Source organism: Excalfactoria chinensis, unplaced genomic scaffold (assembly GCF_039878825.1).
Source record: "Excalfactoria chinensis isolate bCotChi1 unplaced genomic scaffold, bCotChi1.hap2 Scaffold_84, whole genome shotgun sequence".
Taxonomy (NCBI): domain Eukaryota; kingdom Metazoa; phylum Chordata; class Aves; order Galliformes; family Phasianidae; genus Excalfactoria; species Excalfactoria chinensis.
Genome location: NW_027315716.1, coordinates 72,050 through 129,253, shown reverse-complemented (window position 1 = coordinate 129,253; position 57,204 = coordinate 72,050). Strand labels below are relative to the sequence as shown.

The window sequence follows — 57,204 nt, the reverse complement described above, 5'->3', positions numbered from 1 at the left end:
CATTCCCGAAGCCCCGCCCCCTCGCTTAGCCACGCCCCATTCTCCCTTAGCCCCGCCCCTCTCCCTTAGCCCCGCCTCCATGTTCACAGCATTCCTCGCAGCACCCGCCCCCTTGTAGCCCCGCCCCCATTAGCCCCGCCCTCATGATCACAGCAGGACCCAAACCTCTCCCCCATAGGATCCCATAGGACCTAAACTCCCCCCTCATAGGATCCCATAGGACCCAACCCCCCCCCATAGGATCCCATAGGACCCAACCCCCCCCCTCCCATAGGATCCCATAGGACCCAACCCCCCCCCCATAGGATCCCATAGGACCCAAACGTCTCCCCCATAGGATCCCATAGAACCCAACCCCCACCCCATAGGATCCCATAGGACCCAACCTCCCCCCCCCCCCATAGGATCCCATAGGACCCAACCCCCCCCCCGCCCCCCCCCATAGGATCCCATAGGACCCAACCCCCCCCCCATAGGATCCCATAGGACCCCCCCTCACTCACCCATGGGCACTGGGGGGGGCACCGGTTCCAGCAGCGCAGCTTTGGCCTTTATGGGGAGGGGGGTGCTGGGGCCGTTCACCATCACGTGACCTGCCATGATTTCGGGGGGGGGCACCTGGTCAGCATCCTGACCCACAGAGCCCCCAATGATCCATAGGAACCCCCAATGATCCACGCCCCCCTCCGAGACCCCCCAAGATCCCCCCTGCCCCTTTCGAGACCCCCCTGCCACCTTCAAGACCCCCCACCACCTCCAAGACCGCCCCAGACACCCCCTACCCCCTCCGAGACCTCCCCACCCCTTCAAGACCCCCTCCCCCTTCAAGATCCCCCCTTACACCCGCAGAGACGCCCCCAGACCACCCTTGCCCCCTTTAAGACCCCCCCGCCCCCTCCGAGACCCCCCTCACCCCCTCCAAGACACCCCCACTCCCATTCAAGACCCCCCTCTGAGACCCCCCCTTCAAGACACCCCATCCCTACCCCCTCTGAGACCCCCCTTGCCTTCAAGACCCCCCCCCCCCTTCGAGACCCTCTCTAACCCCTTTGAGACCCCCCCCAACCCCCTTAAGAACCCCCCAGACCCCCCTCACCCCTTCAAGACTTCCCCTTGCTCACTTCGAGACCCCCCTTACCCCCCTTCAAGACCCCCCCCAGACCCCCCAACCCCCATCAAGACCCCCCAACCCCTCCAAGACCCCCCGTATCTTCTCCAAGACTCCCCCCTCCCCATTCAAGACCCCCCCGACCCCACCTGCCCCTTTAAGACCCTTCCCATCCCATTCCAGACCTCCCCACCCCTTCAAGACCCCCCCCCTATTCAAGACCCCCCCACCCCCCTCCAAGACCCCCCCAGACCCTCCCTGCCCCCTCCAAGACCCCCCCATCACGACCTCCCCTACCCCCTTCAAGACCCCCCCTTACCCCTTTCAAGACCCCCCCTGCCCCCTACGAGACCCCTCCCCCTTCAAGACCCTCCCCATCCCCTCTGAGACCCCTCCTGCCCTCTTCAAGACCCCCCTGCCCCCTCCAAGACCCCCCTACCCCCTTCAAGACCCCCACTCCCATTCAAGACTCCCCCTGCCCCCTCAGAGACCCTTCCCCTTCAAGACCCTCCCCACCCCCTCCAAGACCCCCACCTTGACCGCTTCGAGATACCCCCTTACCCCCCTTCAAGACCCCCCCAGATCCCCCAACCCCCTTCAAGACCCCCCCACCCCCCAAGACCCCCCGTACCCCTTCCAAGACTCCCCCCAACCTCTTCAAGACCCCCCCAGGCCCCCCCTGCCCCTTTAAGACCCCCCCACCCCTTCAAGACCCCCCCCTACCCAATCCGAGACCGCTCCCTACCCCCTCTGAGACCCCTCCTGCCCCCTTCAAGGACCTGGATCCCCCACCCATGACCCAGATCCCCGCTCTTAGACCTGGATCCATGTCCCAGAACCCAGATGCCCCCCCAGGACCCGAATCCCCCCCGAGGAACCGGATCTGCCTCCCTTGGACCCAGAAACCCCAAAGGACCCAGATTCCCCCCCCTTGGATCTGGATTCCCCCCCTTGGACCCTAATCTCCCCCCCAGGACACAGACCCCCCCCAGGACACAGAACCATCCTCCAGAACCTACATCCCCCACCGATAACCTGGAGCCCCCCCTTGGACCTTGATCCCCCCCCCAGAACCCGGATCCCCCCTGAGGACCCAGATCCCCCCCAGGACCCGGATCTTCCCCCCAGGACCCGGATACTCCCCCTTGAACTCAGATTCCCCAACTTGGACCCAAATCTCCCCACTTGGACCCAGTTCCACCCCCCAGAACCCGGATACACACCCAGGACCTGGATCTTCCCCCCAGGACCTGGATCTTCCCCCCAGGACCTGGATCCCCCACCCATGACCCAGATCCCTGCTCTTAGACCTGGATCCGTGCCCCAGAACCCAGATGCCCCCCCAGGACCCGAATCCCCATCCGCATGGGCATCGACCCCTAACCGCCGCTGCCGAGCCCGACAGCCGCTCGAAGCCGGGTAGACCGTGCCGACCCAGTCGAGACGCACGGGCACCGACCCCTAGCCACCGCCGCCGAGCCCGACAGCCGCTCGGAGCTGGGTAGACCGTGCCGACTGACTCGAGATGCACGGGTAGCGACCCCTAGTCTCCACCGAGCCCGACAGCCGCTCGTAGCTGGGTAGACCATGCCGACCTTGTCGAGCCGCAAGGGCAGCGACCCCTAGCTGCCACTGCCGTGCCTCAGTGTCGCTCGGAGCTGGGTAGACTGCGCTGTCCTAGTCGAGCTGCACAAGCAGCGACCCCTATCTGCCGCCACCATGCCCGAGTACCTCTCGGGGCCAGGTAGATCGTGTCGAAGGACTCGAGACGCACGGGCACCGACCCCTAGCCGACGCCGCCATGCCCGAGCTGCTCAGAGCCGGGTAGACCGTGCCGACCTAGTCAAGCCACACAAGCAGCAACTTCTAGCCGCCGCTGCGGGGCCTGTGCTGCTTGGAGCCAGGTAGACTGTGCCGACCGACTTGAGATACACGGGCAGCGAACCCTAGCCGCCGCCACCGAGCCCAACAGCCGCTCGGAGCCGGGTAGACCATGCTGACCGACTCGAGACACAACTCCAGGAGGTGCACATAGAAAAGTTTCAGGCTATATCTGGGAGGACAACACTCTCACGGCGGGAATCCTGTCCGTGACGCCAATAATAAATGTCTCGCTCCAATGAGCAGGAGGGAGGCGAGGTTCTTTGATATCTGTATACCCGGCGTGAGATTAAGAAGCAACAGTTCAAATGTTGGTCCAACCAGTCTGTTAAAGTTCTAGATGTCTGGGGGGAAGATCCAGGTCCTGGGGGATGGATCTGGGTCCTGGGTGTGTATCCGGGTTCTGGGGGGGTGGAACTGGGTCCAAGTGGGGAGATTTGGGTCCAAGTTGGGGAATCTGAGTTCAAGGGGGAGTATCCGGGTCCTGGGGGGAAGATCCGGGTCCTGGGGGGGATCTGGGTCCTCAGGGGGGATCCGGGTTCTGGGGGGAGGATCAAGGTCCAAGGGGAGGCTCCGGGTTATCGGTGGGGGATGTAGGTTCTGGAGGATGGTTCTGTGTCCTGGGGGGGGAAGGGAAGGGAAGGTGGGCGATAGGAAAAGTAGGAAAAAGGAGCAAGGATCAAGTATAATATACGAGGTGTAACAGTAGATCCGCTGCACACTTACCTTCCTGCAGACTAGGATGGATTACTTGCTTACGCCTCAACGTTTTCAGCTCTTCCATCTACTCCTTTTCCAGAACTTGTATCCTCGCCTGACAATCTTCTCAACAACATAAAAAGCGTAAAAGATATTTCATGTGCCAAAAAAAAATGACTTACATCTTTAATTTTCCAACGTTGTCTTTTTAAATTCCCTTACTACAGGGAATATCCACTCACAAAAATCAAAAAACAGAACAAAAAAAAACCAACCCAAAATTACCTGGATCATTTGTAGCCAACAAGGGAGCCTGAAGAGTCGGTGATTCTTCTCCTCCAGCTCTATCCACAGTGTGAATGTCAAGAGCTTCCTACACACATAAAGAGCCCAAGCACGTGGTGCTGCACCTGTAGCCTGCGCAACATCGCAGCGGGGAAGGAGCCCCTGGAGGGGGGTCCTGCTGCAGCATGGCCCAGCTGCACGAGCACTACTCGCTGGGATATACCTGGACGAGCTGCAAAAGAACCCCCAGCCCCTCATCGAGGTGCTCAAGGTGGAGGAGCCTGGCTCCTACCAGCAGGACCCCTGGGCCATGACGGATGAGGAGAAGCTGCAGGTCGTGCCCCTGATCCACCAGGAGCTGTACCGACAGGGCAAGGTGCAGGAGGCAGCCACCAAGTACTACGATGCCATCGCCTGCCTCAAGAACCTGCAGATGAAGGAGCAACCCGGCTCTCCGGACTGGATCGAGCTGGACCAGAAGATCACCCCACTGCTGTTGAATTACTGCCAGTGCAAGCTGCAGAATGAGGAGTACTACCAGGTGCTGGACCGCTGCTCCTCCATCCTCAACAAGGAGGAGGACAACGTCAAAGCCTACTTCAAGTGGGGCAAGGCTCACAGAATCACAGAATCACAGAATGACCCGGGTTGGAAGGGACCTCAAGGATCATGTAGTTCCAACCCCCTGCCTGGCAGGGCCACCAAACATACGCCTTTACTAGATCAGGTTGCCCAGAGTCCTGTCCAACCTGGTCTTGAACACCCCCAAGGACGGGGCATCCACAACCTCCCTGGGCAGCCTGTTCCAGGACCTCACCACTCTCCTAGTAAAGAACTTCCCCCTAACATCCAACCTAAATCTTCCCTCTTTTAACTTAAAACCATTTCCCCTAGTCCTGATATTATCAGCCCTTTCGAAGAGTTTGCTCCCCTCCTGGGAGTAAGTTCCCTTCAGGTATTGAGAGGCTGCAATGAGGTCACCCCGCAACCTTCTCTTCTCCAGGCTGAACAAACCCAACTCCCTCAGCCTGTCCTCATAGGGGAGGTGCTCCAGCCCCCTGATCATCCTCATGGCCCTCCTCAGGACCCTCTCCAACAGCTCCATGTCTTTCTTGTACTGAGGGCTCCACACCTGGACACAGTACTCCAGATGGGGCCTCACAAGAGCAGAGTAGAGAGGGACAATCACCTCCCTATCCCTGCTGACCACCCCTCTCCTGATGGAGCCCAGGATCCCATTTGCCTTCCGGGCTGCCAGAGCGCACTGCTGGCTCATGTTAAGTTTCTCATCTATCAGGACCCCCAGGTCTTTCTCTGCCGAGCTGCTCTCAAGGACAGCGGCTCACGCGGCCGTGTGGAACGTGGCCGAGGCTGACTTGGCCAAGGTGCTGGCACTGGACCCATCGCAGCGCCCCGTGGTCAGCAAGGAGCTATATGCAGCCTGGAGGCACGCCTGTGCCAGAAGGATGCAGAGGACAAGATCCGCTTCAAGGGCATCTTCTCGCAGTAGAGACCACCATGCTCTCCAGGCCAGGTTCTGTTAGATATTCCACATGTGGAATGGTTATCCGTGTTTATTCGTGTTTAATACAACGCTTATTGGAAGCCAGCGGAAGGCGAGGGGGAGTTCGGCGCGGCGCTGAAGGCGCAGAGTTAAGTGCTGGACCATTGGATGGCAATAGAAGCGAGGATCTCCTCAGTGAGCTCCAGACTGCGCTCAGTGGCACAACGGTGGGAAATCCAGAGGACAAAACGAGGCCAAGCCGACGCTCTTCCACGCTGCTTTATCTCAATGCTTTCTTTCTTTACAAGATTCTTTCTCAGAAGACTCGTTTTTAGATCATTCTTTCTTAGAAGTTTCCTCCTTGGAAGATGCAAAGTCCTTGTTCATACATCTGTGGAAAGAAACAAGATGCGTACAAAATATGAACTTTGTGTATCCTCTTCCGCAATCAAAGCACGTCACAAAATACAGCAGTTCGTCACATTATCATCCAGAACCACAGGAAGTGTTTTAACTTTGACAGAAATCAAAATGTAGGTCATTACTTTAAGAACACAACACCCAAATATCAACTCCAACTCAACCTCAAACACAGCCAGCAGCCTGAACAACTCTTCTTGTAGACATTTTACAAGCATGTACATTTACAGAAAGAGAAAGTCTTCAACAGTGAGTGCTTCTGTGCAGCTTACTTTCCTTTGCCCTAAATATTTATCCCACACATAGCCAGCAACAGCAGAACCAATCTGTAATACCCCAACACAACACTGCATTCAGGTGCAGAGGGTACAACAGAAATACTTCACCTCGTTTCCAAACGTGACCTAGCAAACTGCCCAATACTCATTTCTGAGGCAGGGCAAAGAGTTTAAGATGGAGCAGTATTCACCTATCTGGAGTCCAAAATACATCCAATCTAAAAGAACATCACTTCCAAGTCCCTAGGGCAACACAAGTCTGGACTTACCACACTGCTCCCCAGGTTGAACCAGAACTGACCAACAAAACCAAAACTAATACCACTTCCATTTGCACTGAAACCTTCTGCATAAAACAGAACGCGTTTTTTGTTGATTCTGTTCTTTTTGTTGTTTTCAGTTTCTCTTTTCTCCTCTCATTCTTGGCTGTTCGTGGAAGCAGTAGCAACATTCAAGAGAGTCCCAAAACAAAAAGAAACCTCTCATTAAAACACATGCTAGAACTGAATTGCAACATCTCTCCAAGGTTAAGAAAGAGATCTTCGAAATATCTGCACTCAGCTCATCCCTTTGATTTTAATCCCATTCTGGTTTCTCTACCTTCATTTCTAGAAGCACCACAAAGCTTCCCTCGCCAGCCTTTGATCTTCCTGAAATCATTTGTCTTTCCTGTTCTGGAAACAACAGGAAATCCACTATCGGGAAAAGAAGAAAGCCAGCCTCAGTTTGCAAATCAAGATGGATTGTTATAAACAGCCTAGTGAATTGTTGATTTATTTTCCGAGATGCATGCGCTCCTATAGATCAAAAGACGGAATAAGGTGCCTTTTTTTTCCTAATTAAAGGAATAAATAACAAAGCCAGGCATCCAGGACAGTTATCATGTAACTATGCATTCCTCTATCCCATACAGAAAATACCCCCTCCAGTTTCACCCTTCTTCCCTTAGCCATAATGCAAGCGGTGCCTTTCAAAAGGCAAACAGGCTAAAATGGGACGAGTAAGTTTTGAGCTGAGTGGGGAAAGTAAGTTGAGCTTCTCACCCCCAGTTTAGCCAATGAACCTGAGTGACTTGTAGAGACTACATTGCATGTTTGCTGTGCTGTCAAGTTCAGCAGGATATCTGTGAAGCACAGAGACAGAATAATCACAACCGTTAAACAGTGACAGCTCTGTCAAACCATCTGTGATCTCTGAGTGCTGCAGTGTAATGCGGATATATTAACAGGGCCCTCTGTAGCTGTTTTATGTACTGCTAGTCTAGAATTGCCCTTGGCACAGAGCTGGACTAGGGTGCTCTGAATTGAATGTGCCTCTTTTGTGGTGTAGACAGGGCTGGGACACAAGGACACTTTACCAGCTCCAAAAGCTGTACAAGGAGAAAACAACAGCAGTCAGAATACTGAAGCAAGAGAGAATCAGCCACCCTGGGCTTTGTTTAGCAAATAAGTTTACTGTTAAAGAAACGGTATCTTACCAGGAGTAGAATCAGTCATATTTTAATGGGAAACTGCATTTGTTGGGATACCAAATAAATGAGCACAAGAAATAGTAATTTTACAAGCATATTTCATCAGCAGCTTTGTGGGAAAAAACAAAAAAAACAACGAAACAAAACAAGAACAAAATCCCAATCCAATATAGCGTTAAATGCTTTTTATAGTGTTTTGTTTGTGGGCTTTTGGAAAGTTGAATATCCCTAATGAAAAGAATCCGACCTCTGAACAGCATCACGTCCCGAATCCCTCTGAGCATCGACAATACAATGACTCTCAATCTCAGCAGGTTCATGTTCCACTCACCTGGAGAAATGGGGTTTGTTCCTGGAGAGCTCCACAAAGAATCTTTGGGGTAGGAAAGGGGGAAGCTGCGCACCCGAGTATTTCAAGTCAATGCTCATGGCTGGATCCACAGAATTTAACTTCAATCCCACTGCAGGAAGCAATTACCAGCATCAGTGCAGCCAGATGTGAAGGAGAAAAGAAAGAATGTTGATTAAGAAAAAAGCGAAGTTTCACATGACAGACTTTTCTAGCATTCATCCATGTTTTAAGGGTTCTGAAAACAAGCATTAGTTAACTGCTGCTTACAATGGATCTTACAATGGATCTTCATAGTTACGAACTAAAGAGTATCTCAGGGAGATAAAAAGATAAAGAAAATCAAGGGACTTGATACTTTTCTGACTGCGGCTGAAGTCTCTGCAGAATGTTAGCAATCGGAATGTCAGCGCTCTATTCGTTTCCACAATAAAGCTGTATTCAGTATTCAGCTCTCTCATGATCTCTCCGTGCCCCCTGCCCCCCCAGCTCTTGTTACAGATTAGCTAGCCAGCCATCTATGCAATAAATCAACCCTCCTTCCTTTTTCCTTTTATTTCTTTATCCTTATTTTTTTCATCAGGGATGTGATTCTGTGGCTAAAATGAAACAAAACAGTCAGCTTTGCTGGATGGTGCTGGCTCACTTTCCTGCTTGTTAACATCTTCCTTACCTCCCCCAAGTGGTCAGTTGGAAAGGCTTACTTAGCCACAAAAGGTGTCTTTATGAATTAAGCAAATTAGGTACGGATACAGAAATAACGAGGAAAGCAATAAAAGCTAGAATGACTATTCGGTGAATGAAAGAACTTATGGTCATCCAACTGACAGGGGAACAAACCCAGGGGAGCAGGAACAAAAGTACCTCCCTTCCCTACCAGCGCGGTGCGGCCACGTGCGCTCCGGGAGAGGGGACGGGAAGGGAGATCGCGAATGGGTCTAGGAGGGAAAAAAGAAATGAAGAAAGGATGATCTGAGAACGAACGGGAGTTTAATAAACCCAGTAACACTAAACAACAACGAGAGAGTTTCAACAAGGAGAAAAACCAAATCCCGATCTCACCGACGGGCTGCGGGAGGCGAGAAGTCCCGACCACGCTGTCTCGTCGCAGGGAGCCGGGCCAGAAAACCCCGTCCCCTTCCCGACCTCCCCTCCGGTGCCGCCCCCCACGTGCCCATTTAAGGCAGCCCGCAGAAAAAAAACGTGTCCCCTTCACTCCCATTATCCTACATGACGTTCTGATGTGGAATAGCAACACCAACCACGTTATAAAACCATAACAACGTCACAAGAGCACAGCACTGCTGGGGGCTGCGTTCCAGAGCCAGCTGGGTGTCACAGCAGCCCGGGATGCTGACCAGAAGGGCAGCGCCAGCCAGAGATCCAGAGTGAGCGAGGGCTGTGGCAGGCAGGAGCAGCCATGGGGATGGATGGGAGCTGCTCCTCCTCTGCCTCACAGCCACACACGGGGACAGGGACACGGCAGGACGGCGCTGTGCTCACCCACAGGACAGATAAGTCACTCCCAAGCCAGATCCCACCTCGCTCCTGCAGGACCCCGGGAGCTCCCAAGGGAACCCTTGCCCTACAACAACCTTTGGTGCTGCTTTGCTGAGCCCTGGCCACGCTGCAGGTGCTGCCACCAGAAGACCTGATTAGAGCGGCCCGTTCTACACCGGCTTGGGGACACAGGCAGCCCAACACAGCCCTGGGAATGGCTGGCAGACCAGCAACCTGGTGAGCAGGGCTGTGCAGGGGAGGGCAGCACAGCAAAGCAGGGCAGGAGGCTGCTCCTTTCTTCCTTCCCTTCTGCCTTGCAGATGGGAATCAGCACCAAGATGGAACCAGAGCTGGACACACGCTCGTCCTCAGCTCTCCATCTAGTCTCCATGCCACACAGCACAGATAAGTCAGCCTCAAACAGTGCCCTTTCTAGGGACACTGGCAGCTCCCCAGGGTCCCCTTGCCCTATCCCAAGCTTTGGTCTGCTTTGCTAAGCCCTGACCACACTGCAGGTGCTGCTACTACACCACCTGAGTAAAGCAGCCCATTCGACACAGGCTTGGGGACACAGGCAGCCCAACACGGCCCTGGGAATGGCCAGAAGACCAGCAACCCGGTGAGCAGGACTGTGCAGGGGAGGGCAGCACAGCAAAGCAGGGCAGGAGGCTGCTCCTTCTTCCTTCCCTTCTGCCTTGCAGATGGGAATCAGCACAAGATGGAACCTGAGCTGGACTGAGCCTGCCCTCAGCTCTCCATCTGGTCTCCATGCCACACAGCACAGATAAGTCAGCCTCAAGCAGTGCCCTTTCTAGGGACACTGGAAGCTCCCCAGGGTCTCTCTGTCCTCACAACAACATTTGGTGCTGCTTTGCTGAGCCCTGGCCCTATTGCAGGTGCTGGCACCAGACCTGCTGATTGCAGTGGCCCTTTCCACACATGGCAATGGATATGGTGGGCTGAGCAGCAACCCGGTGAGCAGGGCTGTGCAGGGGAGAGCAGCAAAACAAAGCAGGGCAGGAGGCTGCTCCTTCCTTCCATCCCCTCTGCATTGCAGATGGGCATCAGCACAAGATGGAACCAGAGCTGGACTGAGCCTGCCCTCAGCTCTCCATCTGGTCTCCATGCCACACAGCACAGATAAGTCAGCCTCAAACAGGGCCCTTTCTGGGGACACTGGAAGCTCCCCAGGGACACCTTGCCCTCACCCCAACCTTTGGTGCTGCTTTACTGAGCCCTGGCCCTATTGCAGGTGATGGCACCATCTGCTTGCAGAGGCCTTTACTATACAGGCATGGGGCCACAGGCAGAGCCATTCAGCCCTGGGAATGGCTGGCAGAGCAGCAACCTGGTGAGCAGGGCTGTGCAGGGGAGGGCAGCACAGCAAAGCAGGGCAGGAGGCTGCTCCTTTCTTCCATCCCTCCTGCCTTGCAGATGGACAGCACAACAAAAGGGCACCAGATGACCAACAGTGCTGGAGCTCAGCCCTGCAAACTGGTGTCCTACAAAAAAAGATAAGTCAGCCCCAAACTGCAGCCTGTTGGGCTCCTACAGGACCATGGAAGCACCCCAAGATCCCCCTGTTGTTACCCCAAACCTTTTACTCTGCATTGCTGAGTCCTGACTCCACTGCAGGTTCTACCACCACACCACCTGATTGCAGTGCCCGTGTCAACGTGGCATTGCTGACACAGTGAGCCCCAAATAGCCAAGGAAACCAATTTCAGACCAGCAACCCGATGAGCAGGGGAGGGCAGCACAGGCCCCCCATCAGCACACGGACGGTCTCGATGACAAAGGCAGCTGCTCTACACTCACCTCATCTTTGTTTGAAGCTGATCAGAGTGTCTAAAACATGACGATAACCTTCAAAACGGACTACTCGATTCATTAAACTCTTTTCTGCTTCTTCCATCTTGTGATACGTTTTTTTTTTTGGGGGGAACCGTTTGGGGTTTTTCCTTATCATGCTCATCTCCTTTTATTTATGCATCATAATACTATTGTCATCCGTGGTCACCTTCTACATTTCTCTCCTCTCCATTCTTAGATACTCACTTACAAGCCTTTATAAGATAAAGTGTATTGTAAGCTGAAAGGAGACATGGGGAAGATATCATTTAAAGGAGGGTATGAACAGGAGGGGGAAAGGCTGTTTGTGAGGGTGGGCAGTGATAGGACAAGGGGGAATGGTGTTAAAGTGGGACAGGGGAGGTTTAGGTTGGATATCAGGAGGGAGTTTTTCATGCTGAGGGTGGTGATGCCCTGGAACAGGTTGCCCAAGGAGGCTGTGGATGCCCCATCCCTGCAGCCATTCAAGGCCAGGCTGGATGTGGCTCTGGGCAGCCTGCGCTGCTGGTTGGTGACCCTGCACACAGCAGGGGGTTGGAGCTGGGTGAGCACTGTGGGCCTTTTTAACCCAGGCCATTCTATCATTCTAAGGATGGGAGCAGGTTGTTGGTCTGGGATAACCAGACTGATGCTCAAACCATCACCCCAACCCCATCACATCACACTGACTTAGTGCACAGACCTGCCTGCACACCATCTGCTGGACCACCAACACCAATCACACTATGCAACATTCCTGCTGTGGTTTCATAACCCACATCAAACCCCCTTCTCCCAGGCTGAGTCCTTTCTTCCATGTAAACATCCCTGCATAGCTTTATTGACTTCAGGCAGAGCTGGACTATGCTGAGCATGCTCAGAGAACATGATCCTCGTCAGTGACCCCACAGAGCTAATTAATAAGCCAGCAGCTGGCAGCTTGTGTTTCAAGCTCCGTTCTTACAGGGCAAGGACTTACTGAGGAAGGCAAGGCAGCAGCGGTTATCTACTCCGACTTGGTGTGCTAGGGCAACCTTATAGGCACAGCTGCGCATCTCTTTTTGAGGTCATGCTTCTGATTGCATAAATCAAGACCTTCATCACAGTGTTTCCCCCTCTGAAATCCCACCAGCAGCCAGACTCCTTCAGGAGACTCAAAAGAGGTGTGGAAGGAAAAGAGTAAAATCACAAGGGATCACAGAATGGCCAGGGTTGGAAGGGACCTCAAGGATGATGAAGCTCTTCACTTCACTTGGCCTTCACTTGAATTTAACGTCAGGGGCGGGTGGGTGAAGGAGCTGCCAATGGTGGGCAGTGACTTCTTGCACGAGGGCTTTTTTCCTTGAATGATCTCAGATTTAGGGGAAAGCAATGGCTTTTCTTTTTTCAGTCCTGTCAATACATCCTGTGACAGCTGTTCCCCCCTCCCTGCCCCCCAAAACTGTACACAGCAGCATAAGGGACTCTGGGGTCACCAGCTCTGCCCCAGTATATCCCAGAAGTGCCAACTGCCATCAGGATGGCCACATTTCCTGGGTTATGGGTGGGATGTTCACCATGTGGCACCCATCCCATCGTGGGGAACCCCATCCAGCCCCAGCACAGGGGATGCTCGGGATGCTAGAGGGGGATCAGTGCCATAGAAGGGGAGAAAACTGAAGCACAAACCCACTGAGGGAAATAGGATGTTCTCTGGCTGTCCCTGCCCACTGTGCGTCCCCTGTTTTATTTGCAGAGAACGGCTTTGTTTGCTTTTCCCAACGTTGTAACTGCAGTGCCAACACAACAAACCCTCCTGAGCCCCCTCCCAGGGGCCATGCATGACAGTGGCATTTGAACCACTTGTCTGGGCATAGAACCCACAGCTGATCCCAAAACAGGGACCCCCAGGGCTCCCCCCCAGACCTCTATGTCACTTTCTATGCCCAGAACATGGCTGAAAGCAAGGGAAATCCTAAATCTGCTGGCTGAGTCACTGCCACCGTTGTGCTAAGGTTGTCAGCCCTCCCCAGCACGCTCACGGCCCATGTTTTGGGTCAGGGCTTGGTGAATGCTCCACAGACAGCCATTGTGGCTGCAATTACAGATATTAATTATGCCATTGTGAGAAGATTAAGACATCGCAGAGACCACGATGGGCATTGTGACCAGCTCACTGTGATGTCCCCAGCAGGCAGCCTGATCTCAGGGGCAGGAACAAGGCCATTCATTCTCCTGACCACTGGCCACCCCAAAACCAAACCCCAACCGAGCTGCTTTCATAGCAGGGACAAAGCCAAATAGCCCAGGAGGACCTGAGCACTTCCCCTTCCCATTTGGCAGCTGCGGTACAAAAGGGCAAAGCTACAGCTGGCAGCACCCTGCAGGAAGGAAGCAGGAAAATCTCTGCAGCCCCCGGGGTCCAGCCGTGTCCACCCAACACTGACAGCATGGAGATCCCAAGCCATGGAATGAGGCTATGAAACCCAAACTATGGCTTTTTGGCCAGCCCGGAACCAGGTGGAGAAGAAGCAGATGCAAGTCAAGAACCACCACCTCCTTTAATTCCCCACCAATAAAGCGGGGCTCAGCCTGGCTCGGAAATCACAGCTTTTAGCCCCAGAAAAAACCCACACTAAGCAGTGCAGAGAGTGCTTCGGAGGTGATACTGGCTGGTCTGAGCAGGGAATTTTCCTCCTTTACAGCCCTTTGCCAGCCTCAGTAAGTCATCAGAACAGCAGGAAAGTAGACATCTCCACCACCCCCATACGCTGCAGTGGTTCCGTGGCACCAGGACCTGCCCGCAGGTGACACCGGTGCTCCTGCCCCACACCAGGGCTCAGCACCGCGGGGTTCTTTCTGCAGGAGGCACCGGGCTCAGATCATGGAGACCCTGTTCTTGATGTAGACATGGTACGGATCGCTGCGCTTATCCACCTTTCGGGATCGGGTGTAGCCCAGGATGAGGCTGCCCACGGTGGCAGCAAAAAGTGTCATGACAAAGAGGATGTACAGGTAGGCGTTGTCATCCCGGCCGGCGCGGGTGCTGGCGTTGTGTGGGGTGCTGGGGCGAAGGATGGCCCCGTGTAGGGTTTGGTTCAAGGCATCCAGCATGGCTTGAAGGCTGCGGTGCCACGGCTCCGTCCTGTTGTCCTCCATCTCCTCACCAAGCCTGTGTGGGGTGGCAGCATCAGCCCCATGGGCGGTGTGCCCTGGGGTGATGTTGGGGCTGAGGATGAGCCCCAAAAGTGTCTTCAAGGTATATAGGGCATGGTTCGATGGAAGAAAAAACCACAAATGCAGCCCCAACCCTGTTGGCAGAGTGCAGAGCCATGGCACCAGCCTTGCTGCTCCCTTCATTAAATCCCCCCTCCCCCCCCCCCCCCCCAAAATCCAATTAGGAGCATTGAATTCTTTTTGAATGAAGGCACTTTAAGAGAACCTGGATGAAACACTTGGTGTTCAGGCACAGATGACCGTCGGACATCCTCTGATGGACAGACAGACGGATGCAACCCCGCCAGGCACTTCCCATGCAGAAACAAGACCCCAGAGATCCCCCCCCTCCCCCCAGGCTCCCCATCCTGACAACATCAGCTCCAAATGACCCCACTGGGGTCAGTGTTACCCCGATGTCCCTTGGCCACCCGGGGGCTCCCACCACACCCCAACTGGTGGGCATCCTAAATAACAGCTCTAGAACTGATTGTGCCATGCACAGACCCCACTCACCCCAAAGAGCCCTGGCAAGGGGGGCACTGACCTCACATGCCCCCATGGACCCCCTCCAAAAGCCCCACAGCAGGGTGCAGCACCCCACTTTATAGGGTGCAATTTGGGATAGGGGTGGGCAAGGGGAGGGGAGGAAGGTTGCACTCACTGGGTGCCCTCACTGCCTTCACGGCCGCTGGGTTGAGCTGGGACTGGAGCATCGCGGCCGCCAGCCGGGTTGGGAGTGCCTCAGCCTCCTCCCCTTCCCGGGGCAGAGCTACCTGCCAAAGCCACCCAGCCCTACTGGTGGCTACCAACGCATCCCCAAAGCCTGCAGTCCCCGTTGTGTGACCTCCTGTATTGGTTATTAATATACAGATGATAGCAAACGTACAGAAGGTATAAGTAAAGGAAAACTCACCAGTGGGAGGTGTTACACAGCCCATATAGTGTGTAACATTTTCAGGGCACTGGGTCTGCCATCCCGAGGTCTTTCGTTCAAGTCCCGCAGGGTTTCGTATAATCTTTTTGTCCACCCCTGCAGGGACTGGGAGTCTGTCTTCAGGGCAGCCTTAAGGATACCATTGTAGCGTTCAATAAGGCCTGCCCCTGTTGGATTATATGGCAGATGGAATCGCCATTCAATGTTGTTCTCTTCTGCCCAGCGCTGTATCATCGCTCCAGTAAAGTGAGTCCCTTGGTGGCTCTCGATGACTTGAGGTGTCCCATATGCAGACATCAGTTTAGTGAGTGCCTTAATTGGTATATGCTTGATTTGCCTTTGGTACGGGATAGGCTTGCAGCAGTCCACTTACAGTATCAACGCAGGTCAGGGCATATCTCGCCCCCTCAGACCGAGGGAGGGGCCCAATGTAATCAACCTGCCATCTCTGAAGAGGACTATATCCTCTAGCAATGTGGGATGTTGTTTCAGGCAACGGTCTTGGTCTCATCTTTGAGCAAGCGTCACAGTCCTGACATGCTTGGACGATATCAGATAGCTGTACAGGCAGCCCCCATGCTTTAGCGGCTGCCCACATTATCTTTTGTCCAGCATGCCGTAGCTCCTGATGTAACCAACGGGCAATATTTTCAGATTGTGAATTCCCAATCCATCGAACTCGGGCCAGTGTGTCCGCTTCATCGTTTCCTGGTGACTGCAGGGGTTGATGACCAGAGACATGGTAGACACATACCGTCCTGTGTTTGACCGTATTCCAAATGTCTACCCACATGTCTTTCCCCCAGATCGGTCGGGCGTGAATAGTCCATTCCTGGGTAGTCCACTGCGTAATCCACAGAGTAAGCCCCCGGTACACGGCCCAACTATCCGTACAGATGTTCAGGATGCCATCACCAGGTTCTTTAGTTATAACCATCCACACGGCTCGCAATTCTGCCCATTGGCTGCTCTGACCATCCCCGTCATCAAACCAGATTGTCTCAGTAGAGGGATGGTATGCTATAGCTCGCCACTTGCTCGGGTTGCCTCTGCTGGACCCATCCGTATACCAGGCATCTTCAGGAATAGGATACCTTCCTTCCTGAACGGGGCTTTTCTCTGGTGGAGCGACCATCGGTTCTTTCGGCGTATCACTGCGATATGTCACTGGGCCTAGGATCTTCTGTAATTCCTCCTTAAGTGGAGACGAAGACAGGCTGCTTCTCTGACTTAGATAGGCGACCCATCGTGCTACCGTCTGTGCTTGGGCCACCCCTGTCTTAGGAAGGTGAGTCAAGTCTCTTACCCACCCCTGGATCGGTAATGTAGTTTTAACTATAACCTCTGCTGTTTGTGTTATTGGCTCTACCGCTTGTAGCGCCGAATAGGCAGCCAATAACTGTTTCTCAATCATGCTATATCTTTCTTCTGCTCCGTGCCAAACCTGAGACCAGAATCCAATGGGGGTTTGAACAGAACTCTGGCGTTGCCACAGGCCCCAGCCAAAACCTTCCTGGGTAACATGAACGTCTAGTTCAGCTGGGAGGGTCGGATCAAATATACCCAATGCCTGGGCTTGTTTAACTGCCAGCTTTGCCTGTTGGAAAGCATCTTGTTCTACCTTCCCCCAGTTCCACGATTGACCCTTCTTGGTAAGCTTATACAATGGCCTCAACAACTGAGTTAAGTGAGGTATAAAGGAGCGCCAATACCCCAATATACCCAAGAATTCTTGTAGCTGTTTTGATGTTGTAGGAACTGGGAACGCTTGGACTTTATCCACTACTGCACTGGGTAGTACTTTGGTTTTTCCGGACCAAATTACTCCCAGGAATTTTACAGATAGCCCCAGACCTTGCACCTTCTGTGGGTTTATAGCCCACCCTCTCTTCTATATCAGCTATCAATAAATCTGCTGCTTGTCTCACCGCCTCTAATGAATCGGATGTTAACAGGAGGCCATCAATATAATGATATAAATTGACATTATTTGGCTTCTGCCACTTAGCCAGATCACGCGCCACTAAATTATGACAAAAAGTGGGTGAATGCACGTGCCCTTGCGGTAGAACCTGAAAAGTCCACTGCCTGCCTTCCCATGTGAATGCAAAGTGGTCTTGTGATTCTTCACTAATTGGAATACTGAAGAATGCATTCGCTAAGTCTAGGACACAGTGGTACGTTTTAATTTCTCTACTTAGTGTGTCCATTAGGGAGGCAATATTGGGTACGGCCGCATGAACGGGCGGCGTGACCTTATTTAATTCCCTATAGTCCACTGTCATCCTCCATGTTCCATCCGACTTTCGCACTGGCCATATTGGGGAGTTGTATGGGCTATGTGCAGGCCTTATAATACCCACTTTTTCTAATTCCTGCACTGTTTTTGTTATTTCATCCTGCCCACCTGGGAGTCTGTACTGTTTTACATTAGTAATCCGGCGTGGCTTGGGCAGACAAATAGGCTCGTGTTTTGCATGGCCTCTCAATATTGTCTGAATTGCCCGGATACTAATGCATCTTTGCCGCAGCCGGAACTCTCCCACTGTTGTGTGGAGAGCCAGACCCCACAAGATATCAGTTCCTAATATGTATTCCGGAATTGGAGCAATAGATACCTTGTACTCCCATGGTGGGAGGCGCCCGACCCCCAACTTTACCCAGGTTTGGGTGACTGGAATGGTCTGTCCCCCAAAGCCTCCAATCATTACTCTATTGCCTCTGAATTTTGTTGGGTCCCCATATATTATAGATGTTTCTGCCCCAGTATCAACGAGGGCCATAACCTTCTGTACATTCCCTCGGGACCAATATATCGTCAATTCTACATAGGGCCTTCGGTCCCATCTAGAGGCCCTAGGGTGACTGACGTCCCTCATCATGCCATAAACTGGGCCAGGTTCAAGTCTTTTACCTCTGATGCCTCTGGTATTGTGACCCGAGGTACCTGAGGTGGCTCCTTTTTCCTATTTGGCACAACAAAGTCTTCTAGATTCCAAGCTGTTGTTGGTCGTCGTTCTATGAGTCTTATCCCCGGTCTTTTGGGGCTTTTCTCCTAGGTCTTTTCTCCTAGGTCCGCTACCAATTGGGCAGCGTGCTGGACTGCTGCCTCTGCGGCCACTAAAGGGTTTAATATAGAAACCAACGTTCCATACATATGTGAGGGAGCCTGCTGTAAGATTAGGTCCCTCATTCCTGCAGAAAACTTTACCATATCTGGGCTAACAGATGCATCTTCATAGACAGCCTCTCGCATGCCTAGTTCCCAGATGTAATTCTGCAGGTCTTCCATAGAAGACCACATTCCTGTATGTACTGGCATGTCTGTTTTATTCGCCCACACCATGCAGCAGGCAGCCATTATCCAGTCTATGATTGAATGATTTTCTTCAGGGAACTGGGACCCTGCGTACAATCTCTGCCTCAGGGCAGGATGGACTGTTATTGCTGCCAATTTAGATACCTCGGGGCCGCTAACTAATACACTTTCTGCCCCTGAATCCCATAGTCGTAGCAGCCAGGCCGGGACACTTTCCCTCGGCCTTTGCCTGAAACGTTGTACTAAATCCATAAGTTCGGTGGCTCTTCTAGGTCAGATTTAGTGACCTTATCTTGGTCCGATGTTTCAGGATCCCTACTGTCATCCATTGAAATATATCTAATTTGGGGGGTAGTTGAAAAAAAACGATGAATTTTTCCCCGTTAACAGACTAATTTCGCCCTCTAGTTTTTCAATGCGGGCTTTTAATAATTGATTTTCATGCTCGATCTTATTTGATTTAATTTCTGCCTGATTTAAAGCATTCAACAAAGGCCAGGCTGCCATGGATGCAGCCATTTGCCTTTCCTTGGTCGTCAAAATATCTTTTTGCAGTCCCTGAAAATAATCGGTCAGATAGTAAGGAGACATATTGCCTGTTACTCGTAAGGGCCCCCATTGTTCAATAATCGTTGCCAATTGAAAATATGGGGACGCCTCAAACCCTGGGATTTGTCCAGGGAGGGTTTTCCCTAAGGGGGTGATCTTCTCCCCCTTGAACCAGCTAAACACATTTCATAAAAAGGACATTTTTTTTTTTCTGATATTTGCAGGCTCCTGCCTGGCTCGCCAAATGTATTAGTTATTAATATACAGATGGTAGCAAATGTACAGAAAGTATAAGTAAAGGAAATCTCAGCAGTGGTGGTGCCTTGGCTGAAGAAGCTGGGGCAGTCCTCACTGGTGAGAGGTGCTGCCTTAGTGGGAGTCAGCCCTTCAATGAGGTCTCAGAGGGGATGGAGTCGAGCTCCATCACTCTCACCTGTGCTCCCGCAGCTGACCCCACACTTGCCTCAGCTGATTAATCAGAGGTTCAGGCTGTGATTACCAATCTCCCATACACTTATGGAGTTATGTGCCACTTCCACGACCTTTTATGCAGAGAGATACCATAAATCACAGCAGATCGAGTGACCCATTAGATGCCATAACCAAAAAAGAGGAGGGCTGACTACAAGAAGTAAACCAGAAAGGACTGACAATGCTAGATGTCAGCTAGCACAGATCAAAGAAGACTAATGAAGTGTGAAGATGTAATGTGGAGGCCTAGGTGACCAGGCCCTTTTTAAGGGAGTAACATAAGGATGCAGTGAGAAAAGAAATGAAGGACTTGAGACTGGTACAAGACAAGCCTTAGTAGAGTCATGGGCACATTCACAGAAAGGTACATCCTTCCAGCATTTCCCTCTGGGCTTGAGGGTAGAAAACAGAAATGAAATTAATAGTGGGGAAAGGAAGGGAAAGAACAGGGAGATGCTGTAATCTGTATGTTCACTTTTACACAAAGGTAGAAGGAATGAATGAGTGAGAATTTAGCAATGATATCTAGAACATTAGAAGGTAAATGATGTGAAGTGGCCACAGATGCATGATTATTTCCCGAGGACATCAGTTGAATGGATGATGGATATTGTTGCCCAACATTTAAAGAGGGGACGCAGGCTGTAAGAAAGATGGAAATGGCTGTGCTTCTGACAGAAGATCAGGAACAGGGGAGAATGGACCTGAGGTCCTGGAATCAGAGATGAGAGCAGATATCTCGGATGGAAAGAACACAACAGACAAGGTATAATGTCCAGGACACAGTCTGACCTGCTAGCATTAAGAGAAAATGGCATGAGTAGGAGGAGGTGCTGGGCATAAAGTGTGTGATATGTACCATACAGGATAATAGTTCTGAGAAAAGCACTTCACAGGGTGCACATCACATTGCAAGGCATCACAGGAGACAGGTAAAGTTGTCATTCAACTACTTACAAAGATAAAGAAAAATATTCCAAAGTACCCACTGAAAGCAAAATAAAACTCAATTTCAGACAGTTTCATGATATTTCCATCACATTTATGTGGACACTGAAGCATGATCAGAACTACAATTCAACTCGGTTAAGAAGTGAGAAGAGAGACGGGAGTTCCTAGAAAGAGCCTGGCTGATTCATTTGCACTTTGATGCTGAAAGGAGAGCTGATACTAATGTGCAGTGAGTACTTTCAATCTCTGGAGAAACAGAAAGATCGGCTCAACTTCTGTGGCAAGGACATGCCCCAGGGAACCACCATGTGCCAAGGGAGAGGGGACACAGATCAGGGGATGAGGTCACTTCCCACTTGGAGAGATTTGTTTCTCATTTGAAATATCGTAATAAAAACACTGAAGTTTTTTGCTGTGCTGTAAGAGAGATCTTTCTCATATTGGCAATTGTGACACTGTGGGAAACTTGTAGAATAGATTGGGAACAGGTGGTCCAAATGGCAGTGTGGGCCAGCCACAGGATATGTAGCATAGTCTCTGGTGCAAAAAGTAGCAGTGACTTCAGTTTGGCAAATAGCATGAGTGGCATGGAAAGTCTGAAACCACCAAAAAATGCTAAATCATTGATAGTAACTATAAATGACTGGAATGAGTGTACGTAAGGGAGAGCTCATACATATATTTTAAGAGAACATGAGCATTACTGTACAGGCTTTACTAACAATGAAGTTTAGTTGTATAATGCTGAAATTTCATGTTTAAGAGACTCCCACAGGAATGAAAGTAGAGAAGGGTTACAGCTGCAGTCAGTGACTGTCTGGACTTAATGAGCCAGAAGATATGAATGGAAGAGCTTCTGTGTCAACATGATGAGCTACTGGTCAGACTCAGCATGGATCACATTTGAGTCCCAAAGGCACATTTTCCTTCTGGATGAATGTCAATTTTCCAGCTGCAGGGTATATCCCATACTCAGAGAGTTGGCCTGGTATTGTCCCCCACAGCACTTTTGACCAGAGCTTCTGTCCTTTCCAAACACTGCTCTAAATAATGTCTGGTTCCTGACCCACAGGGCAAGTGGGTCACAGTCAGACTGCAGTGATATGCCCCCACCCAGAGATGAGCAGGATCTCATGGGTACAGTAGGAAATGCCCCAGCCTGCCAGCACCCTGACAGGCAGAAAAGATGTTCAGGCCGAGACAGACAGTCAATGAAGTAGCCCCTGAGAGACTGAATACGTGTCCCAGGTGTAAGGGACACTACAAGGAGACCATGAGAGATTGCTTGACAAGTTGGCAGCGTGGTGCTTTAGACTCCTATCACAAACTGCCTGAGATAGAGCTCACGTCTCCTTACTGAAGGAGTGACAGATAGGGTTAAAAAGAGTTGGAAGATGCATGTTGCACTGTGTCCTAGGGTCGTAGCAGCAAAGATTGCCCTTATTTCTGTTGTCAAATACACACGTTCCCCCAAAGGCAGCTGGTATCTTACATATGCCAAGCACTCAAAAATGCTGCTTTGTCACTGTGTCATGGTCTGGTCTCATGGAGAAGTTTATTAGACTGCCTCTCTATTCTTCAAAGAATAACTCTATATAATTTACAGACGGCTTAGGAATGCCATGTGTAATGTGTGCTTTAAGTATTTGCTTGTTCTTACTTGAGGGTGGCTTTTGATGTAGGTCTACCCATTACATAAAAGCCAGTAAGTTGGAAAAGGATGAAAGAAAATGAAATGGTCTGTATCATATCATTCTGTATAGTATTTGTGTATACTGAATATTTCATTTATTCTGTAATCTGCAGATAGTTTGAAATTGAAAAGCCAGGCTATTGCAATGGCAGCCCTTTTGTTCTTGGAATGATTTTACTCTAGCAAAGCAAGTGAGTGCCTGATTAAAGGCAATATCTATCTTTAAGGAAAAAGTCTGTCATTCTGTTGAGCTATTGTGCAACTCCCAAATGTATTTAGCACTGCTCTGTACATGGCAGGAGCACGAATGGACTTCTTCCTGTGACATGCAGTCACACCTATGGCAAAGTCAAGTCACAGAATCACAGAATCACAGAATCACAGAATGACCCGGGTTGGAAGGGACCTCAAGGATCATGTAGTTCCAACCCCCCTGCCTAGCAGGGCCACCAAACATACGCCTATACTAGATCAGGTTGCCCAGAGCCCCGTCCAACCTGGTCTTGAACACCTCCAAGGACGGGGCATCCACAACCTCCCTGGGCAGCCTGTTCCAGGACCTAACCACTCTCCTAGTAAAGAACTTCCCCCTAACATCCAACCTAAATCTTCCCTCTTTTAACTTAAAACCATTTCCCCTAGTCCTGCTGTTATCAGCCCTTTCGAAGAGTTTGCTCCCCTCCTGGGAGTAAGTTCCCTTCAGGTATTGAAAGGCTGCAATGAGGTCACCCCGCAACCTTCTCTTCTCCAGGCTGAACAAACCCAACTCCCTCAGCCTGTCCTCATAGGGGAGGTGCTCCAGCCCCCTGATCATCTTCGTGGCCCTCCTCTGGACCCTTTCCAAAATCTCCATATCTTTTTTGTACTGAGGGCTCCACACCTGGACACAGTACTCCAGATGGGGCCTCACAAGAGCAGAGTAGAGAGGGACAATCACCTCCCTATCCCTGCTGACCACCCCTCTCCTGATGGAGCCCAGGATCCCATTTGCCTTCCGGGCTGCCAGAGCGCACTGCTGGCTCATGTTAAGTTTCTCATCTATTAGGACCCCTAGGTCTTTCTCTGCCGAGCTGCTCTCAAGGACAACTCCTCCCAGTCTGTACAAGTGCCTGGGGTTCTTCCGGCCCAAGTGCAAAACCTTGCACTTTGCTGTGTTGAACCTCATTAGGTTCACCCGAGCCCAGCTTTCCAGCCTGTCAAGGTCCCTCTGAATGGCATCCGTTCCCTCCACCGTATCGACTGCACCACTCAGCTTGGTGTCATCAGCAAACTTGCTGAGGGTGCACTCCATTCCCTCATCGATGTCATTAATAAAGATGTTAAAGAGCACCGGTCCCAAGACAGACCCTTGAGGGACACCGCTCGTTACCGGCCTCCACCTGGACATAGAGCCATTGACCACCACCCTCTGTCTGCGGCCTTTCAACCAATTGCTTATCCATCTAGTTGTCCACCCATCAAATCCAGTTCCCTCCAATTTGGAGATGAGGATGTGATGGGGGACCATGTCAAAGGCCTTGCTCAGGTCCAGGTAAATGACATCGGTCGCCTTCCCTTCGTCCACCGACGCTGTCACTCCATCATAGAAGGCCACAAGATTAGTTAAGCATGACCTTCCCCTGGTGAAGCCATGCTGGCTGTCTAGGATCACATGCTCGTTCTTTATGTGATCAAGCATGTTGTCCAGGAGGATCTGTTCCATAATCTTCCCAGGCACGGAGGTGAGACTCACCGGCCTGTAGTTACCCGGGTCCTCCCTGCTCCCCTTCTTGTAAATGGGAGTGACGTGACCCTTCCTCCAGTCGTCCGGGACCTCACCTGACAGCCACGACTTCTCAAATATGATGGAGAGCGGCTCAGCAACCACCTCAGCCAGCTCCTTCAGGACTCTGGGATGCACGCCATCTGGCCCCATAGACTTATACTCATTCAGTCTAAGGAGGCAATCTCGGACTTGCTCTACCCTTACAGTGGGGAGGGAATTACCTCCTTGGTCCCCGCATAGAGGTATGGGGGTGCAAGACTTAGGGACGTGAAAAAGACTAGAATCCTGGCCACCAGTAAAGACCGAGGTGAAGAACTCATTCAGCACCTCAGCTTTCTCTTCATCTGTTGAAGCCATTTCTCCTTTGTCCAAGTCCAAGTCCCCACTGTCCTGTCCCTGGGGGGGGGAGCCCAGGAGCAGTGGGGGCTCTGGGGCATGTGCAGGCGCAGAACTTGGGATGTGAGCACACAGAGCAATGCCCAGAGTCCATGGGGCAGGAGAACCACACTTAGGACACAGATTCAGGGAAAACCCGAAGAGTGATGTGTTGGGAGAACGTGGATAGATGAGTGGGATGTGCAGCCTCAGAGCAGTATTCCTCAGGGCTGGAAATGAGAGAATCTGGATAGGAAACATCCCATCCCTGGAGACGGCCCTGGGATACCTGATCTAGCTGTGGATGTTCTCATTCATTGCAGGGGGGGTTGAACTAGATGGCCTTCAGAAGTCCTTTCCAACTCTAAGGATTCTATGATTCTAGAAAGGAGAACCAAGTCACAGACAATAACCCAGTGCATGGGATACTGGCTGAGCAGGACCATAGGCAACCCAGTGCCCTCAGAGTCTATGGCGGTAAGAAGCTCTTTACTCACTGCAATACTTCTGGAAATCTGGTGTTTCTAAAATGCAAAGCATGGCTGAGATTTCCTGCAACGAGAGAAGAGAGTGAATATCTGGAGAACAAGTGGTGCTTCCCTCCTCCTTGTGACCCTGAGAAAGGCAATTCACAAGGAAAACTGAAGAAGATACATAAAACCCTTTTAATCTTAGCAGGAAATGTTGCATTATGGAGAATGAACAAAAGCGTTCTTTCCATAGCAAGAGCTTCTGTTTTATTTACTTACTTTGGTTTAAACAAGAACTTGTTGCTTTCTTATTTTGAGACAAGATGCAGAATTCAGAATTATGGTGGTCAGAAACATGGCTGATATTCAGCACAAAAGTGCAGAAGATTGATTTTTTTTCACTGAGAGAACTTCACACACACAAAAGCTCTCAGATATGGTTCTGAATGCTGGGGTACAAGTAATCAAAGAACAGAAGGAAGAGCAACAATCCCCACCTTCCAGGATTTGTACCCAGCAGGGGACCAAAGCACTCTAGGGCTCCTCTCTCCACTCATTCCTTCCCTGGCAGCTGGAGAAGCCAAGGAGAGTCACAAGGAGCCACGCGGAACCCACTGCAGCATCTCTCCAGACTGTATGCATCATATCCTGCAAGCTGAACCCAGTTCTCTTCTATAGCGTGAACTGTGTGCTCAAGAGCGAGGCTCTATGCAGGCAGGATGCAGAGTCAGGTAGTCAAGTAGAAAAAGATGGACCGTACAGGATTAGCACAAAAGACACCAAACTGAATAGTGTGGTTGATATGGAGGAAGGAAGGGATGCCATTCAGAGGGACCTTGACAGACTTGAAAGGTGGGCCCAGGTGAACCTAATGAGGTTAAACACAGCAAAGTGCAAGGTTTTGCACTAGGGCCAGAAGAACCCCAGGCATCTGTACAGACTGGGAGGAGTGATCCTTGAGAACAGCTTTGCAGAGAAGGACCTGGGGGGTAAAGTCATTGAAAGGGCCGATAATAGCAGGACAAGGGAAAATGGTTAAGTTGAAAAAGAGAGAAGATTCATGTTGGATGTTAGGGGGAAGTTCTTTACTAGGAGAGTGGTGAGGTCCTGGAACAGGCTGCCCAGGGACGTTGTGGATACCCTGTCCCTGGAGGTGTTCAAAGCCAGGTTGGATGGGGCCCTGGGCAACCTGATCTAGTAAACATGGAAGTTTGGTGGCCCTGCCAGGCAGGAGGGTTGGAGCTTCATGATCCTTGAGGTCCCTTCCAATCTGGGTCATTGATTCTGTGAAAAGAGACTGAGTTGGGCTATCTGGGGTCCTCATGAGAACCAGCAGAGTCAGATCTGGCACACCCAGTCCAGTGTGGTTACAAGACAGAGAAGTCCCATTTTTAATCTCACAGGTTTTATAGGATTTTAGGCAATATCCGTGAGATTTTATTCAGCAGAAATAATTTTTACATCTCCGATTGCCACAGTTTCTGAAAGCATTCTGCTCAAATCTCATCAGACCTCTGTATTCAGAAGTTCATCTGCTTGCAGAAAGTGATCAGACTTCAGCAAAGTGAGAGTACAAATGAGAGGGAACAAACATGTCAGCTAATGGACAATGGAGCCAGGAGTCTTAGCAGTAATCAAAGAAAAGCACCGTGAGCAGTGCAGGAAAGTGACATACCCCTCTCAATATTCTAGATCAGCTTTTACTGAACTCAGCAGAGCTGTCTCAAGCTTTAACTCCAATGATATCTGCAGAGCTATCACTACTTTCAGTGTACCTTTCAGTGAAGGTGAAATAAGGTCCACAAAGAAAGTGCAAACTCCAAAGCAAAAGGCTGAGCAGACACTTCATACGGAAGCACAGCTCCTGCCCCACGGACTCACTGCTTGGTCCCACTGGGTGCAGGACTCACCTGCAGGCTGGACCTAACACACCTGGCAAACACGGCTCATCAGACCACTAATGGAAAGCAAAGCTGCCCATTACATGCTCTCTGTTGTGCTGCAGATACAGAAAAATGAACATATAAAATAAGATCACTATCAACTAATTTCCCATTGTTTGTTTGTTTTTTTTTTAATAGAGAAAACTCTCTGGAGAAGGGAGAAAGAATGTTTAAATATCAATTTAATGCAGAGAATGGTCTGATGGTAATACATCTTCAGAAACACTCTTAATGGAAGGCTCCATCATAGTCAGACACTGCTTCTAACAAACAGTTGGGCAGAGGGTTTCTCTCAGTCCTGAGGTATAAGCACACAGAACAAAACAGGAATTGTTCTCTAACCCCATAGTTATACTATGTTCCACAGGCTGCATCTGGCCTGTGGATTGTTGTTCCTGATCTGTATGTTATTTTACTTCACATTATCTTGCTCCTGTGTCTTTAAGATATCCCAGATTTAAAAAATGACATGTTTGTGTCCCTTAGATTTGGTCTAAGAAGCAGCTGGAACTGGGATATCTCCTCTAGCTGAAGTAGGGCTCATTTAACACAACGTATTTCACTTCTTCCCATATGCTGCATACCCACAGCATTACATAGCTATTTTTCCTACAAGAGAAAGCGCACCCAACTCGCAGCCTCCACACCTGTTTTAGCTCCTGTATCCAGACTAATCAGAAGAGGCTCCACAGAAGATAAGTGAGCAGTCAGACATCCTCTGTTTACTGATTTACGCATCACACAGCCCAGCCTTGTGAAAACAATGTTGAAGAAATGTAATCGGTTTATTTGCACTGTGACAGCCGTGTAAACCACAGAAAGGAATGTGACAAATGAAGCCATCGGCTGTGCTGTGCAGGGAGTGAATACATTACACTTCCAATGACCAGAGTAGATACTACATTCCTTAAACAGGCTGGCACTGAAGCCCAGAGCTATTGCCATAGCACCACTGAGCATCCCTAGCAAGGCACTGGGTGTGAGCACTACAGTGCTCATCACTGCTGGAGCAGTTGGGGTTGCTGTAGGGAGAAATCTTTCCTCTGCCCCAGGCTGTGAGATCTGTGTCCCAAAGGGCGCTGAGAGCTGATGGGGTAAAGCCCTGAGAACCTGTTCTGAGCCCAAAGCTCACCCCACACTGAGCATGGGCCGGGACACCAGTGGTCCATTCCCAGCCCTGGATTCAATGATCCTGACATCCAAGATACTCTTGTAGCATTTAAACTGATAGGACCCATATATAAAACAATTCAGGCAGCTTTTGCTTATTAAGGGATACAGTGTGATACACAGCGGCCCTGAAAAATCTCTGCTTCTGTCTAGCAAACACTAAGGGCCTCTGAGCCACTAATCTGACTGTAAAGTTAAAAAGTTAAAGCTCAATGCCACTTAACCTTGCTGTGAGAAGCCTGCATGCCTTCATACATCTCAGCAGCTATGCTCCTTGGCGCTCTGTCAGTGGCCATGCAGTGCAATGGGCACTATGTGCTTGGGGCTGCGTGGACACTGCACCCACCTGCCTGCTGCAGTAAGAACCCTGACCTCTTAGTAGCCACCCCACGCCCCCATCTCTTCAGCTCCTGAATTCTTCTTCACACTGCACTTCTTCACACTCCTCCAGCTGGGACACACAGCTCAGAAACTGGCTAAGAAATGTCAGAGCCATATGGATTAAAAGGCACCTCAGGAAATTCCCTTGCTTTGTACAGGCCAGGGAAGGGGGGAAGGCTGGGCAGTGTTTCTAGAGACACACAGCATACCTATGCTGCTCACAGCAAAGAGGACCTTAGAGAGACTGAAGCTGTGCAGCCTCTTAGCTTCTCGTTTCATAACCCATTAACTTTACACTGTCCAGACTGCCTGCTCCAGATGACAGGTCTCTGATTATCTTTCCAGGTAAATTAATGCCTGACATATTTTGTTATTAGACTTTGAAGGGCCTAATAAATAAATTTACTGGACAATTTCTTCATTCAGTATTGCAGTTTAAACCAACAGACAACAGCAGAGAAATGGTTCACTGAAGCTTGCTCACTGCCAAACAGCTGGTGTTGTGATGCAAATCATCCCTGAACAGTGCCCAGCAATACTTGTCCACCTCACAGCACACAAATACAACTCCTGCACGCTGCCTTCTTTGTGCACAGGCTGCTCCAAGCAGCTGAGCAAAGGCTCAGAGCTTCTGTCCTCCCTCATTCAGTACAGTTACCCCTCACTGGGGGCACAGAGCACATACAGTCCAGTGGAGGGGCCACAGACTCCAGAAGAATGAGGAAGGGACTGGGCTGCACCACAGCAGAGCTGGGTGCTGTGCTGGGGATCCTATTTTCTAAGCAGATATTGCAAATGGACCACTGAGATGGTTCCTCACACATCAAAGCCTGAATTCCCATTTGCTGTTGAAAACTATTTAAAAATTACTCTTAAAATACTCCTCCTTAGTTCAAAAGTAGATTTAGATGTCAGAGAAGACATTTCCTTATTCCCAATGGAAATGTTATTTGTGCCCACTAAACACCAGAGCTATTACAATAAACAATTCCATGCAAATAGGAGATATTTATGAGCAAAGAGGCGCTCGTGGGAATGAAATTATGAACACAGTTTCTTATTCCTAGTCTTAAAATAGTCGCTATTTTACGCAGATTAAAATTCTCCCTTGAACTATTCCTGTCACTGTTCCCACCCCGGCACAGGTCAGGAGGAGTCAGCCCCAGGCCATGCCACCCAGCCCCTGCCTAGCACAGCTGGGCTCCTACCAGCTGGATCACCAGCTGCTCCAGGCTGCGACCAAACCTGCTGCCTCTGGTGTGCCTGTCATGCTTATCACTGGTTAACAGGCCAAGAGAAGCTGCTGAACCAGTGCCTGTCTCACAGCAATCTCATGCAAGTCTCGAGTAGTAGTAGCCATAAATGATTAATTTTCAGCAGCATCAGATACAGGACTCCATCTGCATTGCTCTGTACCGTGACTGTTACTATATTCCGTAAGTGCCAGAATCTACAAAATGTAGTACTAGCCTCATGCATCTGTGAGAAAGATTAAACAAAAAAAAATAAAAATGATTTAAAAAAAATCAACCAACACAAATGACCGCGTCTAACTGAGAAGCTACGATTCTGAAGGAAATGAGTTTTAAGATACCACTGAAAGTTGCTAACAAAACGGAACCCTTACAAACACATCCAAATGCATCAGGAAGAGATACTTCTAGTCAACAATTCCATTTGATTGCTTCGAATTTGGTTCTAGGAAGGCTGGGTTCTTTTCGTTTGTTTGTCTTTTGAGGGAGAAACAGAACGAGAGGAATACTTAAAATATCTTGATAATCCATGAGCTTATGTTTGGAAGACAAAAAAAACAAAAGGTACTTTGAAAGAGTGACCTTACAGCAAATTTGCTAGTTACAGCCGTATTTCCCAGGCAACCAGCTCTGCCCTGAGCAACAACTGGCACAAGCAGGTTAGGACCTGGGCAGCAGACACCCACACTGCTATCAGGCTCCCACCTGAGGGTAGCCTTCCATCCCTGTGAGATGGTTTTTACTTGGGCACCTGCATCTGCACTGTAGAACATGTGCTCAGCTTTGAAGTCTATGGAAGGGGGTGACTTTTTTCTGCAACACAGCCGTAGCCTAAAAATGAGCAAAATATAATAACCACATGAACTTTGTTCTTTAAGACTTTTGGTGTTCTCAAAATCATGCTATTCGCAAATAAAAGCACAGGTAAGAATATCAGTTTCCCAAAAGGGGAATGAGCTCTGGACATAAACAGAACAAACACATCTTGACACCGACGGACATATTGTACAGACAGAACGGCTACACTCCTGGGACGGGGACATGAAATGAAATGACTTTATGTAGTCAACTACAACTTTGTATTCACAGACAGTGAACAACTGGACATTGCATTTCACCATGCTGGAGTGGACAAGCTGTTCTCACACACCGTATACTCAGACCTTTCTACTATCACAGTGTTGCTCATCTTGCTCTTCCCTGCTTGCCTTGCTGTCCCAGCACCTTGCTGGCTTGGAGATGTGTAAGAAACATTCCTTGGAGACAGGAACTACAAGATAGACAGTGCTCTCCAGTCTCACCTTCAACTTGACAGCATTTCCCTCTGGAAAGATCATTTTGTATGTCCTTTCCGACCTTGTGATTCTATAACTCTGTGAAAGGGCACAGTGGGAATAGCACAGTATCTCCTGGCTGCAGGGATGCTCCTGGGCTCTAAGGGCCCCCTTAACACCCAAAGCCCCTGCAAAAGGCTTGGGAGTGTCTGGCACACTGCATCCTTATGGTTGCTCTCCCAGGACAAAGAGGTGGCTTGGTTGATGATAGTACTGTGGCCAGCGGGGTGGAAGTCTGGGGAAGCCAGAGCTCCCTACTGATCTTGTATGCCACCAGGTCTCTGCCACCTTCCCCAATGTTGACAAAGCTCCATCTCGTTCCGTTGGTGTAAAGCTTGTAGCCTGCATGGATCTGGAAAACCGGTGGGTCTGCAAAGGGCAGAAGGCTATGTGAGCATGGGGACATGGGGATGGCTGGGGAGGTGTGGGCACGATGGGCATCACGACCACGTGAGTTGCCAAGGGAGAAGGGCTGAGCAGTGCAGGGTGGCAGCTTAAACACTTTGTCCCCCAGAATGTCCCCCTGCAATATGTTCCTTCGTGTTTCCCCTTCCCTGATCCATGCCAGGTGATTCCCACAGCCCTGTTAAGTTTGGGAGCAGCTCCCACATGTCCTCCATATGTAGGGTAAGAGGGCAGAAACCCCACAACACATTGCAGTGCTCCACTGAACCACAAGCCTCAGGAGACAGAGCGTTTCCCAACACCCTTTGGAGGCTGTTGGCCCCTGCCAAAAGACCCCACAACCCATCACTTTTTGGAGGCTGTCAGACCCCCGGGAGGTCCCACAAACTCTGTGCTCATGGGGTTGGGTTGTTTGGTCTGCAGCTGTCCCTCCTACTCACAGTCCAGCCCTGCCTTTGTGGCCATCTCATGCATGAACCGAATTGCATTGCGCATGCCGACCATGGAGAAGGACAGAATCTTCTTCATTTCACTCTCAGATGTGACCTCTTGGACCCACGGCCAGCAGATGTTTATGTTCCAGGTGTGGGGGTCCAGCACTATTATGGGTAAATCTGCCAGCGTAGCCACCCCACTCAGTTCTGTGGAGCTGATGTTGTCCAAGATCATTGTGAAGAAGAGCTGGAAAAACTGTTTCTTCGGAGGGAAAGCATGAGGCTGCAGGAAAGAGGGGGAGGTGAATGGGGGATGTACTTTGAACCACACACAGCAAACCCCAAGCCCAGGTGACCATTTCTGTCACAGGACACGCAGGGTGTCCTGGCAAAAAGCTCATCCATGTGATTCCCAATCTAGAGGCAAGTGGGCACGGACAGGGGTGCCTTTGGGTGCTGTGAGGCTGGGGACAGCCCCTCGATGCTGGAGACCATCCCCATCACATAGGAAAATGTCTCTTAGCCATTCCACCCCTCTCCCCCCAATCTGCTATAGGGTCCCAAGATGGAGGCTGGGGTGAGCTGGGGCTCCCACTTACTTTCTGCTTCTGCCCATGTCTCGTGGAGAAGGAAAAGGAAGAGGCAGTGGGGCCACATGGTGCCCACAGCGAAGGCAGCGCAGAGGGGATGGTGGGAAGAGGAAGCACTGTGGGGCCCCAAAGGCCACGCTCCACCAATGGGGCTGATGCCAGCGAGGTTTCTGGGAGGGTCTAAGCTGGGGGCTAGAGAAGCGTAGGAGGGAACGAGGCTGAACTTGTTTTCTTTTGGGTCACCGTGCAGCAACTGCAGCCCTTGACTGGTGGCAGAGGGTGGGGATGCTTGTGCACAATGTGCAGCACACTGGGGTGCTGCAGCATGTGATGGGTGCTGGGCATGGGGATACGGGGTGATCAGGAACCCCCACCTCCCCCTACCCCTCCTAGCCAGCAACCCCAGGCACGAACAGATGTGTTTCTCTTCCCCTTTCCCATGGGCCCCACACTGGTGCAAAAGCAGAACCAGAACACAGCAGAGGGGAAGTGACGTCCTCCTTTGTACAAGAGCAGAGCTGGGGTAGGTGGTCTCAGAGCTGTCCCCTCCTGAGCACAGCTGGTGTCCCTGAGGGGTTGAGGTGCTTCTGCCCACTCAGACCCCGGTGGCACTGAGGTGACCCCAGGATGTGGGGTTACGACTTCCCAGGTAAAGGCTGAGCCCTGGTGGCTTTCAGATGCTCCCACGGTGTGTGTACCCCCAGAGCATCGCTTCTCCTCACTCCCCCGAGCCTTTCCCTCGAGCCCCCTCCCTCTGCACTCCCCTTCCCCAGCTCCGTTCTGCCCGGAGGCGCAGAGGCGCTGTCGGGATCCTCTGCTTCCAGAGCTGGAATCGTTCAAGGGCACGGATGGGTTCCTCCCACGGCTGAAATCGGGGTGCTGCCCCCATCGCCGGGGAGCACGTCGCCCCCACAGCACGGTTATGCCCACAAAGGAAGGAGGATTTCCACACAAGCTGGGTAACCTGTGGGTCAAATTATCCGGTAATTCCGTGCTCCATTCGCTTCAAACCTGCCTGGTCTCGCTCACACCCGCACCTCCGTGCTGAGCACGGCAACGTTTGAGCATCTCTTTGGGAGCACAGCGGAGCTCAGCGCTGCTCAGCGCTTCCAGCGCCGTCGGTGGGTGTCGCTGGAGGGAGGGTCTGGGTACAAATATCTCCGGAAAAGGGTTAATAAAGGCGGTGGTTGGGCGATAAAATGCAGAAGGTGCCGACGGGAGGTCGCGGCTCGCTGCTCTTGGGCAGGTGGGTACTTTTATTAGGGCTGGGGGAGCTGCCACGAGCAGTGGGGGGGCTCTCACACGGTTCAGCTCTGAGAAGCGCTCAGATGTGCCCCCTCCCCTCACCTGCCGTTCCGCTGCCGCAGCCCCCGTATTGCCCCGCGCTGGTCCCGCTCCGCGTTGCGCTCCGGCGCTCCGCCAGTGGGACGCTGCGCTCCTCGTCCACCCGCTGCCGCTTCCTACAACGAGAGTGGGCGCTGCGGGGAGGGTCGGGGGGGCTCTGAAAGGAGCGGCGGGGCAGGCGGTGGTCTCACCTGTATCTCCGTACCAACAGTGCGGCGATGGCGGCCGCGACCAGCAGCAGGACGACCCCGATCCCCGCACTCAGTCCCCTCTTGGAGTGCTCTGAGAACAAACAGCCCGTCAGCTCTCCTGCTCCTCATGCCGAGGGAACAAGGCTCGGGAGCCGCATCCCCGAGGGGGACAACCTACCCCAGGGGACGAGGAGGCTGCGGTCACCCAGGCTCCGGTGCTGCACGCGGCAGGCGTAGCTGTGCCCGTCCCGGGGTGACACCAGCAGGGTGCTGCGGAGCTGGTAGGTGAGGTCAGCGTTGGGTAACACCGTGCTCGTGTTCATTGCTGGACTCGGGGGCAGCTCCCGGCCGTCCCGCAGCCAGGTGACAGCGATGGGCCGCGGGTAGAAGCTGGTGACACGGCAAACCAGCAGGAGCTGCTCTGGGCCGGCCGTGCGGGCAAAGACCACGGCGGTGGGGGGCACTGAGGGATGGATATGAGGGGACTGCAGTGCAGCACCGCTCAGCCCCCCCACACACACATCGGGAGCTGATGTGGCAATGTTGGGGTCAGCTCACCTTGTCTTTCCAGATCTGCTTTCCCAGCCTGGATGAAAAGCCTCAGAATATCCACACAGGTGTAATTGAGGAGCACTTGGATCACCTCATTGAGAGTGCTGGCGTTGGCCATCAGCCGCTCAGCTGTGGCTGACAACTGGTTATGTTGCATTGGCTCCCAAGTGCCTGTATCCAGGCAGAAGCGGATGAAATTCTGGCCCTCGTAAGCAATGTCAAAGAAGGTCCTGATGGTCCTGTTGGACTGGAGCTCACAGCCTATGGAGGACTGGAAGACAAAAGGGTCTGGGGGCAAGGGGTAGAGTGATGGAGTTGATATGTATCACCTTTATGATACGTATCATATGAGCAGGCACTCAGCTTCGTGGCTGCTTAAGGTCTGAGTGCTGTCCCCATGCAAAAAGAGCCCTCTGGCTCTCGTATCCAGTGTCAAAAAAGGGTCCTGATGGTCCAAAATGAATGTTTGTGTCCTCCCTCCATGCAGGATGAAGGCATGTTGTCCCAGCACTGTCATCCCCTCAGTGCCATGGGGAAAATCTATGAGTCCCCAAGGGGCTGCTGGGCTCCGGGGAACGGACCCGGTGCTGCTCCAATGTCTCCCTGCTCCCCATCCCCCCTCCAGGCCCAACCTGTTCCTTCTGGGCTGTCCCCTGCCATGGTGGTGACACGGGGACAGCCCATGCAGGGCTGCTGGGGCCGATCCCTGGCACCCAGTGACACTGAGTCAGCCCCAGGGGAATGAGCACAGAGCATCACTTCCCTTCTCTGGAACTACTCCACAGAGAAGTGGTGATGCCAAAGTGTCCCTGATAGCCCAAATCTGGCACCTGTGGTCTGATTTCCTGCAAGGCCCATCGAGGTGGTGGCCAGCCCTGGAACTGTCCCTCTGTCCCTCCCATCAGGGCTACTAAAGTCTGGAAGGACAGTAGAGTGCAGCCAGTGGGCTGGCAAAGGGGTTGCCTTAGCATGGCTGCTGAGGGTGCCCAAAGTTGCCTCAGGTGACCACAGGTCCCCAGTCTGCCCAGCAGACACACACCATTTATCACAGTCAGCCACAATGTGACCGTTTGTCCTTATTATATCGAAGCTTGGTCCCCAGAGTCCCCTCATGTCCCAGAAGGAACCTTGGAAATGGGGTGGGGAATGGACACATACAGGGCGTCGTGGCGTACATCTGCACCAGCCTGTTGAAGTCCCTCACGTATGACTTGATGGAGCTTTCAATGACCTCCCAGTCTCCTTTTGGCAAAGATGGGCGCAGCCAGGGTCGGTAGTAGTGGATATTCCCAGTGTTGATGTCCAGAGATCCCATTTCCACGTCCCCCAAGAGCCCCACTCCTCCCACAAGCACGGAGGTGCTGTTTTGGAAGGTGGCAAAATGGAGAAGCTTGAGTGTATAGGAGCCTGCAGGAGATAGGAAGAGAGATGGGGGTTGTGCCCCCAGCTTTGTCACCCCTGATGGCTCCTTGGGACCCCCCATAGCTTGCCACCACCTCAGCTCCATCTCCTGTCCCCCATCTTGACCACAATCCCCATAAGGGCTTATTTGTGAGGTGAGAAGAATGGGTTAAGGTTAGCCACTTACCCTCTGGCTCTGCCCAGGTCCCAGGGAAGAAGAAGAGGAGGAGGAGGAGGATGGCATGGAGCTGCATGGTGTCTGTATGGTGCAGCTCCACACGGATGCAGTGGGATGATGAAGGGGCTGCTCACTTCTCAAGGCAGATCTTGCCTCGCTGGTTGGCACTGGTTGGCTCCAGCAGCCAATAGGGTCGGTGTTGAGGTTTTGGGGAGGTCCCTGAGGTGCCCTCTGCAAGGAGTTGGGCTGAGGCATTCAGGCTATGGGTCTGGAAGGATTCTTTCTGGCCTGTGGTTGAACTTGGGGGGGTACCATATAGGGATGGCACAAGGGGGTCACTTCCTCTTCTAAGTCTGTCCCAGGAGCCATCCTGCATTCTTCGCTTCTTCTGCTTGTTGCACACTTCCTTGTAAAGTAGACTTGACTTGGATTATTTAGCAATAGTCGCGTGTAAGTAAATGGATGTTATCCTGAGGTTTTATCCACGTAAACTCTTGGATTTCTACCGAGCATTTTCAGAAACCAAAAGAGCAATCAGATATGGCGACAAAGGAATTGTGACCCGAGTAGAGATTTAATACAGCTCTGGGCTCTGCTTTGTTTTACCTTTCGTCACTTAGAATGTGTCCTTAAGGACTGAGAGATTTTTTTAAGATAGTTTTGTCTTTCCTATTCAGTAGCATATTTGGCTACTGATGTACTGGGAAGTTCAGTAGTAGCTGCAGTGCTGCAGCAACATCATCACCTCTTGACAGCAGTGTTATTAGAGCCGGCTTGTGACCGTCCTCTGCCTACTGTGAGCAAATTCATCACTTAAGCTATTCTTCTAACTCAAGTGTGGCTGGACTGTTTTTCCTTGCCTGGAGTCTGCTCACGTGCCAGTGGGACTCAGACTGCTGTTCAGGGGATGTCAAACTGTGGCACCAATCCAGGGCGTAGCTTTGCTTTGTTTTCCTCACAGTCTTGCTAATTTCAGCAAAAGAACCGTCTGCCCAAAGTTGCTGGAGATTTGCTTGTGCCCTCTGAGGAGTTCTGATCTTTTTCTGTGTAACACATCTAACTTTTCAAACTATGTTCACACTGTGGTTCTTCACTTGCTTTGCAGAAGACAAGACCACCTGGGATTGCACTGATTCAACTTAGATTCCCGTTTGCAGACTGATGTTTCCTGTCGGGTGTGTTAATGGACGTTATCCTCAGTGTTATTCTTCCACGATGCTGTCAGTTTTCTCTGGAGACTTCTTTGGTGTCTCAGGAAGAGGTACAAAATAACTGGGTTTTGAAAATGATGGTACTTATCATTTTTGGTGATGAACTGATGATGCAGTATTAGCATTATCAGTTCTCGGAGGACTTGAAAGTTTGTACATGGATTCCAGACTGTTTGTGTTTATATGCTCTACTGAACAAGGCCATGAGCTTGGATAAGCAGCACTGGATGGTAAAATACTGTACTGAAATTCATTGTCGAAATGTCCTTGTATTGTAATTTCCAAGACTCAGGTAACTGTAACAATATCTCCGTAAGTCAAATACTGGCATCCTGCCGGGAGCTCCATCTTTCTTCCTCTGGGCTCAAAGTCCTCTGGGGAAATGCCACTCCTCCCCTCCCTTCTGAGAGCCACAGTGCCCAAAGAAGGCAGGCCACAGGACCAGAAGGTGAACTCTTGAACTGCCACCGCTCTGCATGATGTTCTGATGTGGGATATCTACAAAACATCCCCAAACCACAACAGGTAGCACGGAGCTGCAGTGGGGAATGCCCTCCACACACGGCCCTGTCGGTGCACGATGCTGCAGGCACGCTCCTTGCCATCTGCACACACGTGGGCCGGCTTTGCACTGCCGGGCACATCATCTGGCCTGGGCACTGCAGGTACCCACACATGATGGGGTGCAGACACGGCAAGGCCAACCCTGGCTGATTGTGCATCTCATTCCCGCTTGGCGTGGGAAGAGGGACTTCAGTGGGACACAATTGCTCCAAAGGAGTTTGGGGGCTCGGTTACAAATGTTGCCCTGACCTGTTGGCCTTGTCTGTCACCAGTTGCAGTGGTTACAAAGCACACGGAGGATACATCGCGCTGTGTAAGCTGAATAAAACACGGGATCACACAAAGTACAAACGTCTGAGTTACAACAGCACACATCACCAACTTGTCACAGACACTAGCCCGTGGTTCTGCAGGAGTGGTGACACAAACGTTACAGACCATTACTGATGTCAACATCTTCCTTTCCCACCCTTTTCTTTCCTGCACACGAAGCAGCAAGCTGCAGGCCATCAGAGGGCTTGCAGTGACATCAGACGGTGGCTGCGGTCATCTGAAGGCTTTTCTGGTTGTTGGAGGGCTCCACTGGTTGTCAGAGATGTTCACTGACCATCAGAAGGCTTCATTGATTGAGTTGGGATGTCACCGGTCATCAGAGGGCTTCATTGGTCAGTGGAAGATGGGAGGTGTCCATGGGAGGGGATATGCAGCCCTTGTTCTGGGTGATGGGTAGGGGGTTGGGGCACTGAGGCACGCGGCCTAAAGCAGACCCAAAGGAGTGACAAGTGGCTGCAATAAGAGAGGGGCTAAAAGTAGGGTGTTGTGGTCACACTGTGTCCATGCAGAGGCGGATCAAAGGGTGAAGGCTTTGGGAGGAAATGTACGGAGGAACTGAGAGAGAGCAGAGGGAGGGTACTGGGGTTGATGGCAGCATGAGGAGCTCCATCCTTTAGGACTTTGGAGCGGATGATGAGAGAGGGAGGGGAAGCCCACAGGGGTGCAGGACATGGTGTGCATGGCATGGAGCTGGGGAGGCCTCCCAGAACTGTGAGGTGGCCAGTCCCTGCTGAGCATGAGAACAAGGACACGGACACAGAGAGTGTAGGTTTGCTGAGGGATTTATTGATCATCAGAGGGTGTCGCTGATCATCGGGGTCTTCACTGCTCACCAGAGGGCAGCACTGGTCATCAGAGGATGTCAGAGCGCTGCACTGGCAAGGAGGAGCCTTGTCCCTGCAGGGTTTGTCCCCAAGGACTCGGGGCAGGAGAAGGACTGGCAGCAGCCAAGAGACCCGGGGCAGGACGTGGGTCCCCTGGGGACAGAAGCCACATCCCCTGTACTACCTGCATGGTGACTCTGGGCCATCCAATAGGGCACTCTGAGCCTGCCCCATCCAGATCCGTTTCTCTGCACAGCCCCATAGAGTGCAAAGGAAGGGCTGGAAGTGACAGTGCCCAGGTCCCCCTGGAACAGGCCACGGACAGTCCCCTCCATGCCATCCATTAATTCCCAGCCCCTGATGCCCGGTCCTCAGGGCTGCGGAGACACCCAGGGTCCCCCAAGTGCCCTGTGGTGCAGGGACCCATTGTGAGCACTAGAACAACGTGGCCAAGTCACGGTCATGTCGCCTGCTCAGCCCCAACTGCCCCCCATTGCCTTCTTCCCCTTCCTGTTGCCCACCCATGGCAAGAGGGAGCCCAACAGAGGCTTTGGAACACCAGGGGTGTCCCCAAGGCCCAGGGGAACTGAGAGAACAGCAACACATTCCAGCCCCATCCTCACCCCAGGGTCAGCCCTCAACACACAGGGCCAGGAGAGGGAGAAAGCAGAGATGGGTCAGCAGTGCCAGGCGGGGCAGGCAGCAGTGCCAGCATCATAATGGGCAGCTGGCCATGATGTCACCGCGTTGCCGTGGTGGCGTTTGTGACACGGCCAACCCAAAGGGGGGTATAGGCAGAGCACGGAGGTGGGTCCTGCATCCTGAAGGAGCATCTGGTACAGAGCAGACGCATCTGAAGGATGAGCTCCAGCATGGCTGTCGCCAACAAGGAGCAACATGGGATGAGCGAGGACGGCCCCATGGTGGGCCGTGCCTCCAGACAAATACGCAGCGAGACTGAAGGTACACGGGCCCACAGCCACCATGGGAGCGGTGCTGCAGCCAGTCTTGGGATGGAGATGGCACTTTCCATCTGCCACCTCCATCCTGCCCAGCAGTGGGAGGGGTGCCGGGAAGGGGCAGATGCAGAGTGTGACCAGCTTTTCCTTTCATCTCCAGAGCGAGTTGCCGTCTGGGATGCGGTGGCCACCTTCATACACGAGCATCTCCTGGTGCACAAGGTGCGTTTGTTGGCTGTCTGGTTCCTCCTCGCCCTGTCTGGCTCAGCCTGGACTTCCTCTGAGTCTTGCCCTGCACACACAGCAGGAAACTCACCCTGTGTTTCGCTGCTGAGCTGCGTTCGGGAGGGAGGGCGAGGGGAAGGTGCAGCCCCAATGCTGTCCCCGCTGCGCTGGCTTGTGCCTCTTGAACAGCAGGAGGGGGCTCCTGAGCTCTGTCCCCGCACAGGACCAGCTCCAGCTCTTCCTCCAGCCAGCCCTTAACTCTTCTACCCTTTCTTCCTCCTCCACTCGCAGGGGGTCTGGATTCCCACCTTCGGCTCCTTTGACACCGTCTCCAAGGAGATCGTGACGGAGGACAGGACCGTGACTCTGTGCTGGCCCGTGTTTCACCTGGCCAGCAACCTCAGAGCTAGGCACCACCTCAAGTCCCGCAGGGAGTCCCTGCCAGGTAGGATGAGGGGGGATTAAAGCTCTGCTGGCTTTGTGGACGGGGCAAAGAGGGCCACCACATCCCATCTCAGAAGCAGACCTCCCACCAGAGGAGCCCATGCAAACGCGGGGCTGATCTGGATGATGTCCCTTAGAAGGTGGAACAGCAACCGTATCATCAACCCCGTCCCTGGTATTTTTTCAGCCCACAGGAAGCTGGAGCTCCTGAAGTGCAGCCAGGTGGCCGCAGACGCCTCTGTGAGCCGGCAGACAGCGCAGACCTGCATCCAAAGCACCGTGTCGCTGCTCTCCGGCTGCCTGCAGAATGGGGAGAACGTTGCCGTTGTCCTGAAGGGCGTCGGAGTGCTCCTCATTGACGGGCTGAGCTTCGAAATGAAGTTCTATTACGACTTCCTCGAGAAGCTGTCGGGGAAAGAGAACTTCAGGAGAGCCGTCCGCAAGGTGAGCCGTAGGTTTCTCCATAGGCCGGGCAGTGCCGTGAGCCTCACTCAGCCCGCACACGGCCCACCAGGACCTGGGCAGCTGCTCGAGCCGTGCAGGTGCTGCGGTGCTGTCAGCTCTCCCTGCCTCGGGCTCCTCGTGTCCCCAGTGCCTCAGCCATGACCAGGACATCTCACAACCTCCCTGTTCCTCCCCTGCAGGCCCCCTCGCTGCTGGACATGGGGGTGTCCCGTGCAACACCGCTGGCTTCCCTGGTGTTCTCTGGCTGCCTTGTCGTATTACCCAAGTGAGTATTTTTCTGCTGCTTGATGCAGCTGCTCAGCTCTCATTCTGTAGCACTTGTGCCTTGTGTCCGTCAGTGTCCTGCCCAGCAGGACGTGCCAAACAATCACAGAACAATTGGATCAGGAAGGAACCCCAAAAGAGCACCCGGTCCCACTGTCCTGCGGGGAACAGGGACACCTACCTCCAAATGAGGTTGCTCTGAGCCTGGTCCAGCCAGGCCTTGAATGCCAGTCCCGGCACCCAGCATCTCTCTGGGCAAGACATCCCAGTGCCTCACCACCCTCCAGCCAAAACCTTCCTCCCATCCAAAGCCAGTCTTCCCTCTTTCCGCCTGAAACTGTTTCCCCTCCTCCTATCCCAAGTGACCCTGCTAATGGCTTTAGAAAGCCTTCATGCAGCACGAAAACGTGCCTGTGAGCAGACGAGCAGAGAGAGAGCAGCAAGGATTGCTGTTGCACTGCATCACACCGCTCACTGCCTTCTCCTCGCTTACAGGTTTCAAATGGAGTTGGTACCCAAAGTGCTGCCCCTGATACACCACAAGTCCTCCGGGAGCACCTCTGGGGCACAGAAGCCAAGAAAAGATGAGACGTTGCCACCTCTTTCCAAGGGCAAGAAAGGTAAAGTGGCTTCCAGGTCCTTCCCCTTAGGTTATGGTTGGCCTGTCCAAAAGGAAGGTGCTGGGTGTGACGTACCCCCATCCCTGGCTATGGCAGGAGGATGTGGGGATCTCAGGCCCTGCTCTTCCTCAGTGGAAGGTGCTGCAGAGCTGAACTGTAGAGAGGAGGAGTGGGGACAGAGATGGATTCAGGGGGGGTTCTGGGAACAGGCCTGAGTGCTGCTTGTGAGCGAGCCAAAGGCTTGACGGCGAATCTCCTCTTCCTTCCCAACTGCAGTGAGATTTGATAGCACTCCAACCTACATTCGACGCCTGAGCTCTGCAGGTGTTGACGGAGAGCTGTTCCGAAGGATAAGGAGCAAACTGCAGAAGGAGAGCATTGCCAACAGGTGAGGATGGAGGTGTATGTATGTGCATGGGGGTGAGCCAACAGGAGCCCTTTCCCTAACACCAAAGGGTCGCTGCTTGTTAGTGGCCGCCCGAGAGTGCTGGGATGGGGACTCCAGGATCCCCCCAGCTCACAGGGCTGGCCCCTCTGCACATCTGCGGAGAGCCCCGGGGCAGCCGCTCAGCTGTCTGTGGGGAAGGCTGCATTACAGCCCAGGCTCCTGGCTCAGCCTTGAGGGATGTGGCCCCAAAGCCATCAGCCACTCATGCAGACCCCTCCCACTCTGTCCTTTCAGACTTCTGCCACCCATCCGGGCAGTGCCTGCAGACCTGGGCCGAACAAGGTGCGTCAAGTTCCTCGGTGAAGAAGGAGGAGCAGAGCAAGCCCAGCGTGAGGGTGCGCTGCCCAAGCGGCAAGAAGCCAAGGCCTCACGCCGCCACTCGGCCTTGAAGAAGACAACAGCTTGCATCCAAGAGCCGCCATCTTTCTTCAGCCTGCCCTTGCAGACCCCACGCAAACCATCCATGCTGGCGTTTCTGGCCTGCGACTCGGTGGAATATCACAGGGAGAGGCTTAGGAAGATCAGGAAAGAGCGGGAGCAAGCCAAGGAAATGGCAGCAGCAACATCTGGTGGTGAGACCAGCCTGCCTGAGGTGTCCTCCCACAACAAATCTGGATTGCTGCCACCCATACGGGAAGAAGCGGGGTCTCCCATTGAAAAGATGGCAGCAGCAACATCTCGTGTCGAGCCCAGCCAGCCCGAGGAGCCATCAGTTGTCAGAGCTCAATTGCTGCCGCCCATAAAGGATGCAACAGGGTCTCCCACTGAAGAGATGGCAGCAGTAACATCTTGTGTCGAGACCAGCCTACCCAAGGAGTCATCCACCATGGGAGCCAGATTGCTGCCACCCATAAGGAACAAAACGGGGTCTCCCAGGTGTCAGGCTCCAAAGACCAAAGCCCCACCCCTCAGGAGGGGCACACCCTACCCACGTTGATGCGGGCATGGAGTGCCCAGGACAGACAGAGAACCACCTGAGGCTGCAAAACAGAAGTGTGAATCCCATCTGCATCACATCTAATACTAGACCAGGCTGCCCAGGGCCCCATCCATCCCGGCCTTGAACATCTCCAGGGATGGGACATCTACAGCCTCTAAGCGTCTGGTTCCACCATCTCTCCACTCTCTCTGGACAGAACGTCTCCCTGATATCCAATCTGAACCTTCCCTCCCTCAACCCAAAACCACTTCCCCGTGTCCTGCCGTTATCTACCCTTGGAAAGAGCTGACTCCCCTCCTGTTTGTAAACTCCCCTTCTGTACTAGAAAGCTGCAATGAAGTCAGCCTGCAGCCTTCTCTTCTCCAGGCCACACAAGGAGATGTAGAGTGAAATGCAGAGGGGCGAAACAGCCAATAAAACCTCATCACGGGCTTTATAAACCCTAATAAACCCTATCCCTTATAAACCTCAGCAATGTCTGTGCGAGTGTCATTGTGTCTTGTTAAGGCAGCCCATGCAGGGAGCGTGGCAAGAGCCAAGACCAAGGTACCGGCCCCGGGGCACAAAGGATGTCAGCGGGTGCCATTTTTTATCTGGATCAATCTGCCCGTGACAGGGGTGGGGGAAGAGGGGCAGTAGGGCTGTGGGGCCCCCGACAAATGGGAAGGGAATAGGGAAAGGGGTAGGGAGATGGGAGCTGGGCACAAGGAAACAAAGAGAGCAGCAGCAACGATCTAAGGAGGAAAACTTCTTTCACTAGCTGTGATCAGGGAATGCAAGGTAACCCAGGCCCCACAGGCCAAACAGCCGGCTTCTAGCCTGGCAGGGAGCCTCAGACAGGATGGGTTTTGGCCTGTCAGGGACCTCGGCCTGCAGGCTTTTGGCCTGGAAGGGCTTCCCCGGCCTGCAGGCCTTTGACCTGGCAGTGCCCCCCAGACCAGACAGCTGGCTTTTAGCCTGGCAGGGCCCCCCTAACCGGATTACCAGCTTCAGGCCTGACAAGGTAGCCCCCAACTTTGTGTCTGGCTTTTGGCCTCACAGGCCCAGCGGGTCAGTCAGCCATTTTGTTGCCAGGCAGTGAGCCCCAGGCAGGCTGGATGTTGGCCTGGTAGGAATCCCCAAGCCGGCCAGCCAGCTTTTGGCCTTGCCAGTGTTTGCTGGCCGGCGGCAGGCTCTTGGCCTGGCAGGGCTTCCCTAGTCGGCCTTTGGTGCCCTGCAACTATCTGACCAGATGGCTTTCACCCGAGGGCCTTCCTTGCCAGCTGGCTTTTGGCCTGGCTGGGACCCCATGTGCCAGCAGGCCGGCTATTGGCCTGGCAGGGCCCACTCAAGCCACCCGGCTGGCATTTGACCTGGTATGGTGCCTTGGGACAGCTGGGTTTTGGCCTAGCAGGGACCCCACAGGCCAGCCAGCTGGTTCTATCCCGGCAGGGACTCCTGGGTCTGCCAGCTGGGTTTTGGCCATGCAGGGCTTCCCTGTCTGGACGGCCAGCTTTCATCAGAGATTCCAGATCTTTCTCAAGGGCTGAGCCCAGCCTGTCTCCAGAGCCCCAAGACACAGCATCCAGGCAGCCACTTCTGGCCTGGGGCTCACTCCAACTTCTCGGACAAAGGGCACAGAAGATCAGGCCCAGAAGGGCCCGCCCAGCCAGCCTGCCGCCTTTTGGCCTGGCAGGTTTGGGGCCTGGCAGGGCTTCCCTGGCTCCGCCGGGTTTTTGTCTGGCAGGGCCCTCTGTGCCGGCTGCTTGGCTTCTGGCGTGGCAGGGCACCCCGGTTCCTGTTCAGCTTTTGGCCTGGCAGGGTTCCCCTGGGTCCCCCAGCTCACAGGGCTGGCCCCTCTCCACATCAGCAGAGAGCCCCGGGGCAGCCGCTCAGCTGTCTGTGGGGAAGGCTGCATTACAGCCCAGGCTCCTGGCTCAGCCTTGAGGGATGCGGCCCCAAAGCCATCAGCCACTCAGGCGGACCCCTCCCGCTCTGTCCTTTCAGACTTCTGCCACCCATCCGGGCAGTGCCTGCAGCCCCAGAGCTGCAGGTCAGCGGCAGCTCTGTTCTACCCCCCCATCTCTCATTAATCAGCTGCTCATCCGGCCCGCGCCGGCCTCTCCTTGCTCAGAGGCTCATGCGGACCTCCCCTGGGTTCTCATTGGTTAGCGGCATTGCCGACGCGTGTCGCCGTCTCATTGGTCGGCGACAGCGCCAACGGCTCTGATTGGCTTAGGCTCCATGTTGAGGCGGGAACGGCCGCCATCATGCGGCTCGGGGCCGCCCGGCTCTCCCCTCATTTGGCTGCAGCCGCTGCTTGCCAGAGCTGTGCGGGCAGCACCGAGACGGAACCGCGGCACGACGGGAGCGGTGCTGAGGATGGCGGCGCCGGAGCTGTGCGGGAGAACGGCTCCGGGCCGGGGAGAGGAAGCGGTGCCCGGCGGGGCTGAGGTGGGATGTGGGTGTAGGGGGCAGTGGGGGAGGAGTGGGGGGGAAGGGAAAGGTGAGGGGGGTGTGGGGTAATGTGGGGCTGTGGGGGGTCTGTAGGGTAACGTGGGGGTATGGAGTAATATGGGGCTATGCCAGGGGGGTATAGGGTAATACAGGGCTGTGGGTGGCAGTGGGATGGACATAGGGGTGAATAGTGGGGGATATAGTGGGGTTGTAGTGGGCTGTGTGGGGATACCAAGGGATGTGAGGAAATGGGTGGCTGTGAGCGCAATGTAGGGTCTGCCGGTGGCTGTAGGGGAATATGGGGATATCAGTAGCTGAAGGGGAAATATAGAAATGTGTGAAGAGGGCTATTGGGAGAGAACTGGGGCTATAGGGAGCACCGGTCGGGGCTGTAGAGGGATATAGGGCTGTGCGGGGCTTATAGGAGGATATGGGGCTGTAGGGTGCTAGGGGGACTGCGGGGGTAGATGTAGGAGTATATGGGGCTATGGGGCGCTTCACAGTGGCCATAGGAGGGTTATGGGGTTCTAGAAAGTTGTGTGGAACTTTTGAAGTGGTATAGGAGGATATGGGACATCGGGAGCTCTGGGGAGGATATAGGGGACTGTGGAGGGGATAGAGGGGTGATGCTGGGCTGTGGGGGGCTACAGGGGATCATGGGGCTATAGGGAGCTTGGGGGCTGGGGTGTTATATAAGGCTGTGGGGGAGGTTCTAAGTGGGGCCTGTAGGGTGCTCTGGGTGGGCTTTAGGAGGGTTATGGGGGTATGTGTCCCTAGGAGGCTGTGGGTGGGCAGTAGGAGGATTCTAGTGGGATACAGGGTTATAGGGGATATATGGGGCTTTAGAGTGGGTTTTAGGGGCATGTGGGGCTAGAAAGACCTCCCTAGCTTTCCCCTTCTATTTCTCCCTCACTTTCCCCCTTCCATAGCAGGGTGGGTGAAATGCTAGTCCCGAAATTTAAATCAGAATTGGAATTGTATTGGACTATATATGACTGTTTTTATGGGAAAACAAGGGGTATGAGGGCCATAAATATAAGGGCGAAACAGCCTGAAAACAGTGGGGTGATAAGATGTCCACAGGGCAGCTGGAACCAGTTTCGGGGGTGCCCCTTTTGCAGGGTTGAACATTTACAGCAAGGAAGATGACGAGCCTTCATTCCAGCCCGTAATGTTTCTGCCCTTTCTTTCTCTTCCACTCACAGGGGGTCTGGATTCCCACCTTCGGCTCCTTTGACACCATCTCCAAGGAGATCAGGACTGAGGACAGGACCGTGACTCTGTGCTGGCCTGTGTTTGGCCTGACTCTCAACCTCATGTCCTGCAGGGAGTCCCTGCCAGGTAGGATGGGGGATTAAAAGCTCTGCTGGCTTCATAGACCGGGCAAACTTGGCCACCGCCTTCCTTCTCAGATGCAGACCTCCCCCTCAGAGGAGCCCGTCCAAACGCGGGGCCGATCTGGATGATCTTAGAAGCAGTTCTAGGGAAGCAGCTGTGGAACAGCAACCGTGTCATCAACCCCATCCCTGGTATTTTTTCAGCCCACAGGAAGGTGGAGGCCCTGAAGTGCAGCCAGGTGGCCGCAGCTGCTTCTGTGAGCCGGCAGACAGCGCAGACCTGCATCCAAAGCACCGTGTTGCTGCTCTCCGGCTGCCTGCAGAATGGGGAGAATGTTGCCGTTGTCCTGAAGGGCGTCGGAGTGCTCCTCATTGACGGGCTGAGCTTCGAAATGAAGTTCTATTACGACTTCCTCGAGAAGCTGTCAGGGAAAGAGAACTTCAGGAGAGCACTTCAGAACTGGGCTCCTGCCATGTCATGGCAGGTAGCATGCTGCTGTGCCAGTGTAACAATGGGCAGCTGCCAACACAGGCCACATTGTCACCGCGTTGCCGTGGCGACGTCTGATACACGGCCACCCTGGAGGGGGTGAAGGCGGAGCACAGCAGTGGGTCCTGCATCCTGAAGGAGCATCTGGCACAGAGCAGATGCATTTGATTGGTGGGCTCTGGCATGGCCGACACCAACAAGGAGCAACCCGTCGGCACGAGGCAGAACACAGCAAGGATGGCCCTGCAGCGGGGTGCGCCTCCAGCCTTATGGACACCAAAGGTACGCGGGTCCACAGCCAGCACAGGAGCGGTGCTGCAGCCCATCTTGGTGCTCAGCAGGAGAGGCCCGGCACGGGGACCACCTTGGGGCTGTCTACGTGTGGGGCTGGGGATGGAGGGAAGGTGAGGGGGGTGTGGGGGGACTGCAGGGTAACATGGGGGTATAGAGTAATATGGGGCTATGCCAGGGGGGGTATAGGGTAATACGGAGCTGTGGGTGGCAGTGGGATGGACATAGGGGTGAATAGTGGGGGATATAGTGGGGTTGTAGTGGGCTGTGTGGGGATACCAAGGGATGTGAGGAAATGGGTGGCTGTGAGCGCAATGTGGGGTCTGCCGGTGGCTGTAGGGGGATATGGGGATATCAGTAGCTGAAGGGGGAATATAGAAATGTGTGAAGAGGGCTATTGGGAGAGAACTGGGGCTATAGGGAGCACCGGTCGGGGCTGTAGAGGGATATAGGGCTGTGCGGGGCTTATAGGAGGATATGGGGCTGTAGGATGCTAGGGGGACTGCAGGGGTAGATGTAGGAGTATATGGGGCTATGGGGCGCTTCACAGTGGCCATAGGAGGGTTATGGGGTTCTAGAAAGTTTTGTGGAACTATTGAAGTGGTATAGGAGGATATGGGACAGCGGGAGCTCTGGGGAGGATATAGAGGACTGTGGAGGGGATAGAGGGGTGATGCTGGGCTGTGGGGGATCATGGGGCTATAGGGAGCTTGGGGGCTGGGGTGTTATATAAGGCTGTGGGGGAGGTTCTAAGTGGGACCTGTAGGGTGCTCTGGGTGGGCTTTAGGAGTTTTATGGGGGTATGTGTCCCTAGGAGGCTGTGGGTGGGCAGTAGGAGGATTCTAGTGGGATACAGGGTTATAGGGGATATATGGGGCTTTAGAGTGGGTTTTAGGGGCATGTGGGGCTAGAAGGACCTCCCTAGCTTTCCCCTTCTATTTCTCCCTCACTTTCCCCCTTCCATAGCAGGGTGGGTGAAATGCTAGTCCCGAAATTTAAATCAGAATTGGAATTGTATTGGACTATATATGACTGTTTTTATGGGAAAACAAGGGGTATGAGGGCCATAAATATAAGGGCGAAACAGCCCGAAAACAGTGGGGTGATAAGATGTCCACAGGGCAGCTGGAACCAGTTTCGGGGGTGCCCCTTTTGCAGGGTTGAACATTTACAGCAAGGAAGATGACGAGCCTTCATTCCAGCCCGTAATGTTTCTGCCCTTTCTTTCTCTTCCACTCGCAGGGGGTCTGGATTCCCACCTTCGGCTCCTTTGACACCATCTCCAAGGAGATCAGGACTGAGGACAGGACCGTGACTCTGTGCTGGCCTGTGTTTGGCCTGACTCTCAACCTCATGTCCTGCAGGGAGTCCCTGCCAGGTAGGATGGGGGATTAAAAGCTCTGCTGGCTTCATAGACCGGGCATACTTGGCCACCGCCTTCCTTCTCAGATGCAGACCTCCCCCTCAGAGGAGCCCGTCCAAACGCGGGGCCGATCTGGATGATGTCCCTTAGAAGCAGTTCTAGGGAAGCAGCTGTGGAACAGCAACCGTGTCATCAACCCCGTCCCTGGTATTTTTTCAGCCCACAGGAAGTTGGAGGCCCTGAAGAGCAGCCAGGTGGCCGCAGCTGCTTCTGTGAGCTGGCAGAGAGCGCAGGCTTGTATCCAGAACACTGTGTCGCTGCTCCACCGCCACCACCTCTGGTGTGGTGCTGCTGGCACACAAGAGGTCCGGGACTGGGCGGTGCCAACCACCAAGGGGCAGAACTGGGCTCCTGCCATGTCATGGCAGGTAGCATGCTGCTGTGCCAGTGTAACAATGGGCAGCTGCCAGCACAGGCCACATTGTCACCGCGTTGCCGTGGCAACGTCTGATACACGGCCACCCTGGAGGGGGTGAAGGCGGAGCACAGCAGTGGGTCCTGCATCCTGAAGGAGCATCTGGCACAGAGCAGATGCATTTGATTGGTGGGCTCCGGCATGGCCGGCGCCAACAAGGAGCAACCCGTCGGCACGAGGCAGAACACAGTGAGCAAGGATGGCCCTGCAGCGGGGTGCGCCTCCAGCCTTATGGACACCAAAGGTACGCGGGTCCACAGCCAGCACAGGAGCGGTGCTGCAGCCCATCTTGGTGCTCAGCAGGAGAGGCCCGGCACGGGGACCACCTTGGGGCTGTCTACGTGTGGGGCTGGGGATGGAGGGAAGGTGAGGGGGGTGTGGGGGGACTGCAGGGTAACATGGGGGTATAGAGTAATATGGGGCTATGCCAGGGGGGGTATAGGGTAATACGGAGCTGTGGGTGGCAGTGGGATGGACATAGGGGTGAATAGTGGGGGATATAGTGGGGTTGTAGTGGGCTGTGTGGGGATACCAAGGGATGTGAGGAAATGGGTGGCTGTGAGCGCAATGTGGGGTCTGCCGGTGGCTGTAGGGGGATATGGGGATATCAGTAGCTGAAGGGGGAATATAGAAATGTGTGAAGAGGGCTATTGGGAGAGAACTGGGGCTATAGGGAGCACCGGTCGGGGCTGTAGAGGGATATAGGGCTGTGCGGGGCTTATAGGAGGATATGGGGCTGTAGGATGCTAGGGGGACTGCAGGGGTAGATGTAGGAGTATATGGGGCTATGGGGCGCTTCACAGTGGCCATAGGAGGGTTATGGGGTTCTAGAAAGTTTTGTGGAACTATTGAAGTGGTATAGGAGGATATGGGACAGCGGGAGCTCTGGGGAGGATATAGGGGACTGTGGAGGGGATAGAGGGGTGATGCTGGGCTGTGGGGGATCATGGGGCTATAGGGAGCTTGGGGGCTGGGGTGTTATATAAGGCTGTGGGGGACGTTCTAAGTGGGACCTGTAGGGTGCTCTGGGTGGGCTTTAGGAGGGTCATGGGGGTATGTGTCCCTAGGAGGGACAGTAGGAAGATTCTAGTGGGATACAAGGGTAAAGGGGTGTATGGGGCCATAGGGTGATATGGGGCTATAGAATAGGCTACAGGGGCATGTGGGACTAGAAGGTTCTCCCTCGCTTCCCCTTTCCCTTTTCCCCTCCCTTCCCCCTTCCATAGCAGGGTGGGTGAAATGCTAGTCCCGAAATTTAAATCAGAATTGGAATTGTATTGGACTAGAATATGACTGTTTTGTGGTCTTGGATCTGAACTGCGTTTTCTCCTGGGGCTTCAGGTCCAGGTACTGTTTAATAATGACGTTGGAGAAGGTTTCAGCATCCAGTCTCCTGCTCAGGAAGAAAGAAGGAAGTTTCTGGAGGACTTGCTGACAAGTGGAGCTGCTGCTGAACCTCCCCTTCCAAGAAAGCAGCAGGTGAGGCCGTGGTGCATCTCAGCCTTTCCTCAGCGCAAGGTAGCAGCGATTCAGGCTGTGCTTTGCGCTGCTCCTCCAGCAGCACTTGTGCTTCTATCTGAGCAGCAGGCGGCCGCCAACGTTGTCTGCTGGCTGCGTGCTGGGCAGGCACGGGAAGCACTGCCTGCAGCAGCACCAGCTGCCCTGCTTTGGTTCAGAGCTGTCAGACCTCTGTGCGTCTTTGCTCCCCCTCCAGCCGGTTGTGAAGAGCCCTTCCATTGTGGAGAGGGCTGCGGCTTGAGTTGAGCATCTCCTGGTGTGTCACACAGATCCAGGGCTTTCAAGAAGCCGCTGCTTTCAAGTGCTTCAGATGGTGAATGTTCCTAGACAGAGCGCTTGTCTCCTCCAAGCTCTGAAGCCAAGGTTTGTTCTGCAGGTCCCGCTGATGGCACAGGCATCAAACAGCCCAGAGCTCATGGCTGGGGAGAGACTGCGTATTGCTTTGTGAAGGGAGAGCTGGAGGAGGGCTTTGAGCAGCACTGCGCAGGGATGCAAGCAGCTGGTAAGAGAAGAGGTGTGTGTGCTGAGAGCAAGGGCTGTACGGCTCATGTCTGGGTGCTGACATGGAATGCAGGCAGAGCTCTTTGCAACTAAGTGTTGGCTTCAGTTTAGCTCCTCCTTTCCTCTCTCCCTTTGAGCAACCTCTGTTACCATTCTGCTGAGAATGGCTAAAGCTGCACCCATGGCTGGCATCAAGACTAACTTGATCAAGCCATAGGAGAGCTCCAAACAACAAGCAGCAGAAAATTGTTGCATGTTCTAGGGGAATATGCAGACATCACACGTGACAGGTTATGCATAGATTACTGAATTGTTTGGAGATAAATCTATCCCCCTTTTTGCTGCATTCTTTCCTCTTTTCCTCCTTTCCAACCTCACTAAAGGAAATTCTCATCTCTGCTGCACCTTCTGTCCCACCAGGACCTCTCACTGCCTGGACAAACGTTTTCATAACACTTCTGGGCATGTGACATTTCCATAACTGACCAATCCTGACTGCACAGCAGTTCCCATTCACACGTGTTATTCCGTCAATTAAAAACAAAACGAGAGAAAAACTACCAATCTGAACAGCCAGCAGGACCAAGCTGAGCTCTGCTGTGTGATCTAACTAAGAGCTCGGTCCATCTGCAGGTGTCAGCAGTGTGAGCTACGACTTCTTACTGGTTGGGGTGCGAGGCCGAGAAGGCGTGGAGGACGTGGCTCCAGGCCAGCCAGGAGATGTCACAGCACGGATGGCATCACCCGGAGCCTGTGTGCTGTCACAATGCGCTGCCATGACTACGCCGGGCCCTCCCCAAGGACAGCCGGCCACTGGCTCCAGGCACCTCATTTGTGAGCTGTGCTGCCCGCAGCCGCTCGCCGTGCCCTGTGCCTGAGAGCAGCCCCAGCAGCAGAGCAGCTCAGCCTCATCGCGCTCGTCCTCCAAGGCTCAGAGAGGTGAGGGAGAGCTCCTGCACACTTCAGGCTGCAGAGCCCAGCTGCAGGATGCGGGCTTGGCTGCAGTGTGTGTGAGGGGCGTGTAGCACAGGACTGGCAGTGAGCAGGAGAAATTGCTGCCGGCCCTTCCTGCTCAGGAACCCCCGTCAGGAACTGCTCTGCTCTTGCCTTTAGGTTTGGAGGCACATGCCTGCCAGCATGGACGGAGCCTGGGTGGGGACCTGGAGACCCCATCGCCCACGTGGCCTCATCTCGGCCCAGTTCCCCAGCCCCGGGCCCCAGTACTCCATCCCGGGGACAACAGGTACAGCGACCGTCCCCAGGGCTGGTCAGAGGGGCAGAGCAGCTCCCCAGCCTTGCCCCGTTCTGGCAGAGCCTCCTGGCTCTCTGGTGCAGCTGCAAGCCAGGCCTGGCCGAGGAAGGCCAATGCTGCTGGCGCTGCTCCTTGTGACCCAAGGACAAAGGGGCCCGCCTCTGGTCTGGGTCCAAAGGAGCTCAAAACATGCAGCTGCACAGGGGTGTGCTCTCTTCTGCTTTTCCTCCTAGGTTACGTGGGCCACAGCCCCACCAAAAACCGTGCCCCCGCCTACACCTTTAGAGGGACCAAACGGCCTGCGGCAGAGAGCTGTGGGCCAGGTCCCTGCTACTTTGTGGAGCCGGCCATCACTAGGAATGGCAAGTACGTGGTTCCAGGCACCCACCTCCGGGGACGACCCACGACAAAGACCACCGTCACCCCCGGACCGAGTGAGTAGCACTGCTGCAGCACTTCTCCCAGACAACACGAGCACGCAGCACGTTTGCCCAGGGTCAGCTCACGCCCTGATGGAGCTGTAGGTCTTTTTTGAGAGAGCATGAGCTGCTCTGAGCAGCGATAAATGCCCTCGGAGAAGGACAGCTGCCCAGCACCATGGGCCCAGGGCACAAGGCACTATGTCTGAAAAGTACAAGGAGCAGGGGGCTGACAGGGGGGACAGCAAGGCAGGACATAGTGGCGGGGCACAGAGAAGTGTCCCCGCGTGCTGCCTGTGTTCCCCAGCAATTCTGCAGCTCTTCAGAGGACCCTTTCTGGCTGCAGAAGGAGACCAGCCCTTCACAGCTTTCTTCCTCCTCTGTCCCAGGTGACTACCGCACCGAAGCTGCCAACAGGCACGTCTTCAAGTGCCCACCGGTGCAGTCCATGGCCTTCCGGCGGGAGCCCCTCCGGACAGACCGCCCTCCAGGTACGTGACCCTGGCAAAGGCAGACCCTTCAGCCTGAGCATCCTCCAGGGACGGGCTGCTGCTCAGCACCAGCAGAGGGCCTACTGCATGGCCTGTGCGGCAAGATGCGGCGCTGGGCCACAAGCTTTCTTACATGACCACCACCTCTCGGCCAGCAGCGTCTCCAGCTGCTCATGCTCGAAGCTGCTGGCACTGGCCCTGTGTCAGAGGAGAGGCAGGAACTGGCAGAGGGGCAAGATGTCCCTCCACTTCCCACCAGCCGGCTGGGCAGGCTGCCCCTCGCTGCTGCTTCCATCTCCTCCATCCCCTCACGCACACACTCTCTGCTGCTCCTCCTGCAGGTCCTGGCACTTACACGCTGCCCAGGCTGATGGGGCCCAACACAGCCTACACATCGGCCAGCCCCTGCTACTCCATGAGGGGAAGGAGCCAGCGCGGTCGCTTTGACGAGGACCTTGCCAAGGTGAGCTCCGCTGCTCCTCTTTTCCATGTTAGCGTCCGAACCTGGGCTGCTCTCCCTGAGCCACAGGGGCTTCCAACCCTGCTGCAACTTTGCTTAATGCAGCCTTCCAGGGAAAGAGAGAGCCTTGAATGTGACCCCAGCCCCGTGTGGCCATGCCTCTCTTGCAGACTCCAGGTCCTGCGGCGCTCCCCAAAGTGGCTGTGGATGTGTACAAGACCAGGGCGCCCGCATACACGATGCCAGCCCGACCAAAACATGGAGAGGGCAAAGCAGTGAAGCCCGGGCCAGCAGACTACAGCGTAGGCCGGGTAAGGCAGCTGCTCAGCTCTTCCCCTCTGCTTCACAAGCACAGCCTTCATGCCTCTCCCCCTTTCCCTGAGGCTTCATCCAGCCAAACAGCTTCTGGCTGCAGGAACCAAGTGCAGGACAGCAGGCCTGCTCCTTGCCCTCGTGCCACCTCCAAGTAGAGGAAGTGAGGAACAGCGCAGCACGCAGCTTTTCCTCCCTCTGCTCCTATTACCTTTAATGGGCCGTGCTGGTCCTTCACAAGCTCTTTGGGGGAATGCAGCTCAGAGGGGCTCCAAGCAGCACACCCCCAGCATAGGAGAGTTAGCTGTGAGGTCCCAGGTGCACAGCCAGCCCTCTTTGAGACAGGAGGGGCACATAAGAGCACATGTAAGGCCAGCACACCTCCCTGAGCCAGCTCTGCTCTAGCAGGGAGCTGCACCGGCTCTGCACTGGGACTGTCTGGGATTGGGAGGGGTGCAGGACAGCAGGGAGCAAGGGCAGCAAAGAAGGGCCCTTGCTGATCTGCCTTTCCTTTCTGCCCTTCCAGGTGACGCTGATCAAGCCCCAGGCGCCTGCCTCCACTTTTGGGATCCGACATTCCCTCTACACAACCCCTCTCATCGTGGAATAAGACAGCAAAGTCTGGAAGGCCGTGGTTGCTTTCCTGGAACGGGAGGGGAGGAGAAGAAAGAGCAGCCAACTGCCGGTTTCCTTCTGATTCCATTTCCCTTCATCCAGTTGGGCTTTTGCCCATTATACTGTTAATGTCAGTGTTAGGAGTAAGTCATTAATAAATTAATTTAGTACCTTTATGTATACCTTCTTGTTACTCTGTTTTCCTCACTGCTGCACACAGGAATGCGCTGCCGCTCCCTGAAGCCTTTCTAACATCAGCGCACTGCAAACGGCTGACGCTTGCTTTATCAGTCATTTGCATTACATTATTTGCAGGCTTCTCATTAAGAGACTTGCAAACGAGACCAGAACCCATTTATTCCCATTTCACGGGTTGGCTTCTCTTCACCACACATCACATGCACAAGAATAGATTGCTCTTGCAAGGAATCACGTTCCTACACACCCCAGCATCCTGCTGAGCAAGAGCATCATCCACATACATTCCCTCATCTCTGTTACCCTGCAAAGGTACAAGGACAGAAGACAAAGCTCACCACAGCATCTACTGGAAGCAACCCTTGAGAATTCCCCACTCAGAAACAGCTGCAGGAGATGGCTAATGGAGTCCTTCAAAGGGAATACTAGCTTACAAACACAGTGACACATCTCAAATGTGCTTTGGGCTTCCTTCTGAAAGAAGCAGCAGCCCACTTTACTGGGACATTTAGAAAAGAGCCCATGGCATTCATGCACACCCAGAGTCAGAATCCCCTCCCTGCAGAAGATGGGTTTGAGGAGCAGGCCATGAGACACGCAGGGTGAGAAAAAGCCAGCCTGGAGCTCCTCACCAATGAGCACAGAGCTGCGCCCACAAGAAGATTCAATCCCTTCTCCCCTCTCCCTTTCGCTTGGCTCACTGTTGCAAGTGACACAAGGACACTTGGAAAAATGGAAGATGCGTTGGATACGATGTCATCCTCAAGGGAGCAGCCATACTCTCGCAAGAACACACACACACGGCATCTGTTGGAAGCAGAGCCACCACCTGGGTGCCTCCCACAACGTTTGCCAGCTGTAACTTAGCTAAGTACTGAACTGTGCCCAGGGCTCTCAGCATCACTGCAGCAGTCCATTCATCATCATTAGTGCTACAGCCTCCAATTAAGAAGCACAGACAGTAAGAAACTGGCAAGAGAGCCATACGTCCTGCTGACAGACAGAACGCTCCTCCCCATTTCATTTACATCAGTTGCTGGTGAAATTCTAGTCTGGCTCCACTCTGAACAAACAGCCACAGCGAGGTTGGCCAACATGTCACACCTACAAGCTCCCCAGATTCCTTCCTCCTCACACCTGCCTGCACACACACAAACTGACTGTCAGGCAGCAGGACAAGGCCCGGCCTTTCGCACTACTTATAAAGCCTGGAGTTCTCATGAATGAGACGAATCTCTTCACTGGTGCGAGAAGCCAGAATTTCCATCAGGCAGCCTTCATCTGTTCCTGCTCCCAGGAATCGCCAAGGCAAGATTTAAGATACCAACAGCTGCTCCAGACATGCAATCAGGTTTCCTTAAGAGTTAATAATAAATTAAGAAGACATTCATAGCAAAGCAGTAAGTCCTTGGCCTGAACTTCAACAATACAAAAGAAAGATTTCCAAACCTTCACAGCCCTCCTCAGTTCAAGCACATCAGACGTGGCGGTGGGAGTCATCATCCCAACCATCACCCTCTCAA

The 57,204-nt window shown here is 53.4% G+C and overlaps 5 protein-coding genes and 1 pseudogene across 5 annotated transcripts; 4 read left to right on the top strand and 2 right to left on the bottom strand.

Annotated features, from left to right (window-relative positions):
* The first annotated feature begins 4,158 nt into the window (after window positions 1-4,158).
* LOC140265325 (AH receptor-interacting protein-like) lies at window positions 4,159-5,735 on the top strand. The gene is given in 4 exon segments (XM_072361247.1): window positions 4,159-4,192; window positions 4,195-4,576; window positions 5,307-5,409; window positions 5,412-5,735. Coding segments are annotated over 4 exon segments (591 nt in total). The 3' UTR covers window positions 5,484-5,735.
* Window positions 5,736-14,181: 8,446 nt separating this feature from the next.
* LOC140265329 (potassium voltage-gated channel subfamily E member 3-like) lies at window positions 14,182-15,236 on the bottom strand. Its single transcript, XM_072361251.1, has 2 exons — window positions 15,185-15,236; window positions 14,182-14,516 (listed from the first exon to the last, which is right to left on the bottom strand). Exons 1-2 carry the CDS (start codon window positions 15,234-15,236, stop codon window positions 14,182-14,184), a joined length of 387 nt encoding a protein of 128 aa, XP_072217352.1.
* A 15,435-nt stretch (window positions 15,237-30,671) lies between these two features.
* On the bottom strand, window positions 30,672-36,521 carry LOC140265309 (antigen-presenting glycoprotein CD1d-like). The gene is made up of 7 exons (XM_072361234.1): window positions 36,236-36,521; window positions 35,806-36,054; window positions 34,654-34,935; window positions 34,274-34,558; window positions 34,096-34,186; window positions 33,908-34,020; window positions 30,672-32,253 (listed from the first exon to the last, which is right to left on the bottom strand). The coding sequence occupies exons 1-7, from the start codon at window positions 36,300-36,302 to the stop codon at window positions 32,072-32,074; spliced, it is 1,269 nt and encodes a 422-aa protein (XP_072217335.1). The 5' UTR covers window positions 36,303-36,521; the 3' UTR covers window positions 30,672-32,071.
* A 3,413-nt stretch (window positions 36,522-39,934) lies between these two features.
* On the top strand, window positions 39,935-44,167 carry LOC140265294 (uncharacterized). Its single transcript, XM_072361203.1, has 7 exons — window positions 39,935-40,339; window positions 40,634-40,787; window positions 40,974-41,230; window positions 41,431-41,516; window positions 42,011-42,344; window positions 42,474-42,523; window positions 42,818-44,167. Exons 1-7 carry the CDS (start codon window positions 40,019-40,021, stop codon window positions 43,518-43,520), a joined length of 1,905 nt encoding a protein of 634 aa, XP_072217304.1. The 5' UTR covers window positions 39,935-40,018; the 3' UTR covers window positions 43,521-44,167.
* Window positions 44,168-44,563: 396 nt separating this feature from the next.
* Window positions 44,564-51,674, top strand: LOC140265293 (uncharacterized). Its single transcript, XM_072361202.1, has 7 exons — window positions 44,564-45,956; window positions 47,165-47,300; window positions 47,501-47,781; window positions 49,320-49,455; window positions 49,660-49,868; window positions 51,257-51,394; window positions 51,630-51,674. The coding sequence occupies exons 1-7, from the start codon at window positions 45,747-45,749 to the stop codon at window positions 51,672-51,674; spliced, it is 1,155 nt and encodes a 384-aa protein (XP_072217303.1). The 5' UTR covers window positions 44,564-45,746.
* An 889-nt stretch (window positions 51,675-52,563) lies between these two features.
* LOC140265327 (ciliary microtubule associated protein 1A-like) lies at window positions 52,564-55,493 on the top strand (annotated as a pseudogene).
* The last annotated feature ends 1,711 nt before the right edge of the window (window positions 55,494-57,204 follow it).

Coding starts and splice junctions, on each gene's coding strand:
- LOC140265329 (XM_072361251.1), bottom strand. CDS start 15,236: ATGCTCCAGTCCCAGCTCAACCCAGCGGCCGTGAAGGCAGTGAGGGCA. Junction 14,517..15,184: donor GAAGGCAGTGAGGGCACCCA/GTGAGTGCAACC, acceptor ACATCACCCCAG/GGCACACCGCCCATGGGGCT.
- LOC140265309 (XM_072361234.1), bottom strand. CDS start 36,302: ATGCAGCTCCATGCCATCCTCCTCCTCCTCCTCTTCTTCTTCCCTGGG. Junction 34,936..35,805: donor GATGTACGCCACGACGCCCT/GTATGTGTCCAT, acceptor CCTTGCCCCCAG/ACCCTTTTGTCTTCCAGTCC. Junction 34,187..34,273: donor CAGCCTCCTCGTCCCCTGGG/GTAGGTTGTCCC, acceptor GTTTGTTCTCAG/AGCACTCCAAGAGGGGACTG.
- LOC140265294 (XM_072361203.1), top strand. CDS start 40,019: ATGAGCTCCAGCATGGCTGTCGCCAACAAGGAGCAACATGGGATGAGC. Junction 40,340..40,633: donor AGCATCTCCTGGTGCACAAG/GTGCGTTTGTTG, acceptor CTCCACTCGCAG/GGGGTCTGGATTCCCACCTT. Junction 41,231..41,430: donor TCAGGAGAGCCGTCCGCAAG/GTGAGCCGTAGG, acceptor CCTCCCCTGCAG/GCCCCCTCGCTGCTGGACAT.
- LOC140265293 (XM_072361202.1), top strand. CDS start 45,747: ATGTTGAGGCGGGAACGGCCGCCATCATGCGGCTCGGGGCCGCCCGGC. Junction 49,456..49,659: donor CTGCAGGGAGTCCCTGCCAG/GTAGGATGGGGG, acceptor GTATTTTTTCAG/CCCACAGGAAGTTGGAGGCC. Junction 51,395..51,629: donor CCCTTCCAAGAAAGCAGCAG/GTGAGGCCGTGG, acceptor CTCCCCCTCCAG/CCGGTTGTGAAGAGCCCTTC.